Source organism: Tubulanus polymorphus, chromosome 1 (genome assembly GCF_964204645.1).
Source record: "Tubulanus polymorphus chromosome 1, tnTubPoly1.2, whole genome shotgun sequence".
Lineage (NCBI taxonomy): Eukaryota > Metazoa > Nemertea > Palaeonemertea > Tubulaniformes > Tubulanidae > Tubulanus > Tubulanus polymorphus.
The window spans coordinates 17220696-17281433 of record NC_134025.1 but is presented as its reverse complement, the minus strand read 5'-3'; the positions used below and the strand labels follow the sequence as shown (position 1 = coordinate 17281433).

Genomic DNA, 60738 nt, shown 5'->3' with positions numbered 1-60738 from the left:
CCAACCATTAATTCATTTGAATCGTGTTAAAATGAACAACTCCAGATTGATGAGATGGGCATTAAGCTTGCAACAATTCAGGTTCAGAGTTGTCGCTATAAAGGGGTCTGAAAATATTGGGGCGGATCTCCTAAGTAGAATTTCAATGTAGGTTCTGCATTTTCGATATTAAATATGTAAATACGTTTATAGATTTCAGAGATAAATACGTCTCATTAATTTCTAATACTAAATTTGTATTGATGTTCTTTGTTTCATACGATGTGATATATGTTACAACTAGTTATCATTGAAGTAATTCTTATGAGCATTGGTTAAGGTAGAGTAACAGATTTAACAAAATTTTTGCTCCAGCTTAAAAATGTTGGCACATTTTTTTATTGGGGGAAGACATTGTCACGAGCTAAATTTTGTTAACTCTCCTAGTTGTATTCAGCCGTGTTCATATAAGCTTTAGTGTACATTTAACTACTCATGCAGGGTCTTTTGACGTTCGTTGACGAAGCAGTGTAGCGACGAATGCGTGCCGTCCTTCGAAGTGGGCAAACTATAGTTTCTTTGTGGTCGTTGAAATGCTATCGACGACCTATCATATCGTTGCATTCCATATTGTGGTAAGTCTATATAAGACCTGGTGACCATTTCTCGTGGTCAGAAATTATTTGCAAGCCCGTGAAGCACGGACAGGCTACAGCTGTTCAGAGATGTTTGCCGCGTGTAATGGGGTAAGGAAAAATTATTTGTATAAACCAGTAGTATTATTGCTAGTAATGTTAATTAGTTCAATTTAGGTAGAATAATTAGCGGATTTGGTAATTATTTCATGTTTTCAAATACTATTTTGGCTAATTGTCGTAATTTGTCATTTGGTCATTCGATTCGAATAACTCAAATACTTGTCTCTATAAAACAAGGCGTTTATAGATGTATGAATTCCTGTTTCACCTTATCATATGTTTGTGATCATATGTATATTTGAATTGTAAATGTTCGTTATGTGTATATTTGCAGCTCCTTCTTCTTGCTGTTGTTAGTATCAATAGTATATTGTAATCATTAATACTCATATCACTACATCCGACTCGACTGAGATTCGTCAGCAGTCAGCAATCAGTTATTAACCGAACTGACCCGGATGACTATCGTCACCGTAAACGCCGTCATATACGGACGTCGCCTAATCATCAGAATAACTTTTCTCAAGTAGACGGATATCTCCGCTGATCCATAAACGACCATCTTCAATGTGACCACTGCCTTCAATCAGATTCAAATTGTAGTATTTCTATTTTATTTTTTTCCCGTTTTTTTTGTGTTAATTAAACTATTTGTAATTATATTTAAGAGTTATCTCAGTAATTCGGTTTTCTTTTTCTGAGGAGTCGCTCTCGGTCACGTGTACCTCGTGACACTATTTCATTATTGATTTCTTCTATTTTATGACATAGCTGTTTGATGAATAAATGTGCATCATACCCTGATAAATTATGAAATATTGCTGGAACAAAATTTATTTTCTTGGCTTTTAAGTTACAATTCTCATGTGCTGCACCTCTAAACTTTCCATTCAAAGGATCATGGTCTCTAACTTCTGTATCTTTAAAATTAAACAGTTTTTCACAATAAAAACATTTATCCGCAAACTCAAATTCTTCTTTATCTTCTGTCATTATAATTTCTTTATTTCATTTAACGTTTCATTAAATTTCATTTCATACGCAATTAATAAGTCACAAAAACGATTGATAACATTCTCATTTCTATAATCATAATATTCACTTTTCATTAGTTCTGGATAATCAGATTTTATATATAATCCAAAAGCTGCAGCTTATTGATGAATCTTTTTAATAATAAGAGGATCTGGATAATCAATTACATCATTTTCATTAGAATTTCTTTCTTTTATAATATATTTCTTTTCTATCTTGATCAGTTAATTCTTTATTTAATGATTCAAAATCTCCATATATTACAAATGGTACTTTATTCTTGTTATCATATTTTTTGAATTTTAATATCTTATATTTTTCATTTGGTAAAATCATTTTATAATAATCATGATTATCACATAATTGTTTATGATTTAATAATGTACTTTCATTGCTGAATCTATGCAAACATTTTCTACAGATATATTTTATTGTGGTTATTTTCTGTTCTTAAAAAATAAATCGATTTGTTTTATCCACATATCTATAACACCATTTGAATCATAATCTTTTGATAAATACAAAGGCTCTAATGTAAAATGTTCAATTTTATTGCCTTTTGTTTTTGGTAATTTGATTAAATCGAATACATTTATTTTCAAATTATTATCTCTTTCTATTTTTGGGATATTTTCAATTCTAACAGGATAATTGTCTATCTTATAATTATTTTCAAATTGTTTATAATTTGTTAATCTATAAGTATGTTGATTATAATCTTCAACTGGATGTAAGCCACCATCTGTAACCGGCTGGTTGTTGTATCGGCAGGCTGGCTGGGGAACTAGCATTTACACCAGTGGTACAGGATTCCATCCATCAGGAACAACAAGGCAGTTAAACCTTATATGTACAATCTTTATTGCATCCCGGAATGAGAATGATTATCATAGCTTTACATAGTCTTTATATACAGAATCATGAGTATAATGTGAGAACTAGGAGTTAGACAAGTTGTAGACATCAGGACTCACAAACTAACACCTAGTGACATGTTTGAGAGACATTAATTAATTATCGATGAGCACTGACTATAGCTAATTATCGTGAAAACATGTTGAGTAATGTCACATGTTGATTACTATGGAAGACCTCGGACGACATACGAGATATGAGATGCAACATACGACATATGACATACGAGATACGACTTATTTACAGTACGGTGTCCGTCCGCTAGCGCCACCGCAGTTTATGTTTTTCAATATTTACTGCATATAAATCGTTTAACATGGTGACGCATACAGTCATCGTCAATTATATGAAAACCAACATAGTCAACATTTAGAAAAACAAATAGATGTCTTTTGGATAATGGACACCTGGACCGGACACAACGATATTAGGCCATACTGTGAACACCCTGGACTAATTAGGCGCGCCGGCCGTTCCCCTCCCGCGGGCGACGAAAAGTTTTTCAAATCACAAAACTAAAAAGATATCAAACTGTTCAAGTTCATAATATTATGCTATTTCTTGTCTTCCTTTGGTCTGAAAACGGCCTGGTGTTCAGGAGCCGGGGTTCCGGTTACTCAATGCCTGCAGAAAAAATAACTACTGTTCACCGCCCGCCGTAACCGCCGGCTTTTCTGCATCAGAAATCAAAATTCTAAAAAAGTTCTTGAATCCCAAACAACCCGGGAACCCGTACATCGCCCTGGTATCCAGATTAACTCCCGTGCTCTCTCTCAAGGTTTGAAATCCCCAGCTAAATTCCAGCATATCGAGCTACCGGGGCTGACTGGTGAGTCCACTAGACCACCCGTTGAGAGTCGAGACTGGCCAGTTTTCGCTAACCGTCAGGGCAGTATCGGCACTGTCTTTCTGAAGCCATAGTCTGGGGTCCTCCCCTGAAAATTTGTTCAATTTAGGTACTTGAGTATTCTGAGGGCTTTTTGGCTATCTTTCTTTTCTGACATCTTTCATGAAAAGGGCCAATGGCTGAATCTGAATAACTTTCATAATCGGAGAATCCAATTTAAGATCATTCTTATCAATTGTCATGGCCAGTTTTAAAACTGTTTATTGACAAAAGTACAGGAACCACATAAATAAGTCTTCAGCAAAACACAACAGAGCTCTTACATTTGTAAAGATAAGAGATCCATGGAAATATCAAGTAACATTTCTTTAGACAGGGAATTAGCGGAACACCGGAACGTTGCTCGTATGGTGCGTTTGCACCCGTCGCAAAAAACGTCGTGATAAATGAAATCAGCTGGACTAGGGCCAGGAGCTGAGAGTGATACAATGGAACTCCATTCTGATATTTAATGAATAATTCATTCAATAGATTTATGTTATCTTTAGTATTTTTAATTCATGTCCATGTTTCAATTCATTCGTTGAAATCATAGTACACTAAACACAGATTCCGCGTGTGTCGGACTTTTTTTAAACTCTTTGGTCATCGGCATTCGTAATATACATACATCTTTCATTCTTCATCGAAAACACTCGATCGAACGCGAAGTTTAAACCCTTGACTAGGCGCAATTCTTACTGACCACCAATTTGAAGGGGCCATGGCTAACTCTTTTTGAGGGATTTTTGTACACTCAAAAATGGAATTTGAGGCGTTTTTGGTGGATTTAGGGGCTGTAGCCCTGTATTTGGAGCCAACTCGAATCACCGGACCATCGGTGTCTCACACTAAGAGTGGCCGCCCACTGACGTCACAGCGAGAAGCCGGTCCCCGGGAGTGGTTGATCGAATATTTTTAAATGTTTTTCGTTTCAAATGAAACGTTTTTTGCATATTGATATTCATAGTTAATGTATACGCCACTGCCTGCGCACGTGTCGTAGTATACGCCGCAACGCCGAGTAGATGTTGAAAAATATACACTGCGGTGGCGCTAGCGGACGGACACCCGTACTGTAAATAAGTCGTATCTCGTATGTCATATGTCGTATCTCGTATGTTGCATCTCATATCTCGTATGTTATATCTCATATCTCGTATGTCGTCTGAGGTCTTCCATAGATTACGACCTTAAAGCACATATTGACACTATAGTCATAAGTTATATTATATTATTATTATTATTATTATGTAGTAGTAGTAGAGCTATGAAATGTTATGAACTGTTCGATATGACATTGTAGATCTATATGATTACGAAGTATGCAAATTATACCAGGGTGACAAAGCAACTAATCATTGTCCAAAGAAAACATTTATCATCTTCATTTTGTACATTTATAACAGCATTAGTTTTAAATGGTAGTTTAATATAACTTGATGCATTTATATTATCATCTTTATAATATAAATTATTTTCATCTATTGGTTTTGATTTAGTTAACTTATTATATTTTGTATTGAATACATGTAAAGCCATAAATATTATTTCATGAAATATTAAACCAGATCCTTCAAAATATTTCTCTTCTATTTTACTTTTTATTTCATTATAACATTTATCTAATCTATCGTCTATATGGGTACTCCTTAAGTACGAAACTACGAAAATTAAGAAATATGCAACGAAATTACGAAATGCAAAACGAAATTAAGAAAGTACGAAACGAAATACTATACGAAATGCTAAACTACGAAACGAAATGGTCATTTTTTCGCGGGTCCTGCTAAAGTATAAAATGTAATACGAAACGAAAATTTTGTAATTTTTTGCGCTATAGCAGCAGACTCATGGAGCTGGCTTAAACATGCGCACCCGGTCTAGTGTGGCAGGGTTCCGTGCCGCGACTGAGTTTAGCGATGCCATCAGGGAGAATGATCTGCGCATGCTCATACTCAAATGGAAGGTAGCGATTAATAAATTACGGGTTAGAGAACGAAGTGTGCCTTAAAATATATCGACCAGTGCTAGGCTAAAAAATTGATACCTCATTTCTCCTCTGCTGAGGAGCTTAAAAGTTGACCCGACCGGCCGCTAATCTACCCTGAACATTAATTTTTTCTGAGCTAAATGATCGATACTATACAGGTTCAGATATGTCGGCCGGTGTCCAAGAACGTGAAGCGCTTGCCTTTCCTTTCTGCTACAGTCAACCCCGCATAAGTCGTCATCGAACTAGTCGTATCATCACATCTCTCGTATAATTATTTTGGTCCCGATTTTTTTCTTCTTTAAACCTTATAAAATATTGCTTATAACTCGTACTTTATAAGTCGTATCAATTATAAATTCCAAATCTTCTGATTTCATTCAAAATACCTCGCGTAAGTCGTAGCCCGATATGCCGGCAACAGATAAATCAAAAATATGCTGCAATATTGTCTGTGTAAGTGTTTAGACTGTTACAATGTAACTTTCTTGTGGTAGAGCACGATATAGCGTTATAACGAGCTTTGACCATAGTATGGGCGTGTGTTTGAAATGTGACCATTTCGTTTCGTATTTCGGTTCGTATTTTAGCTTTATTCTTTAGAGATCCCTAGGCCCTAACAGTTCTACCCATGAAATATCTATAGCAAGATATCTCAAATTGAGGCTCGAGGAATGGCGGCCATCTTGTTTTGCGTCGATATTTCATCAGAAAGTCAATTTTAAGTGCGTCATGTTTGGTATCTAATTAAAGGTCTCCTTTTAGGCATTCGAATGAAAAAGAAAATTGATAATATAATCCTCTAGAATCTATTTGATTAACCATTGGTTGGTGGGTATTATAGGCCTAGCAGCGGCAGTTATTTAGCGAAAGGGTCAACTGGAATTGAAAAACCATGAACAAATGAATAACAACTGCTTTTCAGAAGGATATCCTAGTATTCAAGATGAGATATTAAAATGACTACTTTATTACCTAAAGGTGAAGCAGATTAGAAAAAAAAATTCTTTTTAGCAAAAAATGAGCTAAAATTTAGACAAAACTTAAGATTCTTGAGCAAAATACTCAAAGTTTTTAAATTAGGTAGGCCTATCCATTATTGGTCTAATATATTGCCGATTTCATAATAAAGTATGAATTTATTGAGTGAAAGTGGTGCTTTACCTGCTAAATTGTCGTTTAGAGTGGTAAAAATGAACCCGGAAGTGTTTTGATTGATCAGCCGGTGTGGAGCCGGTAGTGACCCGGATGTAAACAATTTGAAGCGCCTTGCCGACTTTAGGTCAAAATCTGCGAAAGACTACTAAATCAATCTTAAAAGTAATAATTGAAAACAATTTACACGTATAAAGTATCTTATTTTATAATGTAGTAGAGTGCAACTTGTTAAAATTATTAATTTTAGCGTATGAGCACTTTGAATTGTTTACGACTTTTTCCGAGTGATACAGGGCCTACCAAAACTTGCACGCACCGACATGCTCTATATGAAACATGTTCTTAAAATATTCTGAGGTCAAATATCCAGCCAATCAGCAGCAGGCTCGTGGATTTGACCCCAAAAATTGCGTGCGTTTTTCACGTGTTTGAAAAATGCATGAAAAACATGGCCGCCATCTTGTTTCCTAGAAATGAGCCGACGCGCGCTGAACTACGACTTATTGCTCCATAACTATGCAGGATACACTCATGAAATTTACAGCACAACAAATAACCGGTAAATTGAATATACCGAGCAAGTTTGGCTTTAATTGGATATAGAATACGTTTTTTATGAGCGATTGAAATTTTGAAGCGTGGAAAACGCTAATTATGACACATTTTGATCACGTGACCTGAAATCCCTACTGATGGTGCTGAGATGGGTTGAACCCAGGGTTGAACCTTTATAAATGGTTATCGTTTCAGAGGTCGGATTCATAACCCTTGCTGGCAGAAATTTCTTCTGTGTCTACTAGACTATACGTGCGGTGAGAAATTGGTGTTTATGGGTAAGTCGCGATGACTATTATTGTCCATTTTCCAGTATGGTGTTGAATATCTACGAGTCCATCAACTACATGTATCTGTTCCGAAAATGGCCGAAGGATAACCTTCCGTCGGCTTCGTACTCGAGTATTATTCTCGTCAAGATTACAGTGCTTCCGTAAAACAGTTGCTCATCACCCAAAATCAAGCTCTTTCGTCCGGGGAATATCTTACAGTCTAGAAGACAGTACAGAAAAATTCTAGAAAATCCATGCCGAGTATGACATCTTCTGATATATCAGCATTCACAAATTTCCAGGGAGTCGATTTATCGAAAATCTTAGCGTCGATCTCCATCTGACCTTTGACAACTTCAATACCTAAGCCATTGGCCGTACTTAATGCAACATCCGACATCTCTAATTTATCTTTCATCGCGGGGCGTAGTTGATTATAAATCTTGCTATTTACAACGGAGACGCAAGCTCCCATGTCAATCAAATAATCTACATTGATTTCTCCTATCTTCCCTTGTATGATTATGCTCGTTGAATTTCTCCGAATTTGGCCGGAATCTCGAGGAGCCAACCGTCCCTCGTTTCCCCGAGGCCTCGATCTGCGACATTCTCGAGAAATGTGGCCAGGCTCTCCGCAGGCGTAACAGACGATGCGATTAGGGAAACGCCTACCGGCACCCTCCTGGGGGCTTTGCTGAGTCAACACTTGCTTCACCATTGAGGTTAGTTGAGAGACTTGTTCTTTTAACCCTTTAATTTCTCCGCGGGGTTCCGATTTAACCTGATTTACGAAGCCATGCAAGTTTCTCTCCCGAACATCTTCTAATTTCTCGAATGCCTCGAGTTCTACCGCTTATTTCACGACCTCGTCTAATGATGTACTGTGACTCTGTTGAAGGCGCATTCTCAAATCTCTATCATCCAAAGCATCGATAAAATGGTTTCGTGTTAATCGGTCTCATTGAGTCGGAGTTAAATCAGGGTAAGCGTTGGTTGCCAAGGTGATTAAAACCTGCGAGAGCTCTCTCAGGCCTTCATTCCGTTTACGACGACTGTTTCTTATTTCAGCCAAAAATAGTTCAGCCTGATGACCGTGTCCTAAGCGGTTGTCGAGCACTCTGACCAGTTGCTGAAAATCTCGCCTCTCCTCATCGACGAGTATACATACTACAGTAGACTCCGCTTACCTCGGAATTCTTGGGACTGGAAAATTTTTTCTGAGGTATGCGATTTCCGAGGTACATAAGGTCCGCAAATTTTGTCATAAAAAATCGTTGTGGACACGTGGGCTCAAATTATCTTTCTTATACTAATCTATGTTGAATAAAGATCGTATATGTACCATATCTGACAGGCTTTTATTGTTATTTCAATCAAAACCTCATATCCCCCCGGGAGATTTGACTTGTCATCTTTTATATCAAAACATCGTACTGTAGTACACCAAGTAAAGCCTCCTTCCCAGTTGAGAGAATTTAAAAACACGTGGGTTTGATGTGCAGTGTCAAGTCTATAGCTCCGCCTACATCCATTCAATTGACTATTCGTATTAAAGACAGCCGAGAACTAGCGCGACTGGCACGCTTCCAATTCTTACGATCATTAGCATATCTATCGCAATACACGTGGTAACATAGTACAGATGTTGATTCACGTCCAAGAACAGGTATTGATTAATCTGTATCAAGTTGTTATGCAGTAGGCTAGGGATGCGTTTTTGAAAAAAATATTGTCGGGACGATGTTCAGAATTTCCGAGGTACACGATTTTAGGACTCAACTTATAAAAAAATCATTCTGAGGTATGCGATATTCCGAAGTATGCAACTCCGAGTTACTCGGAGATTTTCATTTGAGAAATAATTGCATTAAGAAAAATATTTTAGATTTGTTCTGAGCTAAGCAATATTCCGAGGTGTATGACTCCGAGGTATGCGGAGTCTACTGTACATGTAGTTGTTGGGCTGGACCACGAAGATGAGCGAGTGCTTAACCCTCTCTCATCTACACATTATTTACGAGAAAAAATGCGATAAAATAACCATTAAATCGGGAATCTGGCGACGCTATCTTGTAGGGAATAATTGAAACATTATTTTGAGTCATTTTCAGCCGTTTCTAATGTTTACATGAACGTAGTTACAATTTGAAGTTACTATGAAAATGAAAGGAGTCCGCGCTTTTTTCGACTATGACTTTCGATCCATTCTACATATCATTGACGTCAACCAATGCTAAAAGACAATGACCTGGAAACTCACCACAATTATAGAACATATCACTAGCTACCATTTTGCAACTCATTGTGGTTAACAGGTCGGCTGGCCGACCATGTCATCGACTGAGGCTTTGCATGTCTTCAATCACATCAATTATACATTGTTAAGGCCAACTACCAATGAAAAAAACGACCACAAAAAACCAGGTACATGTACCACATGATTCATAATTAGCTCAACGACAACTCTACTATCGCTAAAAAGGAAAACCAAAAAGCTAATGCATTCTCTTTCCAAGTATGATGTCACCGCAAACACCTGCTGATGTACGCAAAGAACAGTAGTCGAGGTATATTCAACCAAATCTTCGGGGTCATCTAGATGCACACATGTACATGTCCAAGACTTTTCGTTGAAGTTTAGCATTCTTCAATTATAGATTGATAATCTGCGTTCACATCAAAGTGTACATATATCTACTGACATACAGCGTCATCCATGTACAAAATTTGTTTTTTGGAAGTGCGTGATTGGAGTGATGCTTTTACAGCATTTGCATAATCTGATATGTGGGTAAATTCGCAAATAGGCTGTTGTAATTTACCCTTATGTATAAGGTCACAAAGATATTTCAACATTTTATCACCATCAGCACATGATCTATTATTCAGGTTCCATTCAGTCATCCAGAATCCCACAAGCTTTATGTTATTAAAAATGAACTGTGCAGTGGGAATAGTAACTGGCTGTCTTGACATTCCACCGTAAGTAACCATTACACCATTTTTATCAAGATGTCTTATAAGCTGTGTAGCACTTTTGCCACCTACACAATTCAGCGCTAACATTGGCTTCTTCAGCACTTTCCACAATTCTTTTGTTTCAGGATATCTTGATTCTTCCTCAGTAAGGACCTGTGTAGCACCAATTCCTTTGAGATATTCAGTTAATTGCTTCAAGTCTTCTCTTGGCCTCAAAATATTTACAGTTTTCAGGTCCATTGAATTGGCAATTTGAATGACAGCTTGACCAACAGCACTATTAGCTCCATTTTGAATAACTGTATCACCTGGTTTAAGATTTACAAAGTCTAAAAGCAATCTATAAGCTGTACATGGATTGACAGCTATTGTTGCTGCTTTTGTCACAGGTATATCATTGTCAATTTTCTTAACCTCTTCCTCTGCACAAATGGCCATCGTTCTCCAGGTTCCCCAACCAGAAGTACTGGGAATAACCCAGTCCCCACACTCGATGGTTTGTACGTCACTTCCAGTGTCAACAATAATACCCACACCTTCATTGCCAGCAACTGCTGGCAAGGCTGGTTTTATTGGGTAAACACCTTCAATCATATTAATGTCTGCTGGGTTGATAGGAGCTGCCATCATTTTCACTAAAATTTCATTTGGAGAAAGTTTTTTTGGTAGACTGATGTTAGTTTTTACAAGTGTTTTTGTAGGATCCCCATAGCTAGCATATGTTATCGCCAAAGAATCATGGTAGAATAATTTGCTTTTTCTCTCTATATGAATCTGAGAAAGCCTTCTTGACAGAAGAGTGTACCGCAAATGCTGTGTCATCCTGTATACTTGCAGAGGGGTATAACTCCTGAAATGAGAAGAACGTTTTATGTCTGTGAGTACTGTTCTCATCAAATGGAGCCCCAAATTGATTGAGATTGAACTCAGAGCTCTACAAAATCAAAAATTTTCTATGACATAGTTGCCTACAGCAGCAGCAGCGCAGTACTCAAGAACCTTTAAATCCACCTCTGATCATTATGGTCAGCTAACAAGCCATCGCTTTTAAGGCTAAGGAAAAATATCTTCATTTGCATTAAGTATAGGCCTACATCATCAATGTCAGTTATTGTGGAAAATGAAAATGTGATTGTGCCTTGATCAGCTAAGATGATTTATTGTCTATGGTAAATAAGTTTATTCATCAAGTAAGGTTAAATATCTAAGTATAGCAAGGTGTATAGCAGTATAATCACAGCAAAGGCAATTCCCAAATGATTTCAATTGTACAAGTTGACATCAGATAATGTTCGTTTATGTATTGCCAACATGTCCGAAACACGCGGGCAAGTTACATGTCCAAAGCATGTGGGGCTAGTTAGATAGAGGCAAAGGCAATTCACAATATGTTTCAAATGTATATGTTGACATCAGTTGAAGATGATGTCCATTTATCTGTGGCTCACTAACCAAAAACATGTGGGGTTAGTTACATAGGGTGAAAAGGCAATTCACAAACTGTTTCAAATGTACATTGGAAATTGAATGAATGAATTACAACGAAATGGGTAGAATTATGGGGTGAGCGGCCCCATCTATGATGTTGCTAGCACATTTTTTCAAAACAGAATAAGAAAGATAAAGGTCTTTAGAAACTGCTTTTCAACTGGAAATATATTCCGCTATTATTAAAACTAAATGAAATCTATTCTCAAAATGCTTATTACGTGACGATGTGAGCCGGTGCAGTTGCCAGTAATTGTAACCGATATAATGCAGCTATCAATCGCAGGGAGGAAAGCTTTCCGGATTTATCGTGCACATGTGTGACGTGACCACATTTGTAGGCTAGACAGCAGTGACCGTTCATTGTTCTAAGTTCGTAAGTCTCTTGATTCTCAAAAGTCATTGAGTGTGGATCGCTCAAAATGAATTCCAAAATAGTTAGTCATGCAAGTGCCGATATTAAAACTATAGGCCTAGATCGTGATGTTACAAATACATGGAAATGGGCATGGTTGGGAGAGGAGAATTGCATGGGCGATGTTATGTTGATCTATTTGAAGAAAAATAGATGCTCCTGGACTTGCATTTTGTTCTTTGTGTAACATGACTTTGAAATGTGGAAAATCAGGGAAAGGTAATTTGAAAAAACAAGGGTGGCAACCATAAACGGGCCATGGAGGCCATTTGCTCAAACGAACATCTACCTATAGGGCTCCTACTAAAAACCAACCGCGCCGACTGGAAACTCCGGCCGACTGGATGGAGCTCGAATTAAAATGCATATCCTCGAATTACATGATTACTCATAAGACAGTGCGCAACTAAGAATATTGAGCAGAGATGAACTTTTTTAAAATTTCGTTTTCAAGTTCAAGCTTTCCCAAATTATTTATCATATTCACATCATTATATTTCTATTATTCCACGACGAAAGATATCCTGATCTATCCTGGATATTTACAGTGTAGAGATCGTGGACAGCATGATTTATGCTTATTACTAATGTACACTTGACGATGATCTCTAGAGTGAGATTGAAACGTTGTGAATTTTAGATTTTTGGAATAATTGAATGCTGGTCATCTTAGTCAAATTCTAGTCAAAAGAATTCTATTCATATTCTCACTGTTCATTCATATTTTTATAAATTTCATAAATTTATATTGCATGCATTGCTAGTCATATCCATTTGCATGAATTTTGTTATTTCCTTAAACAATCAATTTTTTTGCAGTAACTTATACATTTTCTTCATTTCAGAACCTAGATATTCTATAAATCAATATTATTTTTGCATGATTTAATGTCATTGCTTAACAACACATTCAGTCATACTTTATTTTCAGATATAGGTTCAACTGTAGTGGCCCGGATGTGGAGTATAAACTAAAGTCTATCCTAGTGGTTATGACCGCGGCATTTCACTAGTCTCAAAGAGCCAGTATCAACAACAATTTAATTGATACTGACAGCTTTAAGTGGTCAAACTCACACTGAGCATAGCTGCTTCGCTGGACCCCAGCTGCTTGTTACTATGTAACTTTTAATGTGTAAAAAGTGCTGATTTTGGCGAACCACAATGGCTGCCAGCCGGCCATCTTGATTCTGGCAGGGACGGTTTTTGGGCTGAAGATGTGTCTAGGGTAGATACATGTATAAACCAAATATCAAGACATTACATTGAAGCGTCTACAAAAATTCCCAAAATAACTGGATTCCGTCTACGGACAGACGACGGACGAAAAGTGAACGCAATAGCCCGCTGGGACTAAAGTCCCAAGTGGGCTTAAAACGATAATCTGTTAATCCAATGTCTATAGTACCGTAAATCGGGATGACTTGAGACTTATTAGTGATTTTTTCAAATGCAGCTCGAGGACCTACCTACAATCTACCCAAATGATGATTATTTGAACAACAATTGGTCCCTCTTCAGTTCTAGGCATGATGAAAAAATGTGTCTTATTATTTTCTAAATTTTTTTATTCAAAAACAACTCATGTCACCTCAAGGTGAGGGGTGACTTGAGACATACACAAAATAACACAGAATTTTAGTAAAATGAATATATGCGTAGTTTTTAACCCCCTAGACTCAGTCAGGCAGACAAAATAGGCCGACTCATGGTTGGGTCCTGTACATTCAGGAATCTTTTTGCATGCTGTCACTAGAGACGGGCCTGTATCCAGTAACCCCATATGAAATTGCACTGAAAATTTTAGTTCGGGTGACTTGAGACTACTAGTTGGTTAACACACAAATCCCTCATCAGCCATATTGTCTCAAGTCACCCCAATTTACGGTAACTATATAAAAAATAACAAGGGTAGGTATGTTCATATCCGCACGGGGCGCCACTATCGATTATGATGACCATTATTGATTAGGAAAAGTGTGATGCGCGTTTTACGACGCATTTTGACACGGCATGGGATCATTCATTAATTACGTACGCATGAAATTTGAATTTTTCAACCCCCCCCCCCTCCCCCTCTGTACGCAAAATCGGCCATTTTTCCGTATACATTAAGCATTACAGTACGCAATTGCACTGACCCCTCCCCCTCCCCGAATGCGTATGTAATAAATGAATGACCCCCATAGTAAAATCATTCATAAAACCTGTCTATCAATGCAAATGAGCCAAAATCTTTTGGAATCAACAGTAATTGGTAAATGTGGGTTTCAGATCAGAGGGCGAGAGGGCGACACACCACTCATCACCACAAGTAATTTTTTCCCATAATAAATGGGAGATAGAAAATCATTCTTAGCAGCAATAAATAACAGAATAAAACCAGCAAAAAAAACAATTTGAAATAAAAAAGTTAGTTGATGTTACAAAAGAAATTGAACACAAAATACTGAAATTAGAAAATATAAAAACTAAATATGGAGAGAAAGTATCAGCAAATTTAAGTTATTGTAATGTTAGTACAACGCGAGAATTTAAAGTATTTTTACCTGATAAATGGGTTTCATTGAGTACAGAGGGATTAAAAGATTTAGAAGGATTTAAAATAATCTATCATGGAAAAAATGAAGACAGGCATCATGATTTAGAAATTGTTGATTAAAAAAATAAATTGATAATAAAATTGATTATATATTGAGAATCCGAAATGACTTATCTGGACAATTTAATTGCTCCGCATAGATAGACAAAAGTTGTGAGATATTCAATTAATTAACTAGGAGTCCAGGGACACCATGCCCACTTGGGAAGTGGTTTCAAATGCTCAACAATCTAACAATTTCAATATTCAACGCCCTCTGGTGACCATATACATAAACCAATGACCTTGAAACTCAATACAATCATAAAACATGTCAGCAGCTACGATTTTGTAATTGATTGTGATAACAAACAATGCCTCGTTGACAATTTAATATGGAAATACTAAGTTATTCTACTATTCAACGCCCCCTGGTGACCATATTCAAAACCAAATAACCTTGTAACTCACCATATTCATAGAACATGTCATGAACTACAACTTTGCAATTGATGATGGTAACAAAATATGCCTAGGTACCAATATAATAAGGAAATACCAGGTTATTCTACTATTCAACGCCCCCTGGTGACCATATACATTAACTAATGTCCTTAAAACTCACCATAATCATGGAAGATGTCATGAGCTCCAACTTTGCAATTGATTGCGGTAACAAAATATGTATTGGTACAAATATAATAGGCCTATAGAAATACTAAGATATTGTATTATTCAACGCCCCCTGGTGGCCATATACAAAAAACAATGAACTTAAAACTCACCCCGATCATAGAACACGTTATACGCTACAACTTTCTAATTCATTGTTGTATCAAAATATGCTTAGGTATCAATATAATGTCGAAAAGCTTTTTCCCACCTACAAATAAGTACTTATGACACCAAGATGGCCGCCAATTGCATCATAATTGGAGGATCAAAAATACCTGTCTCAGGTATAAAACATCCCTTTACAAAGAATACCCATCACTAATTGCAATGAGAAATGGCAAACCAGTAGGAAGCTACAGGACCTAGAATTCTGGCCAAATTTGACATTTTTGGGCACTAAAAAGGTCATAGGACGGCCATTTTGAGTCAGATGGACCCAATCTTTCTTATGCTGATGGGCCCTTGGTAGATTCAAATTTAATCGAAAGATCAAGGTAAATGATCAAAGCGTCTTCAAAATTTCCCTCGTAAACTTCGAAAATGTGTAAAAAGTGCTGATTTTGGCGAACAACAATGGCTGCCAGTCGGCCATCTTGAATCTGACAGGGCCAATTTTTGGGCTGAAGATGTGTCTAGGGTAGATACATGTATAAACCAAATATCAAGACATTACCTTGAAGCGTCTTCAAAACTTCCCAAAATAACTGGATTCCGTCAACGGACGGACGAACGAACGGACGGACGGACGAAAAGTGAACGCAATAGCCCGCTGGGACTAAAGTCCCAAGTGGGCTAAAAATGAAATCATTTTTTTGCTTTTTTTCTAAAATATAAATCCATTTCTTTTATTGTGAATTTTGGAATTTCAGAAGTATTTTCATTTTTGATAGTAGTAGTTTCAGAATTATTAATAACATAAATTTTATTTGATTTTTTATACCAACTACACCCAATCAAAATGAATACAATTACGAATCTAGTTGTAAAATATAAATATCTATCAAATATTCTACTATCAGGAGTAGAAATAAAAATATTTTCACCATTATTATTAACATTTTCATCATCTATTTTTTCTTTTATAGCTTTTTTAAATTCTCTCGATTTAATTCCTTATTGCCGAGACCATTCAATTTGTTTCTGTGATCTCGGTTTTTTCTTCACAGTTAATAATTCCTTCACTTCTTCCACCTCGCTCATTTATTATAGAAAAATTTTTACTTTCAATATTTGAAAATGTTATAACTCCAGTTGATAATAATGTCATAAATCCACCTAATTGAAATGATAAATATCCAATCCATTTATTTAATTCAGTCATAACTAAATAATCATTTTTTAAATCAGCATATAATCTATTTTCATCTTCAATTGGTAGTATATATTTACATAATTTACCATAACCTTTTACTACATTTTCTGATATTGCATCATTAATTCTAGCTATTCTCGCAATTTCATAAATCTTAAATAATTTCATCTGATTTCATTGTATCTAATTCATTATAAGCTAAATTTTTACTAGTAAAACTTTTACATTTCCCAGATGCTATTTATATTTCTAATTGATGTTTACAATAAAGATAATATTCATAATTATTGTTTGTAGTAATATCATTTAAAGCACCATTATTATCTGGTGTTAAATTTGTTTCTGTTATACATAAATCATCTAAAGTTTTTTCAATTGGAACATCGCTATTTTTAGATTTTATTTTCCTTTCACCTCCCATTTATATAACAAAAAACTGTGCTGTTGCAACTAGAATTTATCTGGAATGTAACTAAAAATATACTAGATTAACAAGCTAGTCGAAATATTATTGTTTTTATTTATTTCTTGTTGAAATTTATTTGATTTTTGTTTCAACTACTAATAACTAAGATTTGACTAGAATTTGACTAAAATATACTAGATTAACAAGCTAGTTGAGTTTAAATGAATTCATATTTAAATGGGTGTTGTAATCGAAATAGTAATTTTGATCTTTTGTTATTTTTCAATTTTATCCATATATTCATTACGTAAATCATGTGGAATAATATCATTTTCCTCAAGCACATTTTTCATCGATTTTCTATCTTTATTGTAGAATAATACTAAAAATCTAATGTTTTCTCTAAAATCTTTAACAATTGAATTATATTTTTGATTTAAATCCCACGTTGTTATCCCAAAATGTCTTCCAGAGAAAGCTAAATAACATAATTCACTCTCTCTTATTTTTGAATCATGTAAATTTGCACAATCAGCTATGATAAATAATGTATTTGATCCTTTATAAATATCAATTGCTATTTTAATACAATTATCTAAATTTTCTAAAATTATCTAAATTATCTAAACTGTTTTAGGATCTAATACAAACAATAAATTTATTATTTCTAGTAATATTTCTATTATAAGTTTGATTAAATTCATAGGTTGGACAAAATAATACTATATTATCAAAATAGTTTTTATAAATAGTTTCTAATAAATTTAATATAAAATAAGTTTTTCCACAATTTGTTACACCAGAAATTAACATATTATGAGGCTCAAGTATAAATAATTCCTTATTCATTTATATATCTTTAATTTTACTCGATAATATCCATTCATTGAATTTATCCGGCCATCCAACCCGTTTTACTAAAGATTATTTTTTTCTATTAACAGTTTTTGTTTTTAATACTTTTTCAATTTTATATTCTTGTTCTAGATTTTCAGTAGTTAAACTTAATATTTCGTCATAAAAGTACCCATCAACTTCTTCACCATCTAAATCTTCTAATTTATAGACATATGGTTTTGTTGTTATTACCTTTTTTATTTCATATATTTCTCTAGTAAAATTACGATCGTATCCTTTGTCAAATATTTTTTTATACTTAGAAATTCTAACATTTTGACCAACTTTAAATTTAGGTTCACCAAAATCATCTACAAGAAATGCTCCATATAAATTATTCCAATTTCAGCATTTTCAGGTTTTCAAGCATCGATAGGTTTCATTCCAATAGAAGAATGATAAGAATTATTATAACCTTCTATCAATTTTGGTAAAACATCAATCCATTTAAAAGTATTATTTGCTGTAAAATATTTCCACATTCTTGTTCTTAATGTTCTATTTAATCGTTCAACAACTGCTGCTTTTTTATCCGATTTTGTTGAAAAATATTTAATATTATGATAATCCAAGAGTTCATGAACAGATGATTTATCAAATTCTTTTCCATCATCAAATTGTATTTTTTCTGGCTTTATTTTACCACCTGAAAGAAATTTTCTGAAAACATTTGATGTTTGTACAGCATCTTTTCTATAGAGTGGGAAGCTCCATACATAAGGACTAAAAATATCAATTATATTCAATATCCACCAATAATCATCATTATCTTTCTTAACATTTTTCATATCAATTAAATCTCCTTGCCACTGTTGATCTACATAACTTACCATAGTCATCATAACCTTTCTGTTGTTCTAAAAACTAACCATAATGCATATTTATTACCGGTATAATAATCAATTTGATTGATATTACAATTTTTAAATGATTTTACTTTTATTCATAAAATGTTTTCTAATTTCTGGCCATTGATCAATCATTCTCATTCCTTGGTTAAATATTTTATTTGCTATACCTTCAATAGTTATTTCTACTTTTGTTATTTCAGGATAAGAAATATTAATATACCTTTAATAGATCTTCTTGGGAAGTTTATATTTAGGGTTTTCTGTTACATCACAGAAAACCCTATTGAGATTCGCGTGTTTCTTCTTATTATTATTTTATGTCTCACTATTTTACTAAAAGAACTAAGGCTTCGTTACCTTGCCGCTGTTGTCGATACAATCCGTATGATATCGTTTAGCTCACTGAGATCTACAAATACTCTGCGTGTTTTTTCACGAATCATCGTTACAAAAGCACTGTCGGGCCATAAACGTCGAAAATTTAGCCCCATTGAATGGGGCGACATGTTTTTCGAGTCGTCATCCCGAAATCAACCCGCAGGCCGATTGTCACTTCGATTATCAATTCAAGTATAAATGAACTAATTTATTGCCGCAGACTTCACATTCAGCCGCGGTCTTCAAACAGTGATTTTAACAATAGCCCATTTTCCTCATCAAATCATATTACCGATACACTGGAAATTTACTACTTTAGATTTTAAAAGCACTGTCGAGCCGTAAACATCGACGAATCGACGTGTGTTACTACATCGTCGTTCCGGGGATCAGCTGTGAGTTTCTCCTCATCATGAGAATCAAATCGAGTACAAATTAATTTATTACTACCAGTGATTTGGCTGCGGGTTTCAAGGAGTTAGTATAACAATACCTATTTTTCTTTACCAAATTAACCGTGTATTTACTAAGATAAATCTTTAGTGTACCGGGGAATCGTAGGCCTAAACTAAACACGCCGAAGAGATATAGCGGAGAAAAGCTGTTATGTCGACGAGGTATCAAAATAAAAGAATATATTACTCCATTCGGCCGCGGGCTTCAACCTATATATCAATACCATCAATACTCTATATTTCCTACAGTACATACTGATCATTGTCAAATGCACAAGGTATTTACTAAATACAAGTATATAACACACTCCTTTCCGTATGCTGGAGTCACACTTGGAATTTGGAGTAAGCGTTCGCTGTGGGGGAAAGGAGATCATTCGCTTTGTCGCTTGAAGTGTTTATCGAGTTTTACGTGGCTTTAGGCCTACCGGTATTGAGCTTTACTGTCTCAAACAAACACAGTATAATTGTTGCGTTTATTAACGGACCCATTGGATTGAACCTCAAAACAAAATTTTCGACATTTAGGAGGGTTGTTATTCAATAGGCCCACGACCAATCTGTCCGGATGTTAGGCCTACGCATACACATAGGGTAACTCCACGTAATTTCGGAAGCCGTTTTTTAATCAACTAATTTCACGGGCATTAATCTTCGACTATAGGAATTGCCAATAGCACTTTTTTTCATAGCCGCATATTTCTGCGGTCTAATATCATTAAGGAATCGTTTAAAACGAGTTCCCTTTAAAAGATATGTCAATTTATGTCATTTTAAGAGACAACATAATTTCGGAATACCTGGTTACGTAAATTCGGAAGCACTCCACATAATTTCGGAAACGAAATAACGAAAATATTTGCTATCATTTATATGTACTCACAACGCGTCGTTCTTGGACAATGCCATGTTGGTAAAGTAGGGGAGGTAGCTATATGAACGGTAGTTGGACAATGCCATTTTGGTTAAGTAGGGGTGGTAGCAATGTCATTGAGGTTCGAATCCCATTATTAAACTATTTTAATTTCGCGCAAATTTTACGACGATTAATCAATGTATATGTCATTTCATACAATGTTTTTATATAAAACAAATTCTTTTTATATAAAGTTGATGAGATTAAAAAACACTGATGCTTCATAGCAATATGGCAACGAAAGTTGGACAATGCCATTTGGGTAAAGTAGGGGTGTTAGCAGGTGATTGATGTTCGAATCCAATAATTAAACTATTTTAATTCGCGCAATTTTAGCCGATCAGCTGATTGAGGGTAAACAAATAAACAGAAGCAGAAGTTAAGTATTTCAAACTTTTATATTTCATAACATATTCGTATTACACAACCCATATATAATTGCTGTTATGTATTTTGAAAAAATAACTTATATGCCTACCTGAATAATAAAATATCAGGCTCATAAAAAAATAAGATTTGTACCTATAAAACTAAAAACTTACCAAAAACCTAACATTTACATCCATAAATTAAAAATAAAACATATATTCCACTGATTAAGTTGACAAAAATATTTTGATTTTAGAATGTAGCGAACACGTCCATCGTATTTTGGAATTCTTCTTTTGGAAATTCTAGCTGCATCCTGTTGTTGATGACTTTTGGAGGGCTTAAATCATAGATGATGTTTTCTGTGGGGTGCTCCTCGATGATGTCTACATCCGGCCATATAAATGAATTTTTAGTTTCACATGGTTGGTTAAGAAACTGTACCATCACTACGTCTCCAAAGGCAAGAATCTCTAAGATCTGAAAACAGATTTCATGAATTGGGTAAGCCATTGAATGCATTTGTTCTCAGAACTAATTTCAAGGAATCGTACCACTCCAAAATAAAGATGTTTTCGTCCACGATTGCCCTCTTGGTATAGCGCTATGTAGACACCCTCACTGTTAAAAGAAAACAACCATTTTCAAGTCAGTATACAAACAAGATCTAAACTACAATTCTACAAGCCTACCTAATATTTATTTCTTGTATTTTAGGCATACTTGCTTCAGGAATTTGATCATCATCTTGAGTTTGATCATCATGGCCCTGAAATGCATGTTTTTCATTGACAAATAATGAATCATTGAATTAACATTCTCAAATGGTTTTGTTATCTACTTACTGGAATATTTGATTCCTCTGGTCTCGATGAAATCTGCAAAAAGAGCGTGACAGGAAAAATGTAAATAAATGGTACATTAAAACCATAACCTATTTGCAGCACTATTTTAACTTACAGTTGTAGTGAGTCTTTTTTGCCTCTTTTCAATTCTCTCTTGTTCTTTTTTTTCTTTTAGATTTTGCTTAGCAACCGCATTCGCATAGGCATCGTCAGCAGTAAGTATGAAGTATCTCTTCTCTTCACATTTTCTCTTCTTTTTTGCTAGTGTGACCACAGGGTAATCCAAAACATCGTGATCTGGATCAGCTGATAATGTTTTGAGAATCGAAATGAGATATCTCATATGGAAAAATATTTGTATTTAATTCATTCTAAATTCTCTGTTACCTGGGGACGAGTTGTTATCAAAAGGAAATATAGGTGGCGCTTCTGTCTCCGCTGTTAAAAACTGAAAGATATATTTCATAAACATATGTGAATACTCCATTTAGATGTGAATGTAATGTGAGGAAAACAAATCATGAAAAATAAAAGGATATTTGTTGATTGTTCGTCAGCACTTGAAAACTGAAATGTAAAATCATTAGGTGTAAGTAACAACAAAGAACACAATAGAACCAATCTGAATCTGTTATTCCAACACAGGTAAAATAATAATACTAATTAACAAACAATGAACCTATAATTAATAAAGTTTTTTGTTTCACACCTGAGATGGATTTTCACTCGTTGATTGATTCTAGATAGTAATTAAGGTTACAGGTCATTGCAAGATATTTTAAATGATTTTGTCTATATTTACGTTTTGTATGTTTTAGTGTGAAAAGTCATACCTTATTTGATTCCGACAACGGAACATCACTACATGGTGTAGGATCGGCGATCTAGAATACCAATACACATCATTGTATTCAAATAACAACTTGGTAAGATCATATGACCCGGATAGAAAATAACTCACATCAGCAATGACTGTTGCAATTGTAGTTGTAGATGGAAGAAATGCCTCTGGTGGAATTATAGAAGGATCGAATGGATAAATCCGGCACGACCTGAATCCATTAATTAAGTGTTCAGGCGAGATACTCTGCCAAGTAGGTGTAAAGATTTCAAAAAAACAACTCTTGTTGATGATCCGACCTGGATTTTGATTTGAGAAGTTTTGACAGAGGCGATTCCATGAGGACTTTAATGTCTTAAAACACGATCTAAAAAAGAACACATACCGCCGCGGTAAACATTAAATTAGATTGTATAAATCAATAAGGGCAAAAAGACCTACCGATCTAGAGGCTGTAGCCAGTGTGATGTGTGCTCTGGGAGTTCAACTAATTTGATGTTATTTTCGCGAGCCAGTTCCACCAATTCTAAGAAATTGTGGCTATTATGACCATCTGATATCAAAACTTGCGGGCGAACTCGGCCGATTGCTGGTAAAAAGCTCTTCTTAAACCACAGTGTTGCGATTCCCTATTATGATAAAAATTATGGAAAGTTAGATAGATTAAAAGTAAGTTGTTGATTCCTGGTTATGTATAGGCCTATTATTTGTAACCTGCTTTGTCCATCCACTTTCAGAAACAGACACTGTAGTTCCGGGAGGTGCTCGATTGGAATCAACAGACTGCAGTGATGCTGCCGTTTTCCCTTTAAAAATTACATTCGGTGCTAGCATCTGCCCTGCCGCATTACCACAAGCCATGATGGTAATAGTTTCACGATTGCCACTAATGCGTGCCTGCACATATCTGCTTCCCTTTCTGTGAATGAAACACAATTCTTAGTCTTATTATCAAACCTTTATGAGATATCTGTTTTATATTTTCAGAGGACTTGGTGTGCATTTTATGACAAATTTACAGTTGTATTTGATTCAAAGGGTCATTGATTCCATTAAACTATGATAATAAATGCCACAATTGATACAATATGTTAGTTTATTTGCTGAAAGTTCAAGATTTTGACTAAAAAATTGGTTAAAAATCATGCATGATAGTGAAAAAATGTACGGGTATGTATAGGTATATATCTACATATTGCACTGAGGAATATTAGCCTACCTATCTATTGACACAATGTCTAGAATTATCATTGAGCTAATGTTCAATTTTCATACCTAGCAACTATTTTCCCAGGGACATGGGAAAACTGCAGGCCGGTTTCATCCATGTTCCAGATGTGCATTGGTTGAAGTCCTGCCAATGCACATTTTGCTGCTCCAAAAAACATCCCCACTTTTTTTACATTCATACACTGATGCCTGATGGCAGCAGTGCCTTCGGGCTTGCGCAGTGTTACTGACGGATTTCTGGATTTAAACCCAGCCCAAAACTGATCACTTGGGACAATCTAAAAGAAAAGACTGCATTATTAAATTCATGCTTTCAAATAACAAATCCTAATGATGTTGGCTAATTGACAAGCACCTCCTTGAACGGTTTTCCACGTTTCAACGCAAGATCTCCAGCATATTTCAGGAAATTATTCTTTGAGAATCCGTATCCCAAATCAGCCCTGTTTTTGGCAAAATCGGCGAGCTTTTTCTCATCTGCCTCCGTTAAATGTGTCGGCCGGCCTAGTTTTGAATCTGCCGGTATTTTGCCACTAACACGGTCGTGCAGAGTTGATTTTGGAACTGCAAAATTCTTAGCCGCCGATAAAACTGATGAGCCATTTCTGACGGACTCAATGGCTTCACGCATCTGAGCTTCCGTCCACTTTCGATACACTTTTGGCATTCTATAAAAAAGAAATGAAAACATGACCTTCTTTATTATGAACCGAGGTGAAAGAAAATGTAAAAAAAATATTTCGTTAGGCCTGGATAGATTGTTTCTGTAATTTGTTATGACAGCCTAGACCAAGATCTTATTTTGACTGAATCTGGATGGTGGTAGCCCTACCTGAATTCATGAATGAATGAGCCTAGAGAAAATAGTTCTAAACCTGACTTTCTTTCTTTGATAGGCCTAACTAATCAGCATCACAGTCTTATTTAATGTGGATAACAGCTGTGTAAACATACGCGTAACTAATCTAACATAATTTCGGAACTTCCGAAATTATGTGGAAGAGCCGTGAAAGCTGGGTGTGGGATTTCCGAAATTATGTGTAGGCGAGCGAGTTCTTGAAAATCGCCGTTTTTTTTACGATGAGCGTATTCCGATAGAAAATGAATGTTTATAAACAAACTATCGACTTCCTAGAACTTCTTGGCAGTGTTTACGTATCGGCTGCCACGAAATTCCGTAAAAGCGGGGCGAATCAATAATTTACTTACATGACTGACTTTTTCGCCCTGCCGCGCTGATTTCGTGTGCCAGAAAGAAATGCGTACTACGTCATCAAAATGGCGCGGAATCCCGTGGAATTCCCAGGAAATACCAACCTACCTCCCCTATATCTAATTTGGCCTAATCCACGTAGGTATTCCCTCTCCGCGACCGCGGAGATGCTGTAGAAAAAAAACTTATGTGGTCTTCCGAAATTACGTGGAGTTACCCTAGGCCTACATAGGCTAGTAGCCTCTACTAGGTTAAAGCTAAGTTCACTGTAAAGGAGGAATCAGATTTATTAAAGTGCATGTTAATTAGTGATTTACTGGTTCTGACTTGTAACGATCAATCACAATTATCAATTTTATTGACAAAAATGAAGATTTTTTTGAAAATTTCGTCTGAGCAGACAGCTTTATAAGCCAGACTTTTCATCATAAATGAAACTGGTATTCCCCTTATTCCTATGACTTAAGCCGGGGGTGGGTCGGACTTGCGATGGCTTGTGACTCACTGCGAGGCCATTCACTGCGACCGCCAGCGACGATTGTGTCGCAACGACTCATCCACCTATCCTCCCTTGCGACAGGTTGTGACTGTCAGCAACGCCAGTGACAAGGAGTCGCACGTGTTCTACTTTCTGCAACGCGACATGACTGTCACAACCGACCTACGTGCTCTTGCGACTGGCAGAAACTAGTCGCACACAGTCGCTGACAATCGTATCGCAACCGATTTGCACCGAAACTTGCGATGCAACGCGAGGATCGCATCACGTCACAAGGCCAACCTACGTCCGGCTTTGAGTTACTAAGGAGCCCAAGAAATATCTTTTTTCTCGTTTAAAAGACCTTTCGCTTGTAAATTCTTTCTACGGAACAAAATTTATTTCGTTCGAACCAATATTCTGTTCGGTTGAACCAATTTGAAAAAATCGTTAGAACAAAGTTGAACAAACTTTTTTGTTGAAACGAAAGGTTTTTTCGTTCGAACAATCGTCCGATCTAACAGAATCGTTTAAATTTGAACAGAATTTTCTTGTCAGAACATTAAGTTTTTCGTTCGAACAAGTATATTGTAAAAAGTTTTTTCTCCGAACCAAAAGTATTAAGTATTTTGTTCAATCGAAACAGAATTGTTTTCATTCAAACATTCGTTCGAAAAATTTGTTTTCGCTCAACCAAATTTTTTGCCGGGACAGAGTTTTTCATTTCAACAATAACATAGCTTTCAGAATGAAGAAAAGTTTTGGTTCAAACAAAAAGCGTACAAGATTTTCTTGTCGGATCATTAAGTTTTTTGGTTGAACAGCGTGTTAAGGTTGTTTTGGAAATTTACTCGGTCTGGTATATCTTGGATTACTGTGTATGTCATTTTTCAGGACATTAGAAGACGACTTAGGATACTACCTTGCGTGACTCCACTAGTTAGACCAACTTATTCCAAGATGAGGCGTTCCGTTGATTTCGGCTACAAGTTTTCGTTCAGATATAATGCTGAGCCATTTCGGCAACCTATCATCGATACTGTTTCCTAATAGCCTTGTTTAGTAATGGCTGATGTTGTACCTTATCAAATGCTTTGTCGAAATCATAAAGAGTAATTATCGCCTACTGTGTTAACCATTGAACAGGATTCAAAGACTGTGCAGAAAACCCGTTATCGCTGCTTTGCAGCTATATTCTCATTAATTATTTCATCATTTGCACAAATAGTTACAATTTTAAATATTTCAATATATAATCATATAATAATGAAAATCCTTCGTGATATTGAGTTTGAATTGTGCTAGCAATATTTTCATCAGTTACTGTGTCATTTTCTAAACATATATTCGATAATTTATAACCCATATCTTTAACTACACTTGATAATACAATTTCATTAACAGGAGCAAATGTTATCTCGAATATAATATCTTCTTGAATTGCGTATTTATATAAAGGTGCATTATTATTTATCAATTCAAAGTCTAATGGAATTTTATATTTGCTTCCATAAATCTTTTTTTATCAAATTATCTGTAGCATTAGTTATTATTGCATTATTAGCTTCTGATCTTAATTTATTATGGTTTTCTGATTGGATGCCTTGAAATATCATATTCTTTCTATTTTCTTTTGTTAACCATAAATCTTTGTAATGCATAAATAAATTATAATCATCTAATGAGAAAACTGTTTCTGGTCCGATCTTTATAGTTAATTTTTTAATCAAATATCTCCCAACATTATCTACAACATAATTATTATCATTACCAGTTACATTTATATCAGCTGACAAATAAATACTATTTGGAACATAAAAAGTATTTTGATTTAATCTCGGGATTCTAACATATAAAGTTTCATCAGGATTAATATTAGAAGGGTTATGAGTAATTATATGATGAGATCTCTCTGCTTTAATAGCATTAGATATTTTTGAATTCTTAGAAGGATCTATATATCTATCCTAACTCCCACTCATTTATTTAACAAAAAAATTAATTATTTATTTTTTATCATATTCACTAACCCAAAAATAATAGCACTAACAATTGTAATTAAAAATAAAATAATATGTTCAGCAGCAAAACTAAGAATATTTCCAGCAGATTTTAATACAAAACCAAAAATTGATGCTATAACTCCGGGTAAAGCTGCAGTAGATTTTTTAGATAGTTCCCATAGATATTTTGCTAATTTTCTTAAACCATCTTTAACTTTATCTTGTATAGAATTATTATGACTTGGAGGTTTATTGGGTGTAGGCGTAGATTTTAATGAATTTGAAATAGCTAATCCAATTGTTGTAAATAACGTAGTTACAGCTGTTAGAATTGAAAGAATTGTTATACCTTCTAGTTTAAATAATAATTTTATTCTATCTTTTAATGATATTTCAGAATTTAGTTTTATCAACAAATCTTTAAAAATAGCTTTTAATCTATTCATATTATAATCATAGGATTTTTTTAATAATTTAATTTCTTCTTCCTGTAATTCTATGTTATATTCTAAATCATCTTTTTCTTTTTCTAAATATGCATTTCTTTTTTTCAATTTCTTCAGTAACTTTATTATCTCTATCTAATTTTAATTGCTCTATTTCTTTAATTTTATCAGTTCTATCTTTTTCTAAAGTTCTAATTTTAAAATCTCTTATACTTTTATCATGCGCAATTTTATCAGATGCAAGTCTTATACTAATAATTTCTCTAATTGCTTTATCAGAAAATACATTTAAATCTTCCAATTCTTGATCTGTTGCATCAAGTAACCCATTTGGTAAAAGTTTTTCAATTGGAACTTTATTTGATTTAAGTTAACTAGTTTTGGAAGTTATATTCTGTTCAGAAGTTGTTTCTGTTTCTAAATTATTTTTGATTATTTCAAATAATTCATTAATTCATTGTTTAAATACTGTTTTATTTTGATTTATTTCTGTGTCGGTAACATTTTCTATTTCATTACTATTACTTTTTCTTTTAATTCTAGATGATTCTAAATTACTCAAAGTTGATTCTGCTAATATTTTGTTTTGATTTCTATAAGTGATATTATTATAATAATCATCTTTCAAATAATAGTAATATTCACCAATAAATATTTTTGGGAGGGGGGTACGAAAGTGCAATAGCGCCGTATTTATTACTGATATAACATGATTAAGTGTTAAAATCGATAAGGAATAATACGTCATCGCGGTAACAAGGAGGACCCACCGGTATTGTACGGTACACAGGGACCTGACCAAAAAAATTTTGACCCCAGTATCCTAGGTACTATATATAAGAAAACAAGGGAGCCAACTCTCCGTCAGATCGGTCGATAGGTATGTCACTTCACCAGTTCGTAACTTCGTTATTGATAATCCAATCCGCTTCAAGTAAGATTACTCTTAAAGATAACGAATTTAAGATAACGCGTTAGACTGGGTGGTTTGAGAAAGATAAGAGTGTCTTTGAGATTGTTAAATCGTTCGATTAATCCGAAAAAATCAGCAAAATCCGTCTGTACCGCACCAGCCTGGAAGTCAATATGACCATGATTTTTTAAAACAAACGGCGCTTTCGACCAGAAATTCCGAACCAATTTTCACAAACAATTCACCCAGTCCTGAGAATGGCCGGTTCGCGGAGCTCCGTATACTGCCAATACTAAAGAGCTCGCGTGAACCACCCACCCAGTCACGTAGTCGTTATTTTACGTCGAAATTGCCGACTGGCACTCAGTCGGTACTTTAACCACTCAGTACTCGGCAACTACTCATCCGATTTCAATAAATAAACTACCTACACTGACCTTATGTTGTTATGTTTTCATTGTTTACACTCCAAAGAATATATTTGAAGTTCAAGTGGCTGGAAATTGCCTCTAGAAATATTTTAGTACCGCTTTTGTTTTACTAAAAAACGGTTCCTCGCGAGACTCACACGCATGAAAAAATCAATATCTTAGCAACACAACAATAGATACCGCTCTGCGCGACTCGTGGATAGCCTATTTGAAAAGTCATGAAAAATCGTTTCATACACAAAATACGATGACAAAATGACTAAATAAACACAACAGTAAGAACAAGAAAGATCAGAGGATTGCAATGATGGGTTACTTTTTGAAATCGGTTGAATGAGAGCTGAGTAGTGATGATATAATTAGAGTTGAATTAAAAAGAATTTAAAATCACCGCGTATATGGCTTCCGCGACTTAGTGTCAGGGGTCGCGTCAGCGATATACCACTGACACTAAGGTTCTCAGTGAAACAAACAAGGGCTTTTTGGAAAGCTTAGACTCAAATCTTACCTCTGCATATCGTTATTTCTGATTAAAATGATAATCTTGTCTGTAGCAAACGCAAAATTTGACCGAGATCGAAACCGGGTTTCAAATTTGCGACACGGCGGCCATTAATCATAGCTCCGCGCTTAATACGAAAATTCAAATAAAAAACTTTTGACATAGCCTAGCAAATTAGGCCAAATATCTTACATTTATGTAATTAATCTAAGAATATTTGTTGCGCGTTGTAGTTATTCTTAAAATGCGCAAAAATGTGATTAGAAAACATCGCGTTATAGCATTGAGTGCGGTACTTATCAGCGGGCGCCACCATGCGGCGACCACGGTAATGTGAGGAGCCGTTTTTCAATCTCGGCCCGGTTTTACATTCCCTAGGCTTTGAACAGGATTATCAATTAAAATGGAAATAACGATATTCAGAAGTAAGTTCAGGGTCCAATCTTTCCAAAAAGTCCTCGTTTGTAAAAATCGGTTCAAAATTTCTGATCGATGTTTCTTTATATATAGTACCTAGGATACTGGGGTCAAAAATTGTTTTAGTCAGGTCCCTGTGGTAGGTACTGTACATAGCAAGTCAAAGACACTTTTCGCTCAATTCGTGATATCTCCTGAAGATAATTCAAAAATTTAAAAAACATATAAGTCATATTGTTATTTGAGCCCTCCCTCCCCATTCCAACACGATTTCTTTCAGTTAGATTGGAGCTGTTTGAATTTTTTAAAGATTAACAAGGGGGCTAACGACGCCCACACACTACTCAATTCATTCAGTCACTTACTATTTCGTTATTCCTCATCCGACTTGTCGAATAAGTAATCCGTTGGTTCACAGGAGCTTGTATGCAATTTTAGATGATTTCCGTTATACGCAAGGACGTGTTGAGTATCACAATGTACCGATATTCAATCAATATCTGAACGAGTGTGTGATCGCAAGATATGTTAGATAGATGGCGAACTTGTCGCTTGTTAGAAATTACCAAAATTCGTTCACCAATTAGTATCACAATACCGCATCCTCCCACGGCAGGGTTTCGAACCTGATGGTGTACGTAGGCCTATAGCGTTTCTCTCCTGGGTAGCGTATCTTTCATTATGAGAATGCCGGTTTGCAAGCGTATCTATTTAACACCCGTATTGCTCGGGTTAGTTTTACTATCAACGGGTGGCGCTGTATGTAAATTTCACATAAATCAACGACTTTCGGCTATTAGCGCTACTTAAGACCACTTGAAAACATCATAGTCAATTACGGTAGTAGTGAACATAAAAAGATACAGTACAAAGATACAGTACGGTGTACAGTTAAGGACATGATTCCATAGGACCCATACCAGAGACATTTTGTTCAGACAAGGTCTATTAGTTAAACACTAATCTTCATTTTCAGCAATTAAAGATCTGGTGAATTAATTAGTGATTCGGTCTTTCGGTGGTTCGAGATAAAATGCCCGCAAAATAAGAACCTAACGAACCAGGGCTGACCACAAATTGCCCAACAGATAAATTTTCGAAACGACACAATCCAATCATGTTTGGTATCAAATGTGGCGTGGACTATGGTCTTTTAACTGACCAATGCATGACCAGTACTGACCATATAGTAAATTATTTGTTTTGCAAACAATTAAGTTGTTTGGTGTCAAATAACTAGATATGATGTGGGCATTAATCTAAAAATTGTGTAACTGACCAATGCTTGACCAGTACAGACCAGTTACCAGTGCTAACCAGAACCCCCATAAGTAATTTATATGTTAAGTGAATCCTTCGTTGGTACTACTAGCTCTTACATTTAAATTTGTCGCTTGAAAAAGTCTTGTCCGATTTTTGTTGTAGGTAGCGAGCTAACTTTGAAATTCCGCTAAAATGCATAAGATTTTTACGTAGGGTCTTGAACGAACAACGTTTCCATTTGTAATTGTAACGTGCGCATTTGAGCCTGTAACGTGCACATTTCACTCGCGTGAACGTGCGTATCGGTACCAACATGCGAGACTTGTCAAACTTTTACGATCAAGACCTTTAAACTGAACAAAGAAGATATCATATCATATTATATATACATGAATAGATGGAATGATAATGTAGTAGTTTTAAATGTTTCGTAGCTGCTGTCCACTGACCACAGATCAAAGCTAATTGCCTGATATGAAATATATTTTTGTTATAGAGATGTAGTAGATCAGTGAGAATTCAAACTTATGGTTAATTTTGAGTGATCACAACGCTAACCAATAGAGAAAGCTGTAAGGCCTAAGAAAAGATGCATTAAGTATAACATATCTTTCAATATAATGATGAAGTATTCAACTGGCCATCACAACAATAGTTTGACTTATCTTATTGAAAAATACCGGAGTGTTAATGGGAAAACCTTGAATTCGAAACAATTCCACACTCAATCGTTTACTTTGAAAACACAATTTGCATTTTGTGGACATATGTATTTTTTTCTGCACCAAAAGCATGAAGTATATTATCTTTGCTTGTAAAAATTTGAAATTTTGGGGAAGATTTTTGGCCTCGTTAACCTGTGAACACGTCCTTCATATATTTTCTAAGACCGACCCTTGAAATAATGCTGAGAGTTTCGAGGATAATTTTGGTAGGATGTAAACTTAGGCTGCTTCGTATCCGTGGAAGGTTGCTAATTATTGATTCTATACACAATAATCATAAGTACCATGAGATTCGATAGAATATCGTTTTTCAATCATACGTACACGAATTATCGCGATATAAAGATAAATAATATGTTCATATACTTTTTACGTCTTATACTGTATATTTCTTTAGTAGTATAAATAAAGAGTGGATCAGCTGGCCACCTGAGACCATTCCACGATCTAAGGTCAGTTGCCAAAAGTTAGTAAGTTTACCAGTGGATAGTTAACATTTATAATGACAATTAAATTTTCATTGCTAAAATAACTTTGTACTTGTTGACTCAAAAGCAGAGAATTGAAAATACGATAGGCCTAATACGATACGAAAACTCAGTGTACAAATTCAAAAAGATTATCTCTAGTGAGAGATCGAACGTTGTGTCGTAATTTTCTAATGATAAAACATGGTTTGAAATTTGAAATGTGTACATAGTTGATCTTTTTCAGTGTATTTAGTCATGTATCATATTGGATGATGGTTAATTTAAACTTTCTTTTGAGAAACGGGTCCCAGAGCTGTATCCTTTACTCCTGTAATAGAGGATGCAATCTATTTGCGACAAACAGCTAGTGCAAATAGCTAGAAAAGGTAACAATAGTGCATTGGCAAACTTAGAGCAAGCGTACATTGGTTGTTTAGGTTTTTCGAAGGGGAGAATTTGTGGGAAAATTAATCATTACTGAGATATATCCGTGGCGAGCTTTTCCAGGGATTTAAAAAGTTGAGCTGTACACAAGGAATTTTGTGTAGTCCAATATCCGTGATTACCTCTGGCGTGGAGAGATACAATCTAAAACCAACCCTAGAGTCAAATATTTTACCACAATTTCTTATGATCAATAAAAAGATTGAGTAATAGACAGTATTATCTAAATTCCACTCCATTTTAAACTCATTCATCTTTACACAAACTCCAACTTATTGAACAGTCCACATTAAAATTAGGTACCACTATTCTTGCTCATCTACACTGGCTACCAATCTCACAAAGGATTAAATTTGAGTGTTTGATGTTATAACAATACCAGACTGAATTATGGATTCGGTTTCTACTTTTTAATTGAACATTTATATCACGTATTGGGCATCATTTTTACCAGTATGTATATATGGAATAACCTATCCATATATCATGTTTAATTTTATATAATCTGACTTGAGATGTCATTCAATCAATGCATTCACATGCGGTCGTCGCTTTCAATAGCCGCCACGGACTGGCTCCTTATTATTTCTTTGGCGATACCATTGGCGGACGATCCCACACGTTTCTTGTTCCAGCCCTAGAATGCTCAATATTCGTCATGAACCCAGATTTGAATTTAAATTCAAAATACTCCTAAAACACACCTGTTAACTAGATTACTCTAAAACACCTTTATGTGCAAGAATCAGTGAAATTGGCGCTTTATCAGTTGTATTCATCATTCGTACCCACGAATCTCGTATCGTATCCTATGAATGTGGAGACCCATCCTCGTAAAGAGAATGAATATATAGGCTCTGATGCGTTTATATCATTTGATATGAGGCTACGTGTCATCTTCAATTGAAATCACGTTGTTTTTTTTAAGGGTGGGCGAGAATATATTCTTATGTTTTTGTTTCTCTGAATGTTGCTATTTAAGAGTTCAATAATTTCAGTCTACCAAACAAAGGATTTTCCGTATGTTTCGTGACATGTTTTTCCATAACCCTAGGAGAGCATTTTAGGTATTTTTTTGCGGATGACCGAAAGCTGCTGTCCCTTTCTAGTAATTTGATGATATCCGTCGAAATCTAAATTCTAAAAAGGAATCAGGCATATCTTCTTGTTTGACTAAATATGAACTCAACAACAAGTGACACTCCCTTCAAAGGCGCCGAAGTAAAATCATGTGTCGAATGGAGATGATATTGTGTCAGAATTTCTTCAAAATCGGAGAAAATTGAATATTTTGAAAATAATCATTTTACATGTATGTTTAAATCCGTTATCACTGGAGCAATTTTCATGAAAAAATATCTATGGAATCAGCGAAATATAATTAAGAAGATAAAAAGTTATCAAAGACATTTGAAAAAAGTTTTCTGAATTCGTCCTGTTAAACTAGTAACAACCAGATGTGTTCCCATTAAACCACCGACCGCGAGCCGAGTCGATGTGAGATGTGCCCTACACTGAAAATCTCAAGTGCTATACAACCGGTTTTTTAGGTGCCTCTGAATGTCGGCCGTTAACTGAACAATTGCCATTTGGAAAGGGCCTACGTAGTAAGAGAAAATTCAAGATGTGTATATCGTGTGATACAGGCTCCATATTTCATGTGCGTTTGGAATTTAACCTTGTTTATAACGAAACACGCATGTATTTATGCTATTTTAGATTTAAAAAGAGCGCACGAAAGTGTTTCATGAGACCCGCAAATAACGTCAAGTTATTCATGCATTTTTGATTTATATGAATAAATTTCGCTTCGAAATCTTTAAATTTCTCAGGTGGATTATTCAATAAATTCACAACAGTCCATAATGGATTAGTTTGACGCCAATCGTTCTTTTAAAGATCTTTCTTTCTCGAAGAAAGATTTTCTTAAAAACTTTGATTATGGCGAATCTTTTATGTGTCCGATAGTTAAACCTTCGGGTATTATACTAGAACACAAATTTTTAAAGATATTCATAACATACTGAAGGATATCACAGTTTATACCCGAAGATATGCAGTTGGATAGATCTTTTTGTTTCGACTCGCATGCGACAGTAAAAACGGTACTTGATATAATAAGTGAACTTCATCATTGATATTTTCACTAATCTACTTGAATTCCAAAAAAGAACTGACAATGAAAAAGGGTTACAGCTGTGACTGATATCACTCCAAATTTCAATTCCTATGAACACTTTTCATATAAAGAAAACTATTAACGAAACAGTTTTTAGAGGCGAAGAATCCGCGTTACCATCGAATTTTCAAAACTTGAAGGAATGGTTAATGCCTCGGTGACCACTGGTCTAGTACGCGGTTTTCTAAAATGAAAGTGGCCAAGTCTAAAGAACAACTATTGTATCACATGATTTCAAATATTAGGAACCCAATGCGTTTAATGATTTAATTAATTGGTATCGCGCAGATTGGTTGAAAGACGGGTGTTAGTCACCTTGTGATTTAATTGTTTTTCATGCATCGATTAATTAATCTTATTATAACTTATTTGTAGGCGCTTCCCGCAAATATTTTCTATTCGTTGAGTTTTCAAACGCAGTACTGTTCCGATGATTCGAGTCAAGCTTTGAGTCAAGTAGTAAAAAAGTTTATGTATTATCATTACTATGCGGTGAAAATAACGCACTGCGGCAAGTGAGGTGCTGTGATCCAGATGTGTAACCCATTTATGGGTAATAAATTTCCATCATGTCAACGCCATTCAAAAACAGTAGCAAAACTTTCTGCTGGTTTCTTGAAATAGCAATATACGACGAAAAGCACTTTCGAATTCGATCACGATATTTGAGAAGTTTCACTTGGGCAGTGGTGGTCAGTGATGGTCAATTTATGAATTTTAATGGCGAATCCTTTCTAGTTTCACACCAAAATGCGGTACCGGTATATCGTTCTTTCAAGAAGTTTCAATTGGTCAGTGGTGGTCAGTGATGGTCAATTTATGAATTTTCAATGGCGAATCCTTTCTAGTTTCACATCAAATGCGGTACCGGTATATCGTTCTTTCAAGAAGTTTCAATTGGTCAGTGGTGGTCAGTGATGGTCAATTTATGAATTTTAATGGCGAATCCTTTCTAGTTTCTCACCAAATGCGGTACCGGTATATCATTCTTTCAAGAAGTTTCAATTGGTCAGTGGTGGTCAGTGATGGTCAATTTATTAATTTTTATTGGCGAATCCTTTCTTGTTTCACATCTAATGCGGTACCGGTTATCGTTCTTTCAAGAAGTTTAAATTGGTCAGTGGTGGTCAGTGATGGTCAATTTATTAATTTTCAATGGCGAATCCTTTCTAGTTTGACACCACAACGCGGTATATCGTTTTCATATTCGAAAAGTTTGAATTGTGGTCATTGGTGGTCAGTGATGGTCAGTGAATAATTTGCAATGATGATTCCTAAGTAGTTTGAAAACAAACATTACATGATAAATTTCCGAAATTCGAAGTCAAGTGTTCAGACTCGGGGATATCTCAATTGGTCAGTTACTGACCATCATGGTGTCACCATTGTGGTCTATAGCTCAAATGAAACATGTGGAACCGACAAAGGGGCCCAAAAGCGTTAAGTCATTTCCTGGAGTGACGTGATCCTAAAATGCCCTAACTGGAAAAGGCAGTCTCTCAATTGGATGAAACCAAATCGGACAGGACAATTAAAATTTAGGAAGGTCACAGGTAGTGGTCTTTCTACGAAGCCCACGCGGTGAGCGTATTATTATGAAATCTTTTTTTAAACCACCATGTACCACGGAGTAATAAGCATCGTTGTAAGCACTTGAAACAGCCATTAACCACTTGAAACTGCCAGATCAAACATCATACCGCATCCCCGCAAAGAGGGGTGGTTCAGCAAACCGGAGTTTTCATTGGCCTCTCTAGACTACTCCGCCAGTACGGGTAGCCGAGCAAACCGGAAAACTCATAATGTTTATTTGTCATGCATAGGCCTATAATAAATAAAATAGGCGTTTGCTACTCGGATTCGCCCTGAGACAATATAATCGGGTTACGAAAATATTGGGGGAAGTATAATTCCTCCTCTGGGAAAAGATATTAATTCTTGTACCCGAGCGAAATCCTGGCCAGGTAGTCGCCCCGCCCCTACTAAATACCGACTGGAGCCGACCGGAACCGACCGGAAACCGACTGGAGCCGACTGGGAACCGACTGGAAACTCACTGGAGCTCTAGATCCAATATACTTAGCTCTAGATCTAATATATTTAGCGACGTGACTCGCATAAAAAAAATTAATAAATAGAATGAATGTATATGATTTTTTCAGTTCGCTGTACGTTTCGATAAAGGATACGATGATTTGTTAAAAGCTTTTCCGATGTTCAGGCCCCTAGTTGTCAATGTCCAGAGTCAAAGGTGACCAGAGTTGAATTTTTTAGCTTAAAGACAATGGTGAATATTAAAGTTTAATCAAAGGACAAGAGCGTAGAGAAATTTAGAAATACAATACAAAGACAGTTACAAACTAAACGAATTAAGGCATGGCAACCTAGGTGATCTTAACAAGACAATAGTGAATATTAAAGTTTAATCAAAGGACGAGAGCGTAGAGAAATTTAGAAATACAATACAAGGACAGTTACAAACTAAAGGAATTAAGGCAAGGCAAACTTAGGGGATCTTAACAAGATAATAGTGAATATTAAAGAGAGATGTATGAAATATCCTTGAAGTAAATATATAATGATAGAATATGATAGAAATGTAAAAATAATCATGATGTGAATGTTATAATGATAAGAAAACAATTTTCGTTATTGATGAGAATGTATAGAAATAATATTAATAACGATGTGAATAATATTATGATAAGAAAATAATTTTTATTGTCTATTGAACTTGAAAAAAAATTTAAAGTTTCATCGTCATGTATAGAAATAATAAAATGATTATGTTATTGATGAACATTATTGTCTTCATTTATTTTCGATTGGAGCTCCAGTCGGTTTCCAGTCGGTTCCGGTCGGCTTCGGCCGGTTTCAGTCGGCTCCAGTCGGTATTTAGTAGGAGCCAGTCGCCCTGAGCCCTGATCGGAATGAGAAGACTGGATATTTTATCTGATATTTGGCTATTTTTTAAATAAACGTTAAATGGACGTTATAAGAATGTTTAATTACAACATTATAACGTTTGAATAAAACGTTGCCAGAACGTTTGTAATACATCCATTTGTTAAGTTTTTTAGCTGTTAAATCAATGTTTCACTACAACGTTAAATCAACGTTTCACTACAACGGTAAATGAACGTTGTCAAAGGTATCTTATAACATTTCCAGAACGATTATCGAAATCCGAATAAAACCTTTCCTACACATAAAATGGACGCTAGTAATTGGAAAATGACGTTTTCATACCAGAGGGCGAGAGGGCGACACACCACTCATCACCACAGTAATTGGAAGATGTGGGTTTCAGATCAGAGGGCGAGAGGGCGAGACACCACTCATCACAGCTAGGCTCTAGTGAGAACGGACGATTGCTCTGTGATACACATATACAGTGAGTGCGCGTAACAACATCTGCGCGTGGATAGATCGATACAGTGAGTCGCTACTGAGAACGGTTATTAACGCGCGTGCTATTACTGTAGTACAGTGATTGCGTGTCAACTGTGCCCGGGGATAAATAGATGCTGTGAGGCTTGGGTGAGAACGGTTAATAGCGTGCTTATAGGGGGATGTAATCCCCACTCATCACCACAAGTAATTTGTTTTCCTTATAAATGGGAGATAGAAAAGCATTCTTAGCAACAATAAATAACAGAATAAAACCAGCAAAAAAACAATTTGAAATAAAAAAGTTAGTTGATGTTACAAAAGAAATTGAACATAAAATATTGAAATTAGAAAAGATAAAAACTAAATATGGAGAGAAAGTATAGCACCCTAACGAAAGCCGGTGCTCGGGGAACTAAGCTCGGTACCTTTAAAATATATAATGTAACAATATCCGTAGTTATAGTATGATAGTGTATAATTCCAAAGCTAAAGCTGTTTATTTCTCGAATCGTGGAAGGCAAATGTGTTACAATATTTCATATGATAGTAGTAATTGTTTGATATACATATAGATATTCATGCAACTATTTGCGACACTACAGTCATTTTATCTCTTTCTATTATAATCGTAGTAATGAAACTAACATTCGTTATATACGTTAATCTTAATTCAGATCGGTCTTGACCAACTAGCGGACGTGAGCTAGTAAGCATCATAGACTTTTAGCCAACTTAAGGTAGAGCGGCGTGTGCTCAACTCTGACTGATATATTCTTCTCTCTAATATTTCAATCATAATCCACTATGAATAATATGACTTCACAATTATCAATGTCAATTCAGTTATCTTCAAAATTGATAGATTTAAAAACAAAGTCTTCTTACCTTTAAAATATATAATGTAACAATATCCGTAGTTATAGTATGATAGTGTATAATTCCAAAGCTAAAGCTGTTTATTTCTCGAATCGTAGAAGGCAAATGTGACCCAAGACCGATCTTGGGTCCCGATCTCACCCAACCCCAATTCTTCTGATTGGTCAAAAACAAAAACTGGTTAAAGATAATTGGTGGATACTCGTTGCCTGGTCAAAATTCTAAGTTGTCGCTTTGATATGAAACAGTTATAACAAAATTGCATACGAGGACTATTTTCGGCAGAGAGGGCAGAGGATGTTTACACACATCTTAAAGCAGCTTAATGGAGGCCAGATGACTGACCTCCTGGATTTCGTTAGCAGCAGATAACAACATTGTGTTGCTGCCCACGGGAAAAGTTTCGAAATACTTAACTATCAAAATACTGAACTGTTATTGTTCCCAGACAACGAATATCCACATTTTGATGGATATAAAACTCGGTACATCCACTATAAAATCAATTTCATTATTATATAATCGATTACAAAATCTGATAAATGGGAATATATGATAGATAAAACATGATACAATGTGAGAAAAAATGTCATAAACTGTCGCTTTGTTATATCAGTATCAGCTAATTTAAGCTACTGCAATGTTAGTACATCGCGAGAATTTAAAGTATTTTTACCTGATAAATGGGTTTCATTGAGTATAGAGGAATTAAAAGATTTAGAAGGATTTAAAATAATCTATCATGGAAAAAATGAAGACGGTCATCATGATTTAGAAATTGTTGATTAAATTTTAAAAAAAATAAATTAATAAAAATAATGAATATCTAGAATCCGAAATGACTTATCTGGACAATTTAATTGCTCCGCATAGATAGACAAAAGTAGTGAGATATTCAATTATTCTTTTGCTTTTTTTCTAAAATATCAATCCATTTTTTTTATTATCAATTTTGGAATTTCAGAAGTATTTTCATTTTTGATAGCAGTTGTTTCAGAATTATTAATATCATGAATTTTATTTGATTTCTTATACCAATTACACCCAATCAAAATGAATACAATTACAAATCCAACTGTAAAATATAGACATTTATCAAATATTCTATTATTAGAAGGAGTAGAAATAACAATATTTTCACTATTTTTATTAACATTTTTATTACTTATTTTTTCTTTTACAGCTTTTTTATATTCTTGTGATTTAATTCCTAATTGCCGAGATCATTCAATTTGTTTCTGTGATCTCGGTTTTTTCTTCACAGTTAATTCCTTCACTTCTTCCGCCTTGTTCATTTATTATAGAAATATTTTTACTTTCAATATTTGAAAATGTTATAACCCTAGTTGATAATAATGTCATAAATCCAAATTATTGAAATGATAAATATCCAATCCATTTATTTAATTCAGTCATAACTAAATAATCATTTTTAAATCGGAATATAATCTATTTTCATCTTCAATTGGTAGCATATAATTACATAATTTACTATAACCTTTTACTACATTTTCTGATATCGCGTCATTAATTCTAGCTGTTCTCGCGGTTTCATAAATCTTAAATAATCTAATAATTTCATCTGATTTCATTGTATCTAATTCATTATAAGTTAAATTTTTACCGGTAAAATTTTTACATTTTCCAGATGCTATCAATATTTCTAATTGATGTTTACAATAAAGATAATATTCATAATTATTATTTGTTGTAACATTATTTAAAGCACCATCATCTGGAATTAATTTGTTTTCTGTTATTCCTAAATCATCTAAAGTTTTTTCGATTGGAACATCACCATTTTTAGATTTTATTTTCGTTTCACCTCCCATTTATATAACAAAAAAATCAATTGTGTTGTTGCAACTAGAATTCAACTAGAATGTAACTAGAATTCAACTAGATTAACAAGCTAGTTGAAATATTGTTGTTTTTATTTATTTCTTGTTAAATCTAGTTGATTTTTGTTCCAACTACCAATAACTAGAATTCAACGAGAATGTAACTAAAAATATACTAGATTAACAAGCTAGTTAAAATATTGTTGTTTTTATTTATTTTTTTGTTCCAACTACTAATAACTAGAATTCAACTAGAATGTAACTAAATATGTAATAGATTAACAAGCTAGTTGAATTTAAATAAATTCATATTTAAATGGGTGTTGTTATCTAAATAGTAATTTTGATCTTTTAATATTTTTCAACTTATCCATATATTCATTATGTAAATCATGTGGAATAATATCATTTTCCTCAAGTGCATTTTTCATCGATTTTCTATCTTTATTGTAGAATAAAACTAGAAATCTAATGTTTTCTCTAAAGTCTTAAACAATTGAATTATATTTTTGATTTAAAACCCAAGTTGTTATCCCAAAATGTCTACCAGAAAAAGCTAAATAACATAACTCACTCTCTCTAATTTTTGAATCATGTAAATTTGCACAATCATCTATAATGAATAATGTATTTGATCCTTTATAAATATCTATTGCTATTTTAATACAATTATCTAAATTGTCTTTTACTGTTTTAGGATCTAATATAATAAATTTATTATTTCTAGTAATATTTCTATCATAAGTTTGATTAAATTCATATGTTGGACAAAATAATACTATATTATCAAAATAGTTTTCATAAACAGTTTCTAATAAATTTAATATAAAATAAGTTTTTCCACAATTTGTTACACCAGAAATTAACATATTATGAGGCTCAAATATAAATAATTCCTTATTCATTTATATATTTTTAATTTTACTTGATAATATCCATTCATTGAATTTATCTGGCCATCCAACCCATTTTACTAAAGAATATTTTTTTCTTTTAACAGTTTTTGTTTTTAATACTTTTTCAATTTTATATTCTTGTTCTAGATTTTCAGTAGTTAAACTTAATTCTTCTTCGTAAAAGTAGCCATCAACTTCTTCACCATCTAAATCTTCTAATTTATAGACATATGGTTTTGTTGTTATTACCTTTTTTATTTTATATATTTCTCTAGTAAAATTTCGATCGTATCCTTTGTCAAATATCTTTTTATACTTAGAAATTCTAACATTTTGACCAACTTTAAATTTAGGTTCACCAAAATCATCTACAAGAAATGCTCCATATAAATTATTCCAAACAATTTCAGCATTTTCAGGTTTTCTAGCATCAATAAGTTTCATTCCAATAGAAGAATGATAAGAATTATTATATCCTTCTATCAATTTTGGTAAAACATCAATCCATTTAAAAGTATTATTTGCTGTAAAGTATTTCCACATTCTTGTTCTTAATGTTCTATTAAATCGTTCAACAACTGCTGCTTTTTTATCCGATTTTGTTGAAAAATATTTAATATTATGATTATCCAAGAGTTCATGAACAAGTGAATTATCAAACTCTTTTCCATCATCAAATTGTATTTTTTCTGGTTTTAGTTTATCATCCAAAAGAAATTTTCTTAAAACATTTGATGTTTGTACAGCATCTTTTCTATAAAGTGGGAAACTCCATACATAACGACTAAAAATATCAATTATATTCAATAACCACCAATAATCATTATTATCTTTCTTAACATTTTTCATATCAATAAATCTCCTTGCCACTGTTGATCTACATAACTTACCATAGTTTTACGAGTTTTATATTTTCTAACAATTTTTTTATGTGTTGTGTATGTTGGTTGTTCTAACATGAATTCATTTATATCTTTATATTTAACTAAATTTTGTGGGATTATCCTATCTAATTTATCTTGTTTTACTTGACGCCATATATTTTTGTTAGAAGAATAAGCAACCGAACTCTCAGGGTTGTAATATAAATTTCTTAAATATTGTTCTTTAGTATTAGGAGTTTTTTTACCACCCATTTATATATCGTTAATTTTAACTTTATATTTCTAATATTGAATACTATCTAATTGTGAATTTACAATATTTAATTGTGCGTCAGATATAATATAAATGTGCATTTTATAATTTAAGCTTCCTTTTTTCTTTTTCATGAATAATTGTATTCCATCTTTAGTGTTCTGTAGTTTTTTTCCAGAACCATGTAATTAATTATCCTCTGTTGTTCTGAAATCAAACCATAATGCATATTTATTGCCGGTATAATAATCAATTTGATTAATATTACAATTTTCAAATGATTTTACTTTGTCATTCATAAAATGTTTTCTATTTTCTGGCCATTGATCAATCATTCTCATTCCTTGCCAAAATATTTTATTTGCTATTCCTTCGATAGTTATTTCTGCTTTCGTTATTTCAGGATTATAATAATTATCAACATTTATTGCGCCATTAGAATATGTTGCAATGGTAAAAAATATTAATATACCTTTAACAGATCTTCTTGGGAAGTTAATATTCTCATTAATTATTTCATCATTTGCAATAATAGTTACAGTTTTAAATTTATCAATATAATCATATAATAATAAAAATCCTTGATTGTATTGAGTTTGAATTGTGCTAGCAATATTTTCATTAGTTACTGTGTCATATTCTAAACATATATTCGATAATTTATATACCATATCTTTAACAACGCTAGATAATACAATTTCATTTACAGGAGCAAATGTTATCTCAAATATAATATCTTCTTGAATTACATATTTATATAAAGGTGCATTATTATTTATCAATTCAAAGTCTAATGGAATTTTATATTTGCTTCCATAAATCTTTTTAATCAAATTATCTGCGGCACGAGTTACTATTGCGTCATTAGCTCCTGATCTTAATTTATTATGGTTTTCCGATTGAATACCTTGAAATATCATAATTTTCTATTTTCTTTAGTTAACCATAAATCTTTATAATGCATAAATAAATTATAATCATCTAATGAGAAAACTGTTTCTGGACCGATCTTTATACTTAATTTTTTAATCAAATATCTCCCAACATTATCGACAACATAATTATTATCATGACCAGTTACTTTTATATCGGCTGATAAATAAATACTATTTGGAACATAAAAAGTATTTTGTGTTAATCTAGGAATTCTAACAAATAAAGTTTCATCGGGATTAATATTTGAAGGATTATGAGTAATTATATGATGTGATCTTTCTGCTTAAATAGCATTAGATATTCTAGAAATCTTAGAAGGACTTATATAACTCCCACTCATTTATTTAACAAAAAAATTAATTATTCATTTTTTATTATTTTTTCTTGATATCTTTTTGATATCATATTCACTAACCCAAAAATAATAGCACTTACAACGGTAATTAAAAATAAAATAATATGTTCAGCAGCAAAGTTAAGAATATTCCCAGCTGATTTCAATATAAAACCAAAAATTGATGCAATAATTCCTGGTAAAGCTGCAGCAGATTTTTTAGATAGTTCCCATAAATGTTTTGCTAATTTCTTTAAACCATCTTTAACTTTATCTTGTATAGAATTATTATCATTCGGGGGTTTATCATGTTTATTGGGAGTAGGAGTAGATTTCAAAGAATTTGATATTGCTAAACCAATTGTTGTAAATAACATAGTTACAGCTGTTAGAATTGAAAGAATTGTTCTAATTTAAATAATAATTTTATTCTATCTTTCAATGATACTTCAGAATTTGGTTTTATCAACAAATTTTTAAAAATAACTTTTAATCTATTAATATTATAATCATATGATTTTAATAATGATTTAATTTCTTCTTTTTGTAATTCTAAATTATCTTTTAAATTATTAATTTCTTTTTCTAAACGTAATTCTTTTTGCCTATATTCCATTTCAACAATTGCTTGACTATCAAGATCAGACTTAAATTGTTCTGTTTCTTTATTTTTATCAGTTACTTCTTTTTCTAAAGTTCTAATTTTAATATCTCTTATACTTTTATTATGTGCAATTTTATCAGCTTCATTTCTTATACTAATAATTTCTCTAATTGCTTCATCAGAAAATATATTTAAATCTTCTAATTCTTGATTTGTTGCATCAAGTAACCCATTTTGTAAAAGTTTTTCAGTTTGAACTTCGGTTGATTTAGGTTTACTAGTTTTGGAAGTTTTATTCTGTTCAGAAGTTGTTTCTGGTTCTAAATTTGCATTATTTATCTTCAAAAAAATCATCATTTCTTCGTTTAAATTCTTTTTTATTTTGAGTTATCTCTTGTTCTGTAATATCAGTTATAACATCATTAATGATTTTCTTAATTCTAGATTGTTCAAATTTAATTAAAGTTGATTTTGTTATTATTTTATCGAGACTTTTATTAGAAGAAATCTTAAAATAATAGTCGCCTTTCAATTTCCAATAATAATCACCATTAAAATATTTCAAATCTTTTACTAAATAATTCATACCTTTATTTGTTATATTGAAACCAGATCTTTTTAACATTGGTTTAAATTCATGAATAATTTCATTATATTTGTATTCTTTTTCTGTTATTTCTGGTACTTCATTTTCAATACTTATCTTTGAACGTGTTTTATCAATATATGCAGGTGTATTTAAATTAGAATTACGTTCTGGCTCATTACCGTCATTGAAACTTGTTTCACTAAAATCAGGTTGTTGTTCATCAGTTATGCCAGGTTCATCAAAATTATCCATTCCAATATCTTCTCCATCCATTTATATAATAAAAAAATTGAAATTTAAGATATAATATTCCTCCTGTTACAATTCCTATACAAGTTAAAGCTAATTTAGTATTTTCATGGGATTTATTATCATTATCAGTTTTAATTATTTCATGTTGAATATTATCAGTTTTAATATTTTCTGATGTATTATAATCCGGTTTAGAATCATTATTTAATTTAATATTCTTAGTTTTAGTTTCTGTTGATTGAATATGTTTTTTATTTTTTTCGCCTTCCATTAATTTTGGAGCAGTAATAATCTTTTTATTTATATCATTTAATCCAAATGAATTATTTATTGTTGCAGTTTTAATTAGATTATTGTAACCAATTATGTTTCCCATCTTTAGTACTAAATCATTAGAAATAATTAATAGATTAGGGCCTATACAATAATCTAGTCTTACATGAGATTTATCTAAATAATTTTGATATCTTACAATGTTTTCTGGAATCGATCTATTTTTATCATTATGAATGGAATCTTCAAATAATACTTTGAATTGTTTCTGTGTATCAAATGATGTATTTAAATTTCCAATTATTGGGGATCTTGTTTCAACCTGTGATCCTAGAATACATATCAAATAAGTTCTAATAGATTGATTTATTCTTTGTATACCTGATTTTGTAAAACCTTCATTATTTTCTAAAATGAAATAAACCCAACCATTATTGTTTTCTTGTTTTAAATTATCATAAAATTTCGGTAATTTATTGAAATTTTATGTTTCTAAATCCTTTGTTTCTATTTTACCATAACCTAATTTATTATTATCGATATTATAAAAGCTATTAGATGGTATAGGAAGTGCACAATATTCTACAATCTTTTTAGGGCAAGGAAGTGATCTTATTGTTCCAATTTTTGTTCTAAAATCAGAATTATTTATATCTATATTAAATTCATTACAAGTTTTATAAAACTTTGATAAATTAATATTAATATCTAATTCTTTAAAATATCTAGATCCTGGTAAAGGGGTCTCTAATTCATTTAATATTAATCTTATTTGAAAATAAGTATGAAATCTAAATAAACTTTGAATTAATTTATATTTAGAATTATTCAAATGATCATTCCAACTAATTCCACAACCTGTTGTTGCACAATAAACAGCAAAATTCAATTGGTTCTGCCAATACTTCATATTAGATTTTAATAACCATTGTTTTTCTTCTTTCAATTTTTTAAAATTAATTAAATAGACATGAAATATATTTTCCATCTTTGCATTAAAATTATTAGTTTCAGTAACATAAATTTCTAAATTAGTTAATGAATCTAAAACTTCATTTCTATATGTAATATCTTTATTAAAATCTATTGCTGGAATATTATATTTAATTGATTTATTATATTGCAAAGCTTTTGGAAAACAATCTACCATTTATATAATAAAAAATTAATAATTTATTAATTCTTTTAATAATTTATCTTGTTCTTCAACTGTTATATAGCCATTTAAACTTATTATATAATCTAGTGTATTCTTTAATTTATTAATTGCTTTTATATTAGTTTCAATTTTTTCTTTATTACTTTTTATATTTAATTTTGAACTTATACCAGTTAAAACACTTGAACTTAATCCTAATACACCAATTGATATAGCTAAAGGTGTTAATGGACTGAATATTGCTAGAAATGTTATTACAGAACTAATTGTAACCGAACCACTAATAATAAGATAATATATAATTTTACTTTTTAAATATTTTTTCTTTTTTATCTTTAAGTCACTTTCAAATTCTAATATTTGTTTTTCTAAATATATTTTTAATTTAGTTTTATTTATATCATGAGGAATAATATCAATATTATCAACTTTATCTTCCATTTATTTAGAAAAAAAAATTACTAATTAGTAAACTTATAAGCAACAAATATAACAATAACAGTTCCACCTAAAATCCATATTATTTCATATTTCTGTTGTTCTTTACTTGGGGTATAATAATCTGATAATTTAGGTTTGTATAGATGTAATTTTTTTTTATTGCTTACCGCGTTATATAAACTCATTGCATCATCGACTGATTGAAAATCTCTATGTGAAATCTTCTGATCATATAATTCCTTGTTAATATAATCCATATAGTTTTGTCTCTTTTCTCTATATTCTTCTGCTGCTTTATTGTATTTTTCTAATGCTAAGTTATGTCTTCTTTGTTCTCCCAATGAACTATTTTTATCAATATGCTTAAATAAATAACCACCACCAGTAAATGCTAAAGCGTTAACAATTGCCGATCCTATAATAGTTATAATTGCAGAAGCCATTTATTAAGTAAAATAATTACGCATTTATATGGGAGGAATATATTTTTGTTTTTCCAAATAATCAATAGTTAAATTAGATAAAGTAACTGCTAATGTTAATTTTAAAATATCATTTATATCAAATCTATCAACATTAACACTTCCCATTTTGAATACTTTTTTTAATACCATTGAATAACCAACAGTTCCAACTGATAGTAATGCTCCATTATATAATCCAGTTATTATCCACTTATTATCACTCATTTATTTATCAAAAAAATTATTATCTTCAAAATATTTAGTTATCTTAGTGATGATTAATTCAACCTTTATTTCATTACTACTTTTATGATTATCATATATTTTGGTTAATATGTTTTTGATATCATCTATGATAAAATCTTCATCTAATTCATAAAATCTTAAAGATTCTCTAATTAAATTAGTAATCTTTTCTACATTTAAATTTTCTTTATCTATTGTTGTTTCATATTCAAATGTTGTTTCATTAGAAAGTGCAATATTTTTGATATGTGTAATTACATCATTAATGTTAAATTTCATTTCTTTCTCACGTTTAAAATCAAACCCAAAACATATACTCGGTCCCACAGTTATATTCATTTATATAGTGAAAAAATTACTCTCTACATCTTATAACTAATTCATATATCACAGGAAAGTTATTTAAATCAATTAAATATCCATTGTGATTTCTTATTTCTAATTTAAAATTATTAAATTGAGGAATACAAGATTTAAAATCACATTCAGCTAAATTATAATTTATTTGAGTTCCAAATTGTTTGACATTTTTTAATGGTAAAATATTTAATAAACCAGAATTACAAATTGTATCTTTAGTTGCTTCGAATGTTTTTGTAGGATCAATTAAATTACAATAAATATAGAAGTGCGTAAAAGGTATTATATTTGGTGTAGTATCAACATTTGAATACTTATATTTATACTTTATTTGGATTAACTCCTAGCATTTTAGCTAATGGTTTTCTTACTATTTATATTGTTCATTAGTTAACTTTATTCTTATTTTATTAGTACTATCAATTTTATTAAATTTAATGTTAAACCCAACAGATTCACCCACTTTTAAACGAGCTCTTTTATTAATTTCATGAGATAATGTTTCTAAATTATATAATCCTGGTCTTAGAAATAGATGATACCATTTATCCATATTTCTATCATGAATCATAAACAATCTATGATCAAAACTTTTATCCGATACATTATAAAAAGAATTACATAACCTTATATTAACTAATTTTAAATCAACACAATTCTTCAATTCTCTATCTAATTGTATTAGTAAATTATGTGATTTATAATTTGTAAGCTTTCTAGAATCAACAAATATTCTGTATTCTTTTAATTCTACCATTATTTATAACATAAAAAAATTACCGCTCATCACTAAAAATTAATTTTAATAAAATTTTTCCTTAATAAATGGATGAGAAGATAGCATGTGAAATTTGTGGTGAACTTCTAAGAAAAAGTAATATGGTTCGACATATGAAAAAACATGATGAAAATTATAAACCCCCTAAACTAAACTGTCCAAAATGTGATAAATTATTCTCAAGAAATTATGTTAAAAAACATTCAGAGAAGTGTAAAATTAATGGCGCAACGGCTAATATTGATAGTAACGAAAGTAATAGTAATTCTGTTGAAGTTGAACCAGAAATTATTTGGAAAAGACCTTTCTTATTCTATGATAAGGATAATATAAAAGATCATTTCTGTGAGCCTTGTCGAATAAAATATAGCCCTGAAAATATAGAAGATTGGGAGAATCATCAATTTCGTAAAGCACATATAGATAAAATTTCTAATAAATTTGAAGCAGAATTCAATGAAAGAAAAAATAATATATTAGAAAAAATAAAATATGAGAAAACGTTACCAGATAATAAAGAAACAGTTGAAAAGTTAGATAAACAATATAATGAATTAACAAGAAAAACATATTATTGTAAATATTGTAAATTGATTATTACAACAAGTAATTAAAATCTACATAATAGAACAATAAAACATAAAGAAAACGTAAGAAAAAATACCAGGAGCTTAATGAAGATCTATTACTAATAAATTATAAACGAAAATGTCCACAATGTAGTTATGCGACCTTTAGGCAAGAAGGTACTTTGTTATTTTGTAATGAATGTGGATGGCAAAAGAATTTATGGGGTGAAGAAAAAACTAGAGATTTTCTCATAGAACCAAACTTAAATTATCTTGATGAAATGTTTAAAATATTTTCTATAGAAGATCATACACCAGAATATAAGCAATGGCTTGAAAAAATGAAAATAATAGAAAATAAAAATGGTGAAATAACTAAAAAAGATATTATAAAAACAATTATTCCATCAACATTTATCACAAAACAAAAGAAAATGTATTTATATTTATTTTTTAACGATTATTATGAAAAACCAAAGTTAACAGAAGAAGATATGGAAAATATAAAAAAAACATTCAAACAAATATTAATGTATCATTTGGAAAATAGAATAACAGATTCAATTAATTATGAATTCTTTTTAAATAAGATTGTAAATTATTTAAACATAGATATTATAATTCCATTTGATGAATTAACAAACAAAAAGAAACAAAGAGAGCGAAATGAAATGTGGTACAAGATAGAACTTTATTTAAATGAGAAAATTGAAATGGAAGAACCTAAATAAATTATACAAGAACAATTAAATGAAAATGAAGAAGCCAATAGTGATTTCGAGTATGATGATATTGATTTTCTGTTTTAATGGCCATAAGGTAATGTTTTTATACCATCATCTAAAATATGCCTTTTATCATCAAATGGATTCAAACTAGTTTTTTCAACTTCATTAATGTACATCTCGTGATCTTCTGATCTTAAACAATTCATTTTATGTTTCATTACAATTGATTTATATAAGTTTATCAACCACATGTTTTGTTATTCCTTTTAACTTTTTAGCTTCATGATCTTTTGTTCTATAACTATACATTTTACTTCTTATCCCAACAAATTCAATCATTTCATCACCCCCTAATTCATCTTTAAATTTACCAGGAATCTTTTTATTATCATTGCTAAATAGTTCATGATCTTTGGGATAATTGCTAAAATCAAAATGATGTTTTAATGTTTTTAAGTCTTTTGTTATGTCATTTGTCTCGATTTTTAGTATGTACGCATCGGTATTTTTTTGGATTAATGGGAACCCAGAATTGAATGTTCCATCATCTGTTGATAAATCATAAACATAGTCAGTTGGGTTATATATTTCAAATAAATCTTTAACTTCTTCAGTTAAATCTTTTTCTACATGCCTTAAATTAAAACAATTTGCTTTAGATTTAATTAATTCTATATTCATATTAAATCCTAATGAAATGCATAATATATTTAACCCTGATATAGCAACTTTTCCTTTCTGTGCAAAGGTTATCTTTTTATCCTTTGTAAATTTTTTAGTGCCATCTGCGGCATAGAATCCAATGAAGAACCACTTTCTTAAATTATTTTTTTGCATTTAATACATAATCTGGTACTATCTTTTCTTTAGTTGAAGTATTACTTTTAACTATTGCATGAATATAGAATTCATCATTATATTTTATAGCAAAATCTTTAGGATTATTTACAAGTATTCTATAAACTGCTGATGATTTCATAACATCCATGATTCTAAATGTTTTATGTGAATAAACTTCACAGAATTTCTTAATTCTTTCTAATAATTTTAAGTCTTGATTACATAAATACCAACAATATTTATTACCCCAAACATAATTATACACACCTGCTGAACCATCACCCTTGAAAAATCCTTTGATAAGATATTCTTTTTCTTCTAATGTTTCGGGTTCTACATTATAAATATTATCAATTATTTCATCAAATGACATATGATTCATCTCTGGAAAAATCTTTTATGTAATAATTCATCTCCAATTTTTATATCAGTTGGTTTTATTTCATTGCCATTTCGTTTAATTAAACTATGATCTTCTGTAACATCAACAAATCCTAATTTAGTTCTAACTCTATTGATTTTCTTATTTGTTTTATGCCTAATAATATTCTTTAATTTTTTCCATCCATTTCTTGTCCAAACATCCATTAATCCATTTATTTGTATTAATTCTTTTTCACCATATAAAATATAACATTCATTTTGTTTTGGAATTATTTCTGAAATTCTTCTTATCAATATTTTATCATTACATTTTAATAATATTGGGGTGTCAGCTGTTACAGAATCAAAATATAATATTTCAATATGCTTTTCCCCGAAAAATGGTTGTAAAACATTATAATAAAAATCATACATTAATAATTTTGATACTTCTAAAACAGTTGAACCAATGAATATAGGTTTATTAAATTTCATTGACGTTCTTCTTAATTTAACCGCTGTTAAATAATCTTCAAATCTTTTATTTCCTAAATGTCTAGGACTTGATTGTAAATGTCTTAATCGTTCAGAATTATTTACTAATTCAATATCATTTCTATTTCTAATATTTTCACATGTTTTACCATAAAAACTATTATTCATTAATTTGAAGAAATCTTTTTCAAAATCTGATATGGTTCTCTGTTGAGTATTGAAATCTATATATTTTTCTAACCACTTCGATTGATTAAATTCGATATATCTATGTACTTTCTTTAATTTCATTCCTTGTTTTAGATAAAATTTTAACATTCTACAATGAACAATATAATTGTATTTATTATTTTGAGTAAGTATTAATTTTTCTGTAAAAACATGATCTTTCGGTTTTATTTTCTTCTGGTATTCACTTAAATAACTATCATCTACAGTTAAATGTTCTGGGCAATAAGGTAAGTTTCTTGTTTTAAACTTTATATTTTCAGGATATTCTAAATCAACTACAAAGAAATAACCAATTGGTGCTTCATCTTTTAAACTCGCAATTGCGCTTTCCCAATCAGTTTTATCATCATTTTCAACTTCTGTTAATATAAAAATTTTGTATGGTTGAGGTTGCATCATTGCCCAACCATATAAATTATTGGCGTCAATATATAATAATTTATATTCATCATTTGCTTTAAAATACCTATCTCCCATAACACCACTAATTCCACCTCTAATTGATTTTTCAAATAATAAAACCATATCTGGTTCTTTTAATAAATCTAATTCTACATTTGTATATTTTAAACCACATTGCCAGGTTAAACCAGGACTAGAGTAGCAATAACAAGGATCAACATTAAAATGATTCAAATTAACTTCTCTAAATTTTTCAAATATGTCAGCCAATATCATAACATCTGATTTTAAATATAAATCAACTAATTCACCATGATTTTTCATCTTAAAATGGTTCCAAATATTTAATGTTCTATTAAACACTTCGTCTTTCACATACTCCTCTTTTAATTGATCATAAAATTGATCTTTTAATAATTCTGTTACATTAAGAACAATTTTAATTTTATTTGAATCAAGGAATGATTAAAAAAAAAGTACATAGATATATTTCATTCAGCCAATCTAAATGGTTGGAAAAATATATAGATTTTAACACCAAACAGAGAACTAAAGCTAAAACTGATTTCGAGAAAGATTTCTTCAAACTAATGAATAATGCATTCTATGGTAAGACTTGTGAAAATATTAGAAATGGAAATGATATTGAGTTAGTTAGCAATGGTAAAAGAATTAGACATTTACAAACATATCCTAAATTTATCGGTAACAGAATATTTGATGACAATTTAGCTGCAGTTAAAATGAGGAGAACTTCTATGAAATTTAATAAACCAATTTATGTTGGTGCTTCAGCAAACATAAAAAATAGAAATATCAAAATTACTAATGTATGAATTTTACTATAACGTATTACTACCTCATTTTGGAGAAAAGCATATAGAAATCTTATATTTTGATACCGATTCTTACATATTAAAGATTAAAACTAATAATATAACAGATGATTTAAAAACATTAAAACATCATTTCGACTTTAGTAATTATCCAAAAGATCATGAATTGTTTGACAATGATAATAAAAAGGTGCCCGGTAAATTCAAAGATGAATTAGGAGATGAAGGAATGATAGAGTTCATAGGTATTAGATCTAAAATGTATTCATATAAAACTAAAACTCATGAATCAAAGAAATTGAATCGAATAACCAAAAGCGTTGTTGAAAAGAATATTCATTTCAAAGATTACATCAATTGTATATTGAATGAAGAAGTTACAAAACATAAGATGAAATGTTTAAGATCTGAGCACCACGAGACGTTTATTGAAGAAATTGAAAAGGCTAGTCTAAATTCATTTGACGATAAAAGGTATATTCTGGATGATGGTATACACACAGTTGCTTATGGTTGCAATTTAGGAGAACATCTAAAATTTAAAAGAGAAGAAACAAAAGAAAAGGAAATAATGAACAGGATTATAACGTGTTAATCAGATTTTAATAAAAATATGTATCATAAATGGAAAGTACACAAACTATCAATATAAACAATAATGGTGTTGTAAATATGTATCAGAAGACATGTTGCAAATGTAAAAAAAGTAAACCATTTACAGAATATTATAATCATAAAACTTAACATATATAAGAAAAAGCAGTGGTCCGAGTATAGAGCCTTGAGGAATTCCGTATTCGACTTAAGTTAGATTTGATTTGATTCCGTTGACCTTTACATACATTCTCCTTTCACTGAGGTAACTTTTCAACCATTGCAATGGAATTCCTCTTATTCCATACTTATCTAATTTGTATATCAACGTTGGGATATCGAGCGAGTCAAACGCTTTAGACAGATCAAGGAAGACTCCAATTGTGTTATTACCATTGTCGAAGCTACTAATTATATTTCCGGTTAATTCAAGTATTGATTGAGCAGTTGAATGATTTTCTCTGTACCCATATTGGCTGCTGTAGAGTAAGTTGTTCGTAATAAAAAAGTTATATAGCCTGTTGTGAACTATTTTTTCTAGTATTTTAGATATTACGGGTAAAAGTGAGATAGGCCTGTAGTTAGTTGCTTGGGATTTATCATCACCTTTGTGGATAGGAATAACTTCTGCAATGTTCATTAATTTGGGTACTACGCCATCTCTTAATGAATTGTTAATAGTGTACACAACGGATCACATATAGTATAAATTACTTCTTTTAGGAGATTATTGCTAATGTTATTAAAACCAGTACTACTTTTATTTGGTAATGATTTCACTAAAGAAATGATCTCATTAGTGTCAGTGGGTCTAAAGAAAATGTTAATATTGTTATGGATATTGAGGTATTCTTGAAATGAATGCTCAGATGTTGGGACTTTAGTGGCATACTCTTTTCCTATATTACTAAAAAACAAAGACAGTGAGTCACTAATTTTTTTGTGGTCTTTTTCAATTTTTCCATCAATTTTTAGATTTTCAATAGTAGATGATTTGTTTACCTATGGTGGTCTTTAGTAAATCACATAACTTTCTACGGTTATTTCTAAAACTAAGTATCTTATTCGCATAATAACTATGCTTTGCTCTTCTTCTTAAATAATTCAACTGATTTCGATAATTAAGATATCTTACGTATTTTGGATCACTTTTTGGAGCACCAAGTACCTTACGATATAAACGATCACACTTTTTTGACGATGTTAGTAGACCATGTGTCATCCATGGTTCGTCTATCTTTATATGCCCAATTTTCGTTTCAGTCGGGGGTGCATGTCTATCTAAAGATTGAGTGAGCTTTTCAATTAAAAAGCTATACCCATCATCGCTGTTTATGTTTTCAATTACAGCCCAATCAATTTCAGAGAGTTCATTATTAATATTGGTTAAGTTGCTTCGATTGAATCGTCGGAATAATTTAGTTTCCTTTGTTTTCATTTTGTAGTTCCTATCTTTGATTGATATATAACAGGGCAGATGGTCTGATAGGTCAGTTGTGATAATGCATGATCTATAATGGTCAGTTAGTTTTGAGCTTATATATATATTGTTGGGTAAAGACGGCCAACTCAATAGATCCCAGAATATGAAGACAACTACTATCTGCCTTCTACCGTGGTTGTATTCGGAATAAATGTATTTACAAGTACATTGTTTATATACAAATCGGAGGGGGTAGCGTGAAAACAGTGCTCAGCAGAGTGCACAGAAATAGTTCTGGAAGAGAGATTCAGAATAAAGACTGTACAAGTTCATAGAGTTTAGAAATGCAAAACACAATACAAACAGGTTCAGCGCACAAACTCTGAGCACACACAGGGTTCGTAGCGATCTGGAAAAGCCTGAAATTTTTATTTTGTAATTTTTGGCCAGGAAAATCCTGAAATATGAAGTGTATCTGAAGTAAATCCAGAAAAAGCCTGAAATTTCATATTCCATCAATTTTTGAACATTTTACACAATAATTCTGTAAAATCGCTGATATTGACGATCTTCTGTAGCCATTTCGTCTGCGTTCTCAATTTTCTCAATCCAATTCAATTTAATCTTTGTTGAAGTTTTTTTGCACAATAAAGATTAATTGAATTGATTTTTTTTCATGAAATTGTTTGCCATTTGATTTTTGTGTCTGTTGTGGAGCTTTGTCCATTAGTGCAATTTATTATTGACATCGTTGGCCAATTCCATAGGCCTGATGGGGAAGAGCCACTTCAAAGAAGCGTGGCTAGTCCATGATGAATATAAAGATTGGATTGAGATGTGTGCTTCGGACAGTAGCAAAGCATACTGTAAAATTTGCATGAAGCTATTCAGCGTTTCATGGGGTGGACAAAGCGCTGTGTCAAGTCATGCAAAGTCATTACAACATGCAAACGGTGGAGCTGTGATTTCCCAAACGAAACGACTCACAGATTTTATTGCCAAAGGAAACAACCAGCAGAGGTAGAATACCAAAAAAATATAAACGATATAAATAGTTTTCAATTGAATTATGTTTATTGTAAACCTTACTGAAATGAATAACAAAAATCTCATACATTTTCAGCACAAGTAAACAGACAGTTTCCACGGATGAGCTACAGAGTAAAGTCGTGCAAGCCACCACTGCAGCTTCAGCAATCATAGCGAGTCCAACCAACGTAACAAAGGCAGAAGTCTAGTGGGTTGTTAAGACATGCAGATCCCATTACTCATTTAAAGTCCTCGGAAAACATTAAAGAACTGTTCAAAAGTATGTTTTTTGACTCACCAATTGCACAGGCATTTTCAATGAGTGAGAGGAAGTGTTCATATATTGCTTATTATGGCTTGTATCCGTACATCAAAACACAGTTGAGGTCTAAGATAGGCGAAGAACCTTATGCCTTTTTGTTTGATGAATTTCCGAACAAAATTAATCAGAAGAAGCAATTGGACATTCACATTAGAATGTGGGATGCAGATGTAGTTCGGAGTCGTTTCTATACGTCCGCATTTATGGGCCATGCAACTGCAGTGGACATGCTCACCAAGTTTAAAGAGGAAACGGACTTTAGCTTGGCCAATTGTGTGCAACTATCTATGGATGGCCCTAATGTTAATTGGCGCTTTTATGAAATCTTGGAGGAGGATATATCGTCAGAACTGAATAACAATTCTACCATGTTGAACGTTGGAAGTTGCGGTCTTCATGTTTTACATAATGCATTCCGTCATGGTGTTGTTGCCTCATCCTGGGATGTTGAATCGTTATTAAGTAGTCTATATTACGTTTTTAATGAAGCTCCTGCCAGGCGAGAAGACTATGTAGAATTAACTGAATCAGATGTGTTCCCGAAGAAATTTTGTGCTCATAGGTAAACTGCTTGTTGTTGCTGAAAGAGAACACAGTACATGTATAACCATCATCATAATCTGATCAGATTTTTCTAAATTTTAGGTGGATTGAAAATATCCCTTGCGCTGAGAGAGCTCTGGAAGTTTGGGAAAACTGTGTCAAATATGTAGAGGATGTACAGAAAGGACCCCGAGCAAAGATTCCATCCTGTAAATCATACGTGGTTGTTCGAGACTGTGCTTGTGATGTACTTGTTGTACCAAGACTGTATACTTTCATTTCCATTGCTAAACTTCTTTGACCATTCTTAACATTTTATCAATCAGATAAACCATTGTTACCATTTATGGCCGATGATCTTAAATGCCTGCTTAATTCACTTATGAAACGGTTTGTAAAAAGTGAAATCTTGTCGTCTGATTTATCGCTTATTTCTCTGATAAAGGTTGAATATGATAAAATGGAAAATCATATTGCCCATGCTAAAATTGATGTTGGTTTTTCGACCTGACATGAAACTGAATGAATTATTAGTTCAGAAAAAAGTAATTGAAAGACAAGTTATGGATTATAGAATGTGTACAAAGAAATTTCTCATTGCTGTTGTCAGCAAGATACTACATAAATCCCCTGTTAATTATACTCTTGTGAGGAATTTGAAATGTATGAAGCCCAGTGTAATGCTGAATGAATGTGATTATTCAAAGTCCGCTTTCCGTAGGGTTTTATCTGCGATGTGGCACTCAAAACAAGTGCAAGAAAAAGACTGTGATGAAATTCGGGACCAGTTTGATGGGTTTGTAGAAGAAATTAAAACGAGCTCAGATTTCAGAAGGTTTGACAAACACAAAGATCGATTAGAGTAATAGGGGTTTAGTTGGTTCAGGCCAAAGGTCGAACGGTCAAGCTCATTAAAAACAAAACATTAAAAGTAATTTAAAACTATAATATATTTTCATAACCGTGTACATTTTATATTAAAACTAAATATTTATTCTAAGATATCAATAATTTAAAAAGCATATTGTATTAAATCAATTGGTCGCTCCACTTCGCTACCGCTCCGCTCCGCGCCCAATTGATTTATTTACAATACACAAATTCATATAATCAAATATATTCAAATAATAATAATTATTCTATTATTCAACTGAAATATACACGGTTATGAAAATATATTATAGTTTTAAATTACTTTTAATGTTTTGTTATTAATGAACTCGACCATTCAACCTTTAACCTGAACCAACTAAACCCCTATTACTCTTAAAATATTATTTAAGTGTGATTGAAATAATGCATAGCTGTTTATACTAGAACATGATTCTATTTGAGCCTATATACATTCTATGTAAAGAGCTATGGAATAAATCTATAAATTCACAGCTGTTACAGCTGTTACTATGACGCCGAGACATATGACTCATTATTACAAACGTGCAGAGAACACTCTAGAACCGGAACCAGATGACGTGGCAAGAAATGAACAGACGCTGTAACATTGTGCTCAGGATATTCTATCTCTCGAAACGAAATTAGGAGTTTATAGTTTACAATTCTAAATCTAAATGTAAGTACTGTTTTTTGTAGTTATTAGGGCTATTAAATATGAAACCTTTAGATATATTTAAGTGTATTTAGTATATCTTTTAGATGGCTAGAGTTGCCGCTAATATCTTTTAGATTAATAAAACGCCATACGCATCAAGAAGTGATAGAGAAACTCAAGATACTCTTTCTGACTGAGGAATCAACAGCAATGGGGATATCGAACCAATAGAAATTAGCACAAGAAACACAAGAATCGCCAAAAGATCGACGAAGAAACTATATAAGAATTTCAAAAACATTAAGACTCCAATGATTAAGTTTAACATTTGTTGATATAGTAAAATATTTACCGGCAATTGAAAAAATGTTTGTAAATATAAATTTTATATATAGAAATCAAATGATGTATTGGAAGAAACGGCCGAACAACTTGTATAATGTATTGTGTAAATCTGTTTGGTGAATTTTTATGTTCGGTCGTTTCTATTCAGAATGAATATATAATTAGGATTAGCGCATGCGCATTGAGCAAAACCGCGCACGAATGCGCGGTTTGCTCAGTTGTATGATTCAGATATTTCATGTTCGGTCGTTTCTATTTACATAATGAATATATAATT

The 60738-nt window shown here is 32.4% G+C and overlaps 1 protein-coding gene across 3 annotated transcripts; it reads right to left on the bottom strand.

Moving 5' to 3' along the window:
- Positions 1–5019: 5019 nt before the first annotated feature.
- LOC141914751 (enoyl-[acyl-carrier-protein] reductase, mitochondrial-like) lies at positions 5020–30982 on the bottom strand. 3 transcript variants are annotated; one of them, XM_074806040.1, is made up of 3 exons: positions 30898–30980; positions 19075–19101; positions 5020–11320 (listed from the first exon to the last, which is right to left on the bottom strand). In XM_074806040.1, exon 3 carries the CDS (start codon positions 11290–11292, stop codon positions 10186–10188), a length of 1107 nt encoding a protein of 368 aa, XP_074662141.1. In that variant the 5' UTR covers positions 11293–11320; positions 19075–19101; positions 30898–30980; the 3' UTR covers positions 5020–10185. The 3 variants fall into 3 exon arrangements, with proteins under 3 accessions (XP_074662141.1, XP_074662139.1, XP_074662138.1); XM_074806038.1 differs by having other exon boundaries at positions 19075–19108; positions 30898–30965; XM_074806037.1 differs by lacking the exon at positions 19075–19101 and having other exon boundaries at positions 30898–30982.
- Positions 30983–60738: the final 29756 nt, after the last annotated feature.

What these genes read in the sequence shown, in the direction of transcription:
- LOC141914751 (XM_074806037.1), bottom strand. Translation starts at nt 11,292, where the DNA reads ATGACACAGCATTTGCGGTACACTCTTCTGTCAAGAAGGCTTTCTCAG.